Source organism: Xenopus tropicalis, chromosome 1 (assembly GCF_000004195.4).
Source record: "Xenopus tropicalis strain Nigerian chromosome 1, UCB_Xtro_10.0, whole genome shotgun sequence".
Lineage (NCBI taxonomy): Eukaryota > Metazoa > Chordata > Amphibia > Anura > Pipidae > Xenopus > Xenopus tropicalis.
In genome coordinates, this window is record NC_030677.2 from 140,144,675 (window position 1) to 140,215,771 (window position 71,097).

At 39.3% G+C, this 71,097-nt stretch overlaps 4 protein-coding genes and 1 non-coding gene across 9 annotated transcripts; 1 reads left to right on the top strand and 4 right to left on the bottom strand.

The window, feature by feature from the left end:
• Window positions 1-2,198: 2,198 nt before the first annotated feature.
• On the bottom strand, window positions 2,199-15,696 carry rbm23 (RNA binding motif protein 23). Of its 4 annotated transcripts, none has more exons than XM_031891223.1 (14): window positions 15,561-15,694; window positions 13,336-13,435; window positions 11,195-11,283; window positions 9,137-9,178; window positions 8,361-8,510; window positions 8,040-8,099; window positions 7,058-7,175; window positions 6,819-6,971; window positions 6,423-6,560; window positions 5,202-5,267; window positions 4,915-5,119; window positions 4,343-4,432; window positions 4,183-4,264; window positions 2,199-4,100 (listed from the first exon to the last, which is right to left on the bottom strand). In XM_031891223.1, the coding sequence occupies exons 2-14, from the start codon at window positions 13,399-13,401 to the stop codon at window positions 4,097-4,099; spliced, it is 1,263 nt and encodes a 420-aa protein (XP_031747083.1). In that variant the 5' UTR covers window positions 13,402-13,435; window positions 15,561-15,694; the 3' UTR covers window positions 2,199-4,096. The 4 variants fall into 4 exon arrangements, with proteins under 4 accessions (XP_031747083.1, XP_004910812.2, XP_031747088.1 ...); XM_004910755.4 differs by having other exon boundaries at window positions 9,137-9,181; window positions 15,561-15,692; XM_031891228.1 differs by lacking the exon at window positions 2,199-4,100 and having other exon boundaries at window positions 4,179-4,264; window positions 15,561-15,696.
• Window positions 15,697-21,699: 6,003 nt separating this feature from the next.
• Window positions 21,700-31,006, bottom strand: prmt5 (protein arginine methyltransferase 5). The gene is made up of 17 exons (XM_002941511.5): window positions 30,839-31,006; window positions 29,244-29,362; window positions 28,620-28,705; window positions 28,284-28,418; window positions 28,086-28,201; window positions 27,753-27,802; window positions 27,498-27,661; window positions 27,245-27,406; window positions 25,394-25,471; window positions 25,108-25,166; window positions 24,633-24,755; window positions 24,320-24,495; window positions 24,079-24,188; window positions 23,102-23,195; window positions 22,902-23,018; window positions 22,713-22,777; window positions 21,700-22,349 (listed from the first exon to the last, which is right to left on the bottom strand). The coding sequence occupies exons 1-17, from the start codon at window positions 30,931-30,933 to the stop codon at window positions 22,197-22,199; spliced, it is 1,902 nt and encodes a 633-aa protein (XP_002941557.1). The 5' UTR covers window positions 30,934-31,006; the 3' UTR covers window positions 21,700-22,196.
• A 244-nt stretch (window positions 31,007-31,250) lies between these two features.
• On the top strand, window positions 31,251-31,323 carry trnar-acg. The gene has a single exon. It is a non-coding gene; the product is annotated as a tRNA-Arg (tRNA).
• Window positions 31,324-35,552: 4,229 nt separating this feature from the next.
• On the bottom strand, window positions 35,553-46,692 carry haus4 (HAUS augmin like complex subunit 4). Of its 2 annotated transcripts, none has more exons than XM_012971399.3 (9): window positions 46,660-46,692; window positions 45,364-45,503; window positions 43,102-43,233; window positions 41,429-41,569; window positions 39,099-39,195; window positions 38,564-38,709; window positions 37,502-37,632; window positions 37,357-37,425; window positions 35,553-37,276 (listed from the first exon to the last, which is right to left on the bottom strand). In XM_012971399.3, exons 1-9 carry the CDS (start codon window positions 46,682-46,684, stop codon window positions 37,093-37,095), a joined length of 1,065 nt encoding a protein of 354 aa, XP_012826853.1. In that variant the 5' UTR covers window positions 46,685-46,692; the 3' UTR covers window positions 35,553-37,092. The 2 variants fall into 2 exon arrangements, with proteins under 2 accessions (XP_012826853.1, XP_002941558.1); XM_002941512.5 differs by lacking the exon at window positions 46,660-46,692 and adding an exon at window positions 45,694-45,882.
• Window positions 46,693-50,086: 3,394 nt separating this feature from the next.
• On the bottom strand, window positions 50,087-67,733 carry c14orf93 (chromosome 14 open reading frame 93). The gene is made up of 7 exons (XM_002941513.5): window positions 67,285-67,733; window positions 61,676-62,717; window positions 57,675-58,028; window positions 55,875-55,936; window positions 55,673-55,776; window positions 54,627-54,739; window positions 50,087-50,920 (listed from the first exon to the last, which is right to left on the bottom strand). Exons 2-7 carry the CDS (start codon window positions 62,228-62,230, stop codon window positions 50,510-50,512), a joined length of 1,599 nt encoding a protein of 532 aa, XP_002941559.2. The 5' UTR covers window positions 62,231-62,717; window positions 67,285-67,733; the 3' UTR covers window positions 50,087-50,509.
• Between the last annotated feature and the right edge of the window lie 3,364 nt (window positions 67,734-71,097).

Here is a 71,097-nt window from a genome sequence, read left to right on the forward strand (position 1 = left end):
TATTGGCAGGAACATTTGAGACAATAGGCAGATAAGGCACGCAAGCACATTCTTTTCCTTTATTGCAGAATGCATATGAAAAAAATACATTCACAGATGTATCTGGGCTGCAGTACAACACTAAGCATTCTACATTATAGGGAGTATACAGAATAGGTAGTGCCAATTGGGCAGTTTTATTTAGGTCACAAGGTGGAACCACTACCCCATTCCTCCTAACTGGTTATTGTCCCATAATTGACTTAGGTATGTGCTGTTGCCATTATTTATCCTTTAGGGCAGTGACACACGGGGAGATAAGTAACCTGCGACAACGGAGATTTGTTGCGGCGCGACTCATCTCCCCGTGTACCCCTGCCCTTAAAGGAGAATGCAAGTCAAAATGTAAAAAGCATTCTGCCCAATAGTCCTCCTATTGTTTAGTAAAAACGCCACACTTTTGGCTCACCTAATCAAATATTTACTCAGTCACACTTCACATTTTCTAGAACAGGCAGCCATCTCTAAAAAGGTATTCTCCCTTCCTTTCCCTCCTTGCTTCATACTGCACATGTGTTTCATCAATATCTGGATGCAGTGTAGCTATGGCTATCAGAGTATACTGGGAGCTCCGCATTTGCTGAATAAACTCAGATTACAAATCACCTATCTTCTACATTTAGCTTGCAGTATATATCATTAATTATGACTGTACTCAGTATGAATTTCTTGTAGGCCGGTGTGACATTTTAGCTTAGTAACTCTATAAAGAGGCAAGATGGACATACTTGGGGCAGACATCAGCAGGGGAGAGGTAGGACTGTTTGCAATCCAAAGTGATTTGGGGGCAAGTTTTGGTTGAATAAAAACAAGATTTACTACCAAATAAAGCCTCATGTAAGATGATAGTGTGCATAGAGGCTGCCTAATAGCCAATCTTAGCCCTTATTTGGCACCTCCATGAACTTTTATGGTGCTTGTGTTGCTCTCCAAGTCTTTTTTACATTTGACTGTGGCTCATGAGTAAGAAAGGTTGGGGATCCAACAACTGTTTATATTGGGGGTATTTACTGAATGAAATAAGCTATCCCCTACAGAAACACTTCGGGAAGGGAATGACTGGTTATTGGGCTCCACAAAAAGATCTTTGGGCCCCTAAAAACATGCAATTTATGGAAAAATGTTACTTTTGTAGAAGCTTATGTAACTTGTGTATCAAGCAATAGCAGTATGATGGGGTAGGCAGGTAGGATTTAAACTTAGGGAAACTCCATTGCTCACCAGTGAACTGGCTGACTTATTTGCGCATTAATGAACAGAACTATTTATGTCAACTAGTTATTATAGACTAAACATCACCTGTTTTGGGATCTATTTAGTGAATGTGTTTTAGCTCTCTTGAACATGAACTGTTGAATCAGTGGAATGGATGGTTACAGGGTTTCTAAACTTTGGGAACAAGACATTTTCAGTAAAAATGTATCTGCTTATTACTCCCACTGGGCTACAGAACCTGTAACCCCCAGTTGCAGGGTTTGTTTCAAGCCTGCTTATCAGTAAAATAATTGGTGAGTTAGTATCATAGTAACTGTGGTTGAAATAGAATACATCCAGCAAGTTCAACCTTTTGTTCAACAAACCAACTTACCAGCTAGTTGATAGTTTGTGTAGCACACACAAGGAACATAGTCAAACATGTTGGTACTATGCGCTTGTGTTTATGGGGGGGCTAGTCCACTGAGAAGCCCTCCCTCTGTATAATTAACTGCCCCTTGTCTCAAAGTTTGAGAAAGTTCTATACCAGACCACTGAAATATCATTAGCCAATAATTGCCCTATTTATAGTGTGAGAGTATCTTTATACTGGGCTTCATTAAACTTTCACCAGTAAAATTAAGTTTAATTGTAAAAATAATTGTAATTAAAATATAAACAACACTGATACAGGAAAGCAGGCAATTTTAAGGCATGAATTAGTGGTGGTTTGAAAGTGAAACTTGAGCAGGGCCCTTTGTAAACAAAATGGAACAAACCTCTGAAGGCTACTGCTTCTTATAGCCTTAATCTTGTAGCCATGCCACCACCTCCCCATCAACTGGAGATTAGCCAAAACACTGATGTTTAGGCAGAAATAAATATTTACTTTTACGTGAAAAAAAACAAAACAATAATAGGGATGCTAAGCAGCACTGGCTTAAAGAAAAGCTTAAACAAAAATGATCAAAAAGTCAGCAGTTAAACTGTAGTTTATTTTAAACTTTTCTGCTAAATTGAAAAAGAATGTCATTATAAAAGGAAAGAAAAACTGAACAAATGCTCCTTAGAACTGAAACCAACATATTGTACCTAGATTATTAAACTTACTTTACATTATAAGCAGTAGGAATACAATATATTCGAGACAAAGTCAAGATCACATTTTACAATATGTAATAAATGTACCTTAAAAGATAAATATACAGAAGACACTTCACAACATGGGGTAAGCTTCCCCTTTCCCTGTATTATCCTCACTCAGCTCAAAGTACTTTAAATGAAAAGTCATTGGTGCATCACAAGCCCAAGCTCCCATTTCACTTTTTACAGCAGGTACTGAATTTACAAAAAATATCAAAAACAAGAAGTATAAAAAAAAATCTAAAAATAAAATCTAAAATAGCTAAGGACAGCAGTGTGCCCACCCTTACCTGTCCTATCATGGCAAACACCACGTACTCTTTCTTCAACAGCCTGGTATTCCATTAAAAAAAAAAAAAAATAATAATTTTTCCCAGTGGCACAGATTTGGATATTGGAATTTGGAGAGCCATAAGCAACACTACATGTACCATGCATCTCTAATGTCACAGATCACATACCTAATTTTTTAGTAAATGAGTGGCAAAAAGTTTAGTCATTTTTAATTAGGGATGCACTGAATCACTTTTTTTCAGTACTTGGGCAAATTCCCGAATCCTTCTGTATAGATTCAGCCAAATACTGAACCGAATCTGAACCCTCACACCTGGTGGAAATTGGCAAGGAGTGAGCGGAAATTTTCAGGGATTATAGGAGTTTTGATTCAGTTTGGCCAGCCTCTTCGATTTGGGCTCTTGGATTCTAATCCTCTTTAAAATGGCTCGGATTAGGACAAATTCCAAATTTGGTGAATCCTTAAAGGGACAGTAACACCAAAAAAAGTGTATAAAAGTAATTACTATATAATGTAATGCTGCCCTGTACTGGTACAGCTGGTGTGTTTTCCTTAGAAAGACTACTATAGTTTATATAATAACGCTTCTGTGTAGCCATGGGGGCAGCCATTTACGGGAGAAAAGGCACAGGTTACTTAGCAGATAACAGATAAAAAAACCCATTATATTCTGCTATGTGCCTGTGCCTTTTCTCCTTTTTCCCAGCATCAATGGCTGCCCCCGTGTTGACATAGCAGCTCATTTATATAAACTATAGTAGCGTTTCTGTTGCAAACTTACCAGTTTTACCAGCGCAGGGCAACTGTACATTATATTTTAATTACTTTAAAACACTTTCATTTTTTGGTGTTACTGTTCCTTTAAGGCATTAACGCCCATTATCATAAAAGCACATCCAACAACAGTTTTATTGCCTCAGCTACTTTTGCTTTGCCATTCCAAAACAGCATAGTGACTAATAGTGACCATGCAATGCAACAAAATGCACTGAACAAGATGCATACTCACCATCAGCCCTCAACCAATCATTGCGTCAGCCCATAACCAACCATTATTTACAATCTTAACAGTTACTGGTTATGAGGCTGACAAAAGATGCAAAATTTACAGGAAAGACACAGAAAATTCAGGAATAACTGAAGAGTATAATGCAATAAGGCTTTAAATGGGAACATGTCCAGGACAGGCCATTCTGTAGTACCAAAACTTAAGCATTATCATTTACAACAGTAGCAAAGAAGAACCATCAAATCTGAACTACTCATATGGACTTTTAGAAAGAGTGCTCACTTATTTTAAGAAGCACTGCCTACAATACAGAATATACATTATCCCATGTAGAATGTAGTTTTCAAATCTGTGCAACTTGGGAGTATCCTTGGAGCAGAATGTTAAATGGATCTGAAGAAATGAAGGTCAACAAATTACCTGCAACAATAAATATGGGATTAAAAACCAAAACAATGATATGTATTTAGTTATATCCACGCATGGCAAAAGGGTGACTTACATGGCTTGATGATTGAAGAGATTTGAGAGTTGAAAGGACTGCGCAGAGATGGATTGTGCCAGATTGAGGGCTGGGCTAAGTGCTAATATGAAATATAAACTATTAGTATTTCAAGGAAGATCAAATACCATAATCACATTTCATTTCTCTTAAGCCTTACCTGTGAGTGTAGGGTTTAATGCAGTGAGCGGAATAGCTCCACCCAACTGCAGAGCAGCTTGGGCAGCAAGTGGAATTTGTAAGCCTGTCCCTAAAGAAAGAAAACATTGTGAAGGATCTTGAGAAGGATTAGTACTAGAATTTATTACAAAATAGAATTTAATAGTTCCCATGCCAACAGGAATGCCACGCTGGCCAGTACTAAAAACTGTCCTCCTGACAGCATGGCCCAAAGTACATGGCCAGTAGACAATATTCAATCAACTGCTCAGGACATCAAAATCATACTGCATGCAATCAGCATTATTGACTTGATGGGAGAAAGAGGTTCTAACCCCTGTTATATGCCTAAAATTCACAACAATAATACTTCTAGGAAAAAGTGTGAATCTCGATGGGTATTTGTGATTTTATTATTATGACCGTCATAAAGGCAATCTGATGACAGGCCTGCTTGCACTACTGCAAATTTAAACAAATACTCTTGGTGGATAAATACATACCTGTGGTTTAGGCTATATCAAGTTAAGAATTTACATAACAAACTGCAATCTACACTTAGTGAAAAACTACCTTCGGCCAGCTTAGTCATAAGCTGTAGGCGACCAGTTGCTCCCAGGTCAATGCCAGTACGCTCAAGTTCATCGCTATCTAAGAATGAAGCTTCCCCACCACCTTCTAAATGATCTGTCACGTGTCCAACTTTCATGGGTCGCCCTGCTAGTTCAAATCCATTCAACTGTTCTAGAGCACGCCGAGCACACTCCGCATCTGTAAACTGGGTAAAAATAAACACCTGACACTTTGCTCAAAGAGCACCACATAATTCAAACATTTCTGCAACTCAAAACACTTCTTACCGTTATGAACCCAAAGCCCTTGGATCTTCCAGTATCTGGTTCTTTCAAAAGCTGAATATTTTCTATCTGTAAAAAGAGGTGCACATAAACTGCAGTTTACAGAGGGTGGCAAGCAGAGTGCTTGTGTAATGTATACATGTATTTTTATTTATATAGCACTACTTATGTACACACCACTGTACAGCAGAACAGTAAATTCATACAGTATACAGTACAAAATAAATAGTAGATAAATGCAAAGCTGCTCACTAACCCACTTTAGCGTTGCTCCTATTCGCCTTGAAGCAGGTGCTTATTTTTGGCAAGTTTTGATTGCATAAAAACCTAATGTAGCCAAAACAGAGCTTTCTGTAGGCTGCCAGTCCACATTGAGGCTATCAAATAGCCAATCGTAGCTCTTACTTGGCACCCCTGGAAATTTTTCATGCTTGTTTTGCTCCCCTTCAGTTTTAAATTTAAACGTGACTGACAGGTATTTAAGGTTGGGGACCCCCGCACTAGAGTGTACTATGGGAAATGGATTACTTGTTCTATGCTCTGCAGTGTGCTTTGGGACCAGAGGGTCTGTGCAATGCTCTTCTGTTTGATGTAGGGTGCAGTTGCAGAGGCCATTTGCAATGCTCTGCATGTCCTGTGGGGAGACAACTGTGCAATGCTCTGCAGTGTGCTGTATGAACAGACTGCCTTTACAATGCTCTTAACGGACTACTGTGTAACCAGCAGTCAGCACCAGCTAACTATCTGAAACGCACAACGTTAGTTGTGCCAGTGCAGAGGTACTTACGGGCATAATTATTACTGTGTAAGCAAACATCTTCGGTGATATAGCCTACAACAACCACAGAACTTTGCTTTTTTTTTTTTTTTCTTTAACTTGTAGGTGATGTTCAAATCTAATTGCTGGTTGGTTGGTATGGGCAAGATAACTGGCGATGTTCACTTACACACTATAATAAATATTCCTCTTAGTGTTTATGGAAACAATAAGTTGGCGAATACACACAGCAACATGAGGACAACACCAAAAGTGCAAAAAGATACTAAACGGCAACAGTACAATTACCAATAACAACCTATTAGCAATGAATTTTAAACCAATTATTTTAAGCTCATAAAGGCCCAAAAAACACCTTTCTGCTTTACCCTTCATAAGACAGAAAATAAGGCAGGTTTTTAACAGGATACAGAAAAAATTATCAAAAGGTACATATAAATGCTTACTTTTCCAAATGGCTCAAATATGCCTCTCAGCATGTCCTCTGTAATATTGAAGTGTAGAGATCCCACATACAGACGCATGGGTCCAGGGTTCCCCCTCTGTAAATTGTTTGACATGGCTGCCAGGCGGTTCTTTTCTGCCTGCAATAGATATCAAGAGAAGATAATGACCTTTGCAGGTTGTGTCTTGAATTCCTTCACAGACATCTGTTTTAAAAACAGACAGCTACATGTATGATATAAAACAAGTATGAAGAAGGGAACCAGATATGCAGACCTGTGCTGACACTATAAAACTTTCCCTGTTGTAAAGAAAAATGTTATCTTGCACCATTATTAATTAGAATGATAAAATAAATAATAACAGATGTTAGTTAACATGTGGACCACTTTCCTTACCTGTGAAACTTGAACAATTATTGGAACACCCAATAACCTCTGTCCTGTTAATCCAATGGCCAGTGGCACAGACTGAATGTCACAAAACTCTACATATGCAATACCCTTTGACCTACGAGAGTTCCTATCTGAAATAATCCTCACATCTCGCACCTGGAACACAAGTTAAATGAGTGTACACAGGAATATGGTTGCCAGATACTTTAGAGGAGGAGTAGAAGAAAAAGAACTAATCATACTTTGCCAACAGCAGAGAAAAAGTCCTCTAGATCCCGTGATCTAATGCGAGCAGCTAGTTGCATGCAAAACACTGTACGTGCATCTCGTTCCTCTGGGGAAAGAATAGTCTCAGGTTCCCTGGAAATAGCAGAAATATGACATGGTAGTTCTAGATGGACACAGAAAGCTTTCTTGATCATTTTTAAGATTTACCATGCTATGTTACCACTACTAAAGCTAATTTAAAATGTATTCATTGTGCCAAACCAAAATTACAGCAACCAACAAAAAGATCAGTTGTCCTGGAGTTGCATCCCACCCTTTCCTGTATGCTCTGTTCTTGGCTACCCCACCCTTTAGTTCCTGCACAGCCAGTTAACATTCTGTAGAAACCAACGATCTCAACACCATCCATGCAACTGCCTAGGATTCAGCCATCCAATCATAAGTATTACATGGTAACTTGTCCAGGTCACCTCTTTAGGGCAATACCAAAGCAGATCTCTGCCAATTTGATCTCCTAGGTAGTGGATCAAATTAAACTGATAAAAAACAATAAGTTTAAAGAACACAATGCAATCTGCAGGACAGAAATAATTTAAATATAAAACTCTTTTTTTTTTTTTTTTTGCATTGCTCCCATTTGAAAGTATAAATTCATTGGGTTATTCATAACAAACAACATTTAAAATATCAACATTGTGCATCTACATCTCTGCAGTCATTGAGTTGTTTGTGGCAAGAGGAATGGATTTCAAGAAAAGTTGCAAGGTACCGCTTGTTTTAAAAGCTCTTATATACAAAATCCATTTTAATTAGTAATTGAAAGGTTATGATGAAAGTTTAAATAGGAAAGCCATGTGCACCTACTGAGAATAACCCCATCTCAAATTCAAACTTTTACTGTCCTTTAAAGTGTTTTTTACTGTCCTTCAAAATCTTAAATGGATTAGTGTTTAATGTTTTCTGTTAACACTAATTCAACACACAAAGCAAAACTACCTTGGGGGAGTCTTCTGTTTGTGTTGTGGACTGCGGCTCCTACTACGGGTGTAACGCCGTCTTTAAAAAAAAAAAAAAAAAAAAAATGAAAATTACATCAGATATGTGCAGAACTGTTAACAGATTTTAAAAATAATAGCAGCTGTGCCACACACAAAGTTATTACAGCATGAAAGCTATTTTAAAGTTGTGTTCTGCAAGTTAATAGATGAACAATAATATGTTATTACTGCTGCTAAAACTGCATTCATTACAAGTATTTAAATGTCTTCTTGATGTGAGTTATTTTGGGCCCAATTGCTATTCAACAGTGAAAGTTACCCAGAATTGTGGTGCCGTGAGTGCTCATCTCTGCGCCTATCATGGCTCCGTGAACTACGGCGCCTACTCCGACTTCTGCGCCTATGGTCATGGCTGCGATGACGATCTCTACTGCTTCTGCGCTTGTGGCGGTCCCTACTTCGGCTGCGACTTAGGGCAGATTAACAACAACAAAATGATTTTAAATAATTACAGAACAGAGATCACTATTGAACTGTGAATGTAAAAGCATAGAACAAATTTAAAAGTGACTAAACACTTCTAAAAAACTTTAATATTTTTCTCAACTTCAGAGTTTAAATTTTCAAAGATGGCCATTGTGTTGGTTAACAACGGCAGATTTATCAATTAGGGCACAATGCAGAAAGACCTCTCCCACTCCTGACCTAAGACAGAGTATGGCACAAACAGGTAGGCAGAGTATGGCAAAGGCAAAGTAAGGCAGGAGAGAGCAAAACCTATCTGGGTTTAACAGGTGTGAACAATACAGAGGCTTGCATCCTGAATCTGAGGTGTGAACAATGCAGGAGGCCAGTTGATCTCAGTTCTTGTACCATTTAAAGCTTACATAAAGGTAAGCAGTCATAGGCACCAGTTGGACAGCACTGTACTATATCAATGAAAACAGAGACAATTATGAAATATACTAATGCTTATAATTCAACACACCCCTGCTGAAAGCATTTTTAATATCGGTAAACAAAAAGCATTATAAGGCACACATGCAGCATGTTTTTGCTTCAGATGCAGGCTATGCTGTTTGTGTGTTAACATACCTTCTTTTGCGATCACGGCTTTGGCTGCGACACCTTTTCTTACTGCTAGAAGGAAGGAAGATCGAATAATATTTAGACAAATGTGTACAAGTTTGGGAATTTATTTAAAAATCTTGACAACTGCTCGATTACAACCTGCTTCAAAGTAGAAATAAACCTTAAAAACAACATGGCTAGAAATGCCATATTTTATATACTGAGCTTAATGTATCAGGAACTCACCACATGAGGAGGCTCAGGTGCACTGACCTGAAACTCCAGCTAGGGGAGCATGATGTAGTTAGCCATTAGCCCATACATGTCAAACACAAGGCCCGCGGGCCAAATCCGGCCCGCCAGGCCTTGCAATGTGGCACGCACCGCGCTGTCATCACTGCACGCACGCGCAACCTTATAGTAGTGCCTGTTGCCGCGGCATAAGAGAGAAGGAGCCGCCGACATCACTGGTCTGTTGGGGGTACTTTCTGTGGGGGCTGTGTGTGCGGGCTGGCTACTGTCTATGGGGGGTACTGTGTATGATGAGGCAATTGGGGGTACTTATTTTTGGGGGCACTGTTTATGGGGGCAATTGGGGGTACTTTGTGTGGGGGCTACTGTCTATGGGGGGTACTGTGTATGAGGCAATTGGGGGCACTGTGTGTGGGGGCTACTGTCTATGGGGGGTACTGTGTATGAGGCAATTGGGGGCACTGTGTGTGGGGGCTACTGTCTATGGGGGGTACTGCGTATGAGGCAATTGGGGCACTTTGTGTGGGGGCTACTGTCTATGGCGGGTACTGTGTATGAGGCAATTGGGGGCACTTTGTGTGGGGGCTACTGTCTATGGAGGGTACTGTTTATGGGGGCAATTGGGGGCACTGTTTATGGGGGCAATTGGGAGTACTTTGTATGGGGGTTCAGTAAACCATTCGGCCCGCGATTTAGGCTGGATTTTAGATTTTGGCCCCTTCTCTGATTGAGTTCGACACCCCTGCATTAGCCTATGACTAAGTGTTACTACAACACAAAACATGTAAGGCTACCTCCTTCTCAACCTTAATACATTTCTACTTTGATTTTTACAAGCCTGTTGTTTGGAGGACTGCTTGTTGAGTGCCTGCTCTCACACATATGGCTGCATAGCATTTCTTCTCTACTTCCCTGTTAAGCTTTAGCTTTCCTTTAATCATTACAGTATCACTAATGGACTATCTTAATAATATTAAGTGTTACATTTCATTATAATTAAGATCTTTGAAATGTGGTTAACATAATTAAACTCAAAAGAACAAGTTCTTGGGTGGAAGCCACAAGTCCTTGGGTGAAAAATATAAAGAGAAGTAAATAATATTTTATGGTTATTTGTAGATGCTTGGAGATATTATATGCCTTTTTTATCAGGACTTTTTTTGTTAATTGGACCTTTTTTTCAGATTGTGCCAAATAAATCTGTCACACAGTCAGCAGCACCAAAAATGTATATGAGACGTACTTTACATAGTTTAAAGGAACAGTAACACTAAAAAATAAAAATGTTTTAAAATAATTAAAATATAATGTACTGTTGCCCTGCACTGGTAAAAGTTGTGTGTTTGCTTCAGAAAGACTTCTGTAGTTAACAGAAATAGCTGTTGTGTTGCCATGGGGGCAGCCATTTAAATTGAAAAAAGGAGAAAAGGCACAGGTTACATAAGAAGATAACAGATAACTGCGTAGAATACAATGGGAATCTATGCTACTTATCTGTTATCTGCTTAGTAACCTGTGCCTTTTCTCCTTTTTTCAATTTAAATGGCTGCCCCCATGGCTACACAGCAGGGTATTTATATAAACTGTAGTAGTGTTTATGAAGCAAACACACAACTTTTACCAGTGCAGGGCAATAGTACATTATATATTAATTATTTTTATACACTTTCATTTTTTGGTGTTACTGTTCCTTTAATCAACAATCGATGTCTAAATCAACAGGAAAAAATGTGTATTCGTTTTTGACTTGTGCTTTTTAAGGTTTATCCTTAAATCGGGTATCACTTCTAATTGATTAGGTTATTTTTAAATATTCTTCAGTTCATTCACCTGCTGCTATGGTGATGGTGTTCACTGTTGCCAGTTCTATTGCTGCTGCTCTCCTGTTCTTTTTTCGTCTCCTTGGTTGGACTTTCCTCCTGTTCAGCCCGACAAAAAAAATGTCATGCCGACACAAGCAGAGCACCAGGACCACAGGATACAAGAAATGTGGGGAGGTAGAGGAAGTGAAGGAAACAGCAGAAAAAGACAGATAAAAGAACATGCAGTTAGCAGTATATTTTGAAAAACACTTGCTGCTGTTCAGAGATGAGCAGGATTTTCCAGCCAATGATATTTTTTCCCAAAATCAAGGAGTCTGCATACCTTAATGAGCTACCTGGCACACTGGCGACCCTATATGAGAGATAAACACAAGGCAGATCTATAATGCGTACCTCCCATTAAACACCTTACCTGTGTGGTAGAGGCTGATATATTTATTAGTTATATGGGTATGCTATGTCCCCACCATGACGTTTCGCACTCCTGGGCCTGGAGCAAACATACAGAGGGCACATTGCTTTACCACAAAGTAATCAGGCATAAATGTATAGTCAAAAAATAAAGTAGTCATAATCCACAGAGGAGTACATATGCATATGTTTTGGCACCAGGTGCTAAGGCTGTGGAGTATCTGCTGTTTACAATATAGTCCATAAATATAGACCACATATGAACAAGAAAAAAAAACATGAACATTGTAAGATGGACTCTACTGGAATGTACAGTCAAATACTCCTGTAAAGTACATTTACCATCTTTGGACTGTTATCAGCCACAACGCAAGGGCACTACTTTATACCCAAGGCTAAGAGGGTAATCTAGTCAAAGCCACTAAACTGCTGTACAAAGAATTATTATTATTATATATTATATTATTATTATTTCCCTACTTCTATGTAATATGTAAATAATTCAGGCATTATCGCTGCAGATTAATGTCCTCACTTTGTCACATAAATGTCAGATTAAACTGCAATTTGGCCTCATGGCAAGTATGCATTTAGTCTGTCAGGGCTATAAATGTTATTGAATAATGTCTCAAATCAGCATTTATCAATAACATACACCCATGCCAATTAGTACATGAATAAGACTAGTTGCCACAATGGGAGAAAGGACCCATCAGATACTCATTTCCTGTTTGGACCAACCAATCATATACATGCAATTAGGTGGGGTCTTGCCAAACAAAATGTGATCCGATATGGCAGTGATCCCCAATTAGTGTTTTGTGAAACTAAAGCACCCAAACACTGCTGTGCATTGTAATTCCACAACAACTGCTGTGCTGTAGCCTGCCTTTCACTGCATTATAATATATTTTTACAGCCAAAATTTAAAAAAAGCCTACTGGTTTATTTGAAACATGACAACAGGGTTTTTCTGTTTTATGGTTTCAGGATCCATTGTGACGCTATTTACTAGTCCCAAAATAACATGCACCCTTGGGATAGAGAATGTCAAGTAAAAGACATTATGTAGCTAGACCCTCTCTCTTTTATGTGTAAATTTACCATTAAGCCTAGCACATGGTGCACTCAGTAAATGGTACTATCCCACCCCATTACTCCCATACAGATCTTTGCTTTGGTCTTGTAGTCTTGTCTCCAACCAGTTTCAAGGCCCTTCCTTGGAAGAGCAGGGCAAAGAGCACTAGGTTCTATGAAGAGAAAGGGAGCAGTGTGTTATTGTGCGTTACAGGTCTGTTTACAGCAAACAGATGAATGCCGAACATCAGTGCTGATCTCTACAAATCCACTAACCACAAAACATAGATATAAGTCTATGGGAGACATTAAAAAATGTAATACTCCAAGTTGTGTTACAGTTGAATGAATTTTGACTTCAATTATGAAATCATCAATGGTTGGCTTCACACAGCCCAATAGCATCAAGAAGCTTTTACAGCCAGAAAGTTTGGATTCTACTTTCACTAGGAAAAGTGTTATTACCGTCAATGGACTGGAGTAGGGAGTTGACGTTTTTTTGGAGGAGAAAAACATATGTTGCTTAAAAAAAAAATTTTTTTTAAAAAGATTACTGGTCTAAAGATTTTAAAAAAAGGGGAATCCACTTTGAAAGAAAACATTCCAATGTGCAAAAAAATAGACCCATAAACATATATATCCCACTGCGTAGTAACATACCTCTTTGTTTTTGTAAGGAGCTTCCAGCATTGCTTCTATTACAATATCAAAATCATCTGAAGCCATGACTGAGCAATGTTCTTAAAGACAACCAAATGCCCTGCGAAGACAGAAAAAAATACATGCCCTGTGTTTAAGCAAAAAGTTATTCAATTATACTGTAGGGCCTACTGTGCGGTCTATGGTCACTTTTGCTAAATGCCAATATTTGGACATCGTCATCACCATCACCCCACAGGCAACATGAAGGTCACAAATGGGAATGCATGTATGGACAAACCTTGAGGACATCACTTGGGGGGAAAAAAACACAAATGACAAAAAGTAAATACATTAAAATGTACAGACATCAATTTAAAAAATAATGAAACATGCTATCATATATTTTTAATACACTTAAGATATGGAGATCCAAATTACATAAAGACCCCTTATCCTGAAACCCCAGGTCCCAAGCATTCTTAATAACAGTTCCCATATCTGTACAGCACTATCACATACCACAGCTCTTTACAGCTTATATACACTGTTCCCATCAGTCCCTGCTCCAGTGGACATTACAGTCTAAAGGTGGCCATACACGGGCCGACTATAGCTGCTGATATGGGTCCCTTGGACCGATTCGGCAGCTAATCGGCCCGTGTATGGGGAGAGCAGAGCGGCCTGGCCGACCGATATCTGGCCTGAAATTGGCCAGATCTCGATCGGCCAGGTTAGAAAATCTCGTCGGATCGGGGACCGCATCGGCTCGTTGATGCGGTCCCCGATCCGACTGCCCCATTGCCGCCCACATAATCCGATCGTTTGGCCCCAGGGCCAAACGATCGGATTATTATTTTTTTTACCTAAATGGTCCCCGATATCGCCCACCCGTAGGTGGGGATATCGGGGGAAGATCCGCTCGCTTGGCGACATCGCCAAGCGAGCGGATCTGCTCGTGTATGGCCACCTTAAGATCCCTGTCACATACTAAAGGTCAATTGTTGTCACAAATCAATTAATCAGTACCCAGAGGAATCACACAAAACCACAGGAGAACTTGCAGATAATATGCAAAATCAAACTCTCCAAAGCAGCAATTTTAATCTGTTAACATTGATTGAGTCCGAATTGGAAAAATTCATATTTTTTCTAAGTTATAGAACTTTACGTAATTTCCACTATATTTTTGTTAAATTACGCAACTTTTTCATGCTTTGAGAAAAAAAGCCCAACAAAATCGTATTGTCGCGCCGACTACGAAAGTTTCGGAATTCATTCAAGCTTCAGTATTGTGACTATCTTTTGGCCAGGGTGGAGCTGCAGAGTGCCATTGAGTCCTATGCGAGGCTTCCAAAATCATACACTAAAGGTTCAAAGTCAGAAAGGTTTTTGTGCCGTTTACGATTGTTTGGATACAAAAATTTTGTAACTTTCGGATCACAGCAGGACACAAATTTTCGCACAATTAACGCACATCAGAAATTATCACGGTTAGTCCAAATTTTTTTCCAATCATGCTTTTAATTGGCAAAAATTCATACTTTAATAAATGTGCCCCATAGTGTGTTATATATTAAGGAGCCAGGGGAAGTCATGACAAAATCAAAGAGACTTGGTTTAAAACCAAAGTCTAAAAAAAAAAAAAAAAAGTACTACAGGTATGGGATCCCTTATCCGGAAGCCCATTATCCAGAAAGTTCCAAATTACGGAAAGGCCATCTCCCATAGACTCCATTATAAGCAAATAATTCTAATTTATAAAAATGATTTCCTTTTTTTTCTGTAATAATAAAACAGAACCTTGTACTTGATCCCAACTAAGATATAATTAATCCTTATTGGAGGCTAAACAAACCTTATTCAATATTGAAATAATTTTTAGCAGACAAGTTATGGAGATCCAAATTACAGAAAGACCCCTTAATTTAGAAAACCCCAGGTCCTGAGCATTCTGGATTACAGGTCCCATACCTGTATAAGATAATATAATGGCTGCAAGACAGTAAGAGGACAGAAAGTTGATGCATGTTTGGCACTAGGAGATAAAAAGGAGCCCAGAACTGCATTCTCTTTCATCACGCAAACACAATTTTTGGGTGCAGTTCCCCCTAAAGAAGGCCTGCATATATGCAACCTTAGGAGGAACGGCGAGTGCTTGCATTTTCTTTCCCCTACACAGCTTTTATTCTGCCGAACAGTCCCACGTTTCCTAGCACAGCACGCAGTATCTGACCGCTACTTACAACAAAACTGTTAGCTGCAATGCTCCTAGCCTCCTCTCTTCCAGAAAATTCCAATACCGCAATTCTATTCAAGCGAGACGTCCCGACTACACGGAAGCGCACTGACGCATTACGTACGGCCTTTGTGGGAGTGACGAACCGGCGTAACACAGCGTTATACTGTGGGAGTACAGCTGCGAGTCGGTCGCGTTAGCTTTAAATCTTTTTTTCTTGGTTTCTTGCAGTACTTGCTGCCATTAGGGCATTGTTTTACCCAATTTGACCAAAAAGAGAGGTTTTGTGCAAACTAAAGCCTTATGAAATTGTCATCATTCTTTTTTTTTTTGTTTAGTCTACGTGTATTGAATAGTCAGTTGTACTAACATACAGACAGGTATGCGTTATGAAGCCAGCCTTATATTATAGCTCAATCACAGGCAGTGGTCAGTGACTCACAGATCAATACTTCAGATAACCAAAAATAAATGAAAGCAGATACTGAGTCATGTTAAACAAAAGAAATTAATAACATAAATAAGCTGCTCATAACAATATAAAGTTTGCATATACACCTAATCTATGCTCGAATTTTCATTATTTCTGGGCATACCAGCCAAATATGTTGCGTTTCCCACCTAAGCAGATTCTTGGTATTTGTTACTAGTAGAACACTTTGGGGGAGATTTATCAATTTTGAGTTTGACATTTTTTTTTGCACTAAAAAAACATGAATTCCAATTATGTTTCAAAAACGTAAATGTCTGGTATTTATTAAGTGCAAAAAACTTGAAAACTCAAAAGCTAAAAATCTAAAAGCTTGCGAGTTTCTTTAGAAGTCAAAGGGAGTTGTGACAGGCAAAGTGAAGCCATATTTTCACATGAGTGAGTTTTGAGTCTTTTGAATTTGTAAACTAGTAAAATTCGAGGTATTCTAGTTTTTTTTTTATTCTAAAATTTTTCCTTATTAATAAATAGGCCAGCATTCAATATGCAAGTACATTTGATTTAGAAAAAAAACTCAAATTCACAAACTCAAAAATTGATAAATAAGCCTGTTTATGTTTATTTTTACCATTTTACTTTACTCTGAGAGTTTAGTATTTCATTCTGATTCCCGGTTAAACACATAGAAAAGTGTTTTTTAATCTTTACAATCCAAAGTAATCTTGTTTAAATAGATAGGCCATGTGTCATGGGAATTTCTAGGGCACACCCTTGGATGTTGATATGATAAATACCTTCATTTAGCATCTTTATGTTGTCATTCACATAACGTTGTACTTGTAGGTACATCCTTTCATGTTAAGTAGACCACAATTCTTATATCCTTTACTGCTAGGGATTTTGGGTCACTCAGAAATTAGGAAGTGTCTAAAATGCAAGTTCCTGGGTCCAGCTGGCTCGCAGTCAGCATTTAGTATCCTTGGTATGTAGTCTACATTTGTTTCTACTTGGAGTTTAAATTCAGTTCCTGTCTACTGTATGTACAGCCTATGATTTTCCCATTTAAATAATTAATAATTAAAATAAGCCTGTCTGCAATAGGGACCATCAATGATGTTACCAGTTGGGCCCGAACGGCTTCCTTCACAGCCTTATTTGAGTATATTTAAGTGTTCTCATTTGTGCTTAAAGAACTAAAGCTTAACTGAAGACGTAGTACATTATGTTCCTTTAGCAGGGAAGGTCTGTGCCCCCAAAGATGCCCCAGTATCTCCCCATCTTCTTTTCTGCTGATTCCCTGCACATGCTCTGTGCTGCTGTCAGTTACTGAGCTTAGGGACCCGCTCACAATATACGGCTGATTAGTAATTACAACAGATAATTACTACATGGCAGCTCAGAAACCAGAGCAATTAGCATCTGAATGTAATAATCAGCCCTGTATCATCAGATTATATTACAGGTCAACCTCTTTTCCTGCTTGATAATTTGCTACAACCCCTAAGCTTCCCAACAGCTGCTTAGCACACACTGAGAATGTGAGTGTTCCAAGATAGGGAAACCCTGTAACAAGTCCTGGATCATTGCTGCTATTGAGATGCTGAAACTTAATGCTAGTGCAGTTAGTATATCAAATGTGGCATTTTAAGCCATATTCATTTTTAGGGTTTAGTTCTCCTTTAAACATTTAAGGTATTTTATTAAAAATACTTAAAAAAATTCTAATTTGGAGCTTTCTTGATAATGGGTTTCCAGATAACAAGATCCTACACCTGTATAGCTTAGACTTAGAGACTAAGCATGGAACCAAGGGATCCCTTTTATGCTGATTTACAGCTCAGCCCATTTCACTAACATGGAGAGGATTTGGTTTTTAAGGTCACCAAAATGCTGAATATATTATTTATGTAATTATTCATACTGTAACAAGGGGGTCTTGTTAATTTTGTTGTATGGGGCCCAGTCATTTCTTATGGCAGCCCTGCGCCTTTGTAATATACCCAAACCCTGACACCAAAACATAGCACTTAGTCAGGGGAAGTGGAAAGCTATAACTTGCAAATAACCTGTTCATCTCTGTGCTACTTAAGCCACATCTTTTCTCACAAGGTATATAAGCCATGAGTGAGACTTAAAGCTATATTCCCTTGCAAATTCTCCCACTAGGCAGTAACACTGGTCTTGTCCCTTAGGGGCATATTTAATACAATGTGTATAATAATGTCACCAATGATGTTGCCTATAGCAACTAACCAGATCTTTTGATTTGTTTTCTACCTTGTAGGTGACTGTCAAATTCTAAACTCAAGCTAATAGTAGTAGGTGGAGCAGAAACAAAATGAGTCTTGGAAGCCCTGGCCAGCAATAGCTGAGTGCCCTTACTGATATTTGGTAGTAATGTAGCTCCTTGGTGTAATATTGTGGGTTGTGGGCATAGGGATTTTTTTTTTTTTTTTTTTTTTTAAATGCTGTAGTTTCTAATTCTTTGTAAATGGGATCCTAAATTAAATTTCACTTTAATACACAGTGTGGTGCCTAATGTATGGTTGGGTTGGAGACCAGTAACATCAAAAATGAAAAGTTTACTCTGCAATGATGTACTTTCTCCATAAGAAACCTGATTTGGTTAGGCATGTTGGAATGCAAACTTGTTTTTGACACAATTATATAAAATATAGGGAGGATTGTATGCAGAAATAAAACCCAGATGCATATAAATCAGCTCAGAATATTTTGTGAAAAAAGTACAGCCCTCTCATATAGGAAGTCTATTTCTTTTCTACTTTTATGTTTGACTGCCCCTACCTGCAGGTAAAAAAAATAAGTTATTACAGGAAACTGACAATTGCTGTATACTTTCAAGAGAAAATAGACACCATAAGGAATTAAATGCCATCTGTTAGGGTACTATCTCTTAGGCTGATGTCAGATGTGGTGTAGGGCATATTTTTTCGGCAAACGGAAAAACACTTGCCGAAGACGCCTCGCTACTGTAAAAATCACCTACCTTGTGTCTGCACCCTAATAAATGAAATTCACTCGGGTGCAGGCACATGTAGTAGAAATAAGCATAAAAACGCGAGACTTTGCATTCTTTCAAGTTTTTATGCATATTTCGGCTACATGTGCACCCGAGCGTATCTCATTCCAGTGCAGGCATGGGTAGGACACATTTACAGTAGCGGGGCGTATTTTCAGCAAGTGTTTTTCCGCTTGCCGAAAAAATACGCCCTACACGTCTGACATCAGCCTTACCTTTGCTATCCTATATAAATGCAGTTCTATAAAATGCAGTTTGCAACCACTTAACCTACTCTCTCTGTACTAACTCTCTAATCAACCCACGTCAACCTGGTTTCCAGCCGCTGCATTCATCTAACAGCACAAACCAAAGTCTCCAAAGACCTTCTGAAGACAGTTCTCTGTATGAACATTCTCAAACATCTGTGCTGCTTTTGATAGAATGGACATTGTTCTCTCCCTTGGCATACAGGGTTCAGCACTCTCCTGGATCTTGTCATACTTCTCTAACCCCTCCTTCTCTGTTGCTTTCTCAGGTAAAACTTCCTCACCACTTGAAGTATTAGGGTCCCTCAAGGCTCTTTTCTTGGATCACTTCTCACTGTATCTCTGGGTCAGCTAATCAGCACCTCTGGCTTTTAATATCATCTATATGCTGATGATACACAAATCTAACTCTTGTCTTGATCTCTCTAATGAGCTTTCTTCTGAACAATCCTACAGTTTTAAATGTTCCTTTAAAACTCCCCTTTAACATAAACATTACATATGTACCTGCTAACCAAAAAGATATGGGATAGCATATTAACTTCTGCAGATTTATGATCTCCTCACTAATAGTGTCATAACACTCAATATTTTCCCAACATATACTTTAATATCATGTGTATCATGTATTGATTGTAAGTCTGCAGGCAGGCCCTCATTATCTAATGTGTTTCTAAATTATGTACATCGTTGTGAAAAATGTTGGTGCTTTTTAAATAAATGTTGTAATATTAATAGCCTGGTGTAATATTTCCCTTCTCCTTCCAAGTATGCGGATTAATTTGGCTATTGTAGCCAGAACTAAACTGGTAATGGCAGAGAGATCGTAGAAAAGTAGCTTCCATCTGTTTATACATAACCCTCAGTAAGAAGAGGTTTTTTTACACACTCCAGTGTCTTATGGCCACATGCTATGCTCCCTACTTTAAAGTCATCCTACCTTCTCTGACTTTAAACTGAATGTGGTTCGAACCTTTAAAAATGTTCTATATCACAAGATTAAGGGCCATCGTATATATTTATCCAGCTGCATTACCAGTTCTCAGCTATGAATGCAGGCAATAAAAGATTAAATACAACTCATTTTAAATTTTGTAAAGAAGTTGGTTAACTCTTACCATAACCTTTAAGTAAAAAAACAAAAATATGAGAACTGACTATTTTTTTTTTCTTCCCTTTCTGTAATTAATAATCTAATATATAAACATAAATATTGGTGATAGAACAGGCTTTTCTCATTGGAGGCCTGTGGTACTACTGAGCATTTTAATGTCTCAGAGCCTATCTATGGGCTCCATAAACTTCCTCATTCTGTTGATCTGTAAACATTAAATAATCTACCTACTACTGAGAGAAAACTGGAAAATACATTACAAGTAAGATATTGACTGCTGGGTTTGCCTTCTTGTCACAAAAAATTTAACTAAGCAAAGTATATCTTGAGATTAAAATAAGGGTATAGATACAACTATTTGGTGTGAGGTCCAGGCCCCTGGTGAACAATTTTATTAACCCTGGAAGTACCTGGCCCTCCTCAATACACTATTTCAGTATAGTTCTAATTTAATGGGGACCTGTCACCCAAACATAAAATGCAGTATAATAAGTCCTTTTTTAAATTAAACACAAATTACTTTATATTAAAACATCCATAGCTGTCGTAAACCCATTGCCTTCCTCACCTCTATGGCTTTAGCATTTCCTACGTGTCACTGCACTCCACTCATTCCTCCCTCCCTGTCTATAATTGTTTCGCCTGTGCATGGGCATCAGGTCCCCTAATCTGGCACAAAGATTTTGGGATGATGCAAATCTTGGCTTAACAGTTCACACAAAATAGAACCTCCTAGCACGCTATGATTGTGAATTTCAAGACTGAAGGAAATAAGATTTATATTATTTATATAGTGTAAGTATTTTGCCTGACTAGCACAATAGAAAATATGTAATTATTTCTAAGGGTGACAGGTCCACCTGCAAAACACCTATCATATTAGAATAAAACTTTATGGTGTGTTTTTTTCTTTTTAGTTGTCAGAGTAGCTCACCAACCCAGAAAAGCATGTAATAGGGTCAAAGGGAAGAGAAGCTTAAAAAAAGGTGCTTAAACACTAAACTTCCAAAAATAAATATAGATATACAATTTTTACCTACCTTTTTCCATAAACTGAAAGGAAACTAACATTTTATTGCAAAATTCCTTTCTTAGGCTCACAGTAAGATGAAACCCCTCTTCCCACCTTGTTCCATTGTTAAGTCATTTAGTCCCTCTGCTTTCTATAGTGCGTAGTGCACAGATTTTTTTAAAGAAGCAGATCACCAGAATCGCTTTACATGGAATAAGGTAAGGTAGGGGTTGCATGACACTGCGATAAAGGGCGGGAGATGGCAAATGGTCTGCTTAATACAAAAATCTGTGCATTCCATATTTCTCACAAGGAACTAGATTTATTAATAGTTTTGCTCACCAGGCAGAGTCCATGTCTGATGGTACATTTTAATGGTTTGTGATTCTAGAGAAATAGACCGTTACAAAATCTGTATCTTCCCCTAAAAAATGCTTTGAACCATCAACAGCACAATTGAATAAACTTGGTTATATTTCATATTAAATTTACTTCCACCGGTATTCAAAGGTAACGTTAGAACTTTGGCATACTCTTAGATGTAATGTCCGCAGGTGCATAAATTAACTCAGGAACCTTTTAATATTAAACATTGCTATTAACACATAATAAAAAAAGGACTATAAGTGAACAAACATACAGTTCAACTGCAGGAAGCCTCTCATAGAGGCAAAGTCATAAGTGCTGATAGTAACCCATTGTGCGCTACCCTTCTGCAGCACAAACCCCTAGTATTTCTCCATTCGTTGTATGCCCCATGTCACTCTCTTATGAAGGTGATGGTTTTCAAACTTGTCTATCACAGGCCAATTGTGTAGGAACGTCCTGTAGGATTGTGAATTGCAGAGCACACAGGGGATGTTACAGCCCATTCGTACCAAACCTTCTTGCCATTATTACAACGCCAAAATCGGACACAAACAGTGTCGCCCTCCCGCAAAGGAATGGGTTGCTGAAAAAGAAAGGGACTGGTTAATAGAACAAAACAGAAAAAGAATTAAGAGTTTACAACAATAACTTAAAGCACCATAGCAAGCATAAATAGTACAATTCATTGTCATGTTGTGCAGTTGACTTTATTTTACTTCCTGTTCCCTTGGTCAGCTTATTAAACTTCCAAAAAAATCTCTATAGAATATTTATTTTATGCCAGTATATTAAAAGTTATCACCTGCTTCATGAAGGCCCCACATCAGAGGAAGCAACAGGACTATTTGCAAAACTGCATAAATCATACTTTCAATGAGTGGGTAAACAAGACGGGTGATCTATACATAGATATTGTGGATGTTCTCTAAGTGTATGTATTATTTACCTTGATAGGAAAGAGGATGGGAAACCAAGAAAACATGCCTGGGGAGTGACTTTCAGGACAAATGCCTGCAAAAGACAAAAGATTATAATGTACAAAAAGGCCATTCTTTGAAAAAAATTAAATGAAAATTCAATGAGTTAATGCAAAGTCTGTAATAATGTGATGCATCTTATGGAAGGTTATGCTTACTCAGCGTCACATCTTTGTACAACACAGCGTCAAAATATCCAGCAAACCCATGTAGCACTGTGTTTAGATCTACTCTGTACTGCAGGCAAATGTAGCGGTTATTATCGATTACAGCATCTAGGAGAAAAGAACTAATGAAACAAACAAAAAAAACCTATATAGCAGTTCTATGGATTTTCTTTGCACCTTTCCTAACTCACCTTTGTTGGGGTGGAGGAATGTGAAGCATGGCAAGGGATCAGATAACTGATGGAAGTTGTGTAGCCTAACGACATAGGGCATCTCAAACTGAGCCTGGAGATATGGAAACAGCAGACCATGTGTAAAACAACTTCACACAATAAATAACCCTATAATATAGGCCAGTTGCCAAATAAGTTTTTTTTTTTTTTTTAAACTTTTTTGTGTCCAACATGAGGTCCAACATTTGGCCAGGCCCCACCCAGTCATAATTGTACACATTATTAAGATAGCAAATATAACCCTAATTCATTTTCAGGGCTTTCTAGTATTTAGAACAGCAAAATCGGTGTAGGCCAAACTTGGCTTCAGGTTTGGCTTGCCCCAAATTTTGGGAAACACTGGTCTAGATACACTACAATACCTTGGATCATTTTATCTCCATAGACTTCTTAATGTCTAAAGGGTTTAAAATGCATATATTCTTAATACTGAACTCTACTTTTAAGGCTTGAAAAACTGGTGAACACTATTCCAGTACATTCAACTATCAAAGTCAATTTTTATTTTTAGGTTTGAAGAACTCAGCAGGTTAACAGGACAAAAATGTAGAATAACCCCTTACTTGCTTTGCAGAAAGTAGTAATATGAAAGGCAAGACAAAACAATGAAGCAACATTGCAGTATCTTATTTCTTTAAACATCTAGTACTGAATTATATTTATCCATGTAAAAGCAAGTTTTATTTTAGCTAAATAAAAATATAGAGCTGTATTTATCAGAGCTTTACTAGCAAAAGATAGTAGGAAATGTGCTGCCATCAAAGCATTCTATAATGGCAAAAAACCACTGGTCCACAAATAAAAACAAAGGGATTTTTAAAAAAAATAGACAGGAAAAACACTATTATTTGTGAATCTGCAAATATCACTATACTACAGGCAAGTGGACAAAATATGATGTCTACAAGTAACTTAATATATTAAAATGTACTTACCTCAGGGTCTCTGTCTTTTTCCCTGCAAGCTCGTACCTCATTATACAGTTTGGATGAAGAGATCGGCGCCAAGTAAGAAGTGTATTCACTGGGAATACTAACTCCATCCTCTGCCAAAAAAAAGAAAAGGCACATAAGGCATATTCAAAAAGTGATGAGGATAATCTGGAGACATAAAACCAAGGGAATGTTCATAGGATCCACATCAAAAGAATAAATGATAATTGTGCACATTTTGAACCTTTCAGGAAGTGCTGAGCTCCGTCCAGACATTCAGGAGACAGTTCGTTATCACCAAATGATCCCAGAAGCTCACTAACTATAATATCAGCCTTCTCAGGTGCCTTCCATTCTCTCATGTCACCAGACACCACAGTCACTTGACTGCCCCATTCCTCATAACGCCACCCTTCCAACCTGAGAGACAAAAACAACGATCATATAAGGATAAGAGAGTTTAAAAGAGCACTGTACATTGTACAATTGTATGTCAAATATAGCAATATAGCATAGTATTGCAAAAGACTACCAAAAGGTTTTTATTTCCCACTCACGTTATCACAGCATTGGGGTTCTTTTCTACTGCGTACACCTTGATTTTGCGTTCTGCTTGCTTTGCAGCCCTGAGCGAGGCATTCACAAGGGGCCCCCGGCCTGCTCCAAGCACCATAAGAACCCTAACAAATATATATATTAGACTCAGATACAAAGAAATGATTGAGGTTATCCACAGGAAAGGTTACTGAAAAATACAATAAAAAGGAACTCTACCTTAAAAAAAGGTTCTAAATTGCACTAAAGGTAATACCTTTACAGAGAAAAAATAAAACAAGACCCATGTCAATCTGTTTGCGGGTTTTCTATAAATATTTTATCCTGTCTGATGATGACTACAGGATAAATAATTAAAGGAAGGCTCTCTAAGGCAAGTATACAATCACAGTAAGCAGACCCTTTATAGAAGCCTAGATGGTACAAAAAACAAACAAAAAAAAAAAAGTAACATCATGCATTCATTTGTCAACTCACTGAATGTTTGTCTCCTTCTCTTCCTCTGGCACTCTGTCCAGCAAACATTTATATACTGCCTAAAACATATTGAGAATTGTGAGAAAGCATACTAAAAAGTATCAAGAAAAGTATAAAATTGTTATAGAGACACATATTATAATGGCACCAGATATACAAATACTATTTTCATTTATTGTGCATCTGCCCCATAACAATGTCGGACATATCACTGACAAAATCATGCATAGCACTTTCATGTAAATTAGGTCCCAAAATGATCAGAAAGCAGGCACACACACACTACCTGTTGATACTGAGAATATTTCACGGGATCTTTCTCAAATACTTCGTAGGTCTGAGATTCCAAATTGTCCATTAGAGGCTTTGGGAGAAAAGAGAAACTTTGTTATCAATGACAAGGTACACAGGAAAACCATTTTCATCCAAATTTTCTGAAATGAATCAAACTAAGAACATTGTAACTTTCTCGAAGGCTCAGTCTCAAGTCTACATTTCTGGAGATATTTAGGAGGAGTTTCTATTTGCTGTCCTAAACATCACTTCCTACACTTTAAATCCCAGCTTCAAGTTCAGTTAAGGCAAGATTACAGATTTGCTGCTTTATATATTCTTGGGGCCTCTGTGTACTTGAAATGCGTTCCCCTGAGGTGGCTCTTTCATGCATTTCACCAAAGGGGAATGCAGCCTATTCTTTTTGATCGCTCTGTCCTTGCTGAGGTGCTGCACACAGGCTAAATGCATCAAAAGTGGTGGTTTGTACTAAAAAAAAAAAAAATCACCACACTACTTCTAATCTAGAGGTTATAAAATGAATTACATTGAGGATTCCTATACCCCCGGAATCTACTGGTCACTGGCAACAGCAATGTAATACTATAACAAACTAAAGGACTTTAGTATTTGTATTTTTTTTTTTGCATCCTTTAATAAACAAACAGTCAGGTAAGAAAATTTAGTTCAGAATCAATTGATCAGTCCTGCACATCAGCTTGGAGGAATTTCAGCCCACTCCTCCATACAGAACAAATTCAGCTCTTGGATGTTGGCAAGTTTTCTCACATGAACCACTTGCTTTAGGTCATTTCAATTGGATTAAGGTCAGGGCTTTGACTGGGCCATTCCAGAACATTTACTTCATTCTTCTTTAACCATTGTTTGGTAGAACTTCTGTGTGTTTCGGATCGTTGTCTTACGGTCTCTTGAGATTCAATTCACGGACAGAAGTCTTGGCATTTTTCTTTAGAGTTCTCTGGTATAGTTCGGAATTCATTGTTCCATCAATGATGGCAAGCTGTCCAGGTCCACATGCAGCAAAACAGTCTCAAAAAAAGAACACTCCCATTGCCATGTTTGACAAATGGAATAAGGTTCTTATGTTGAAATGCAGTGTTTTTCTTTCTCCAAATGTAAATGCTCCTTATTTGAGATAAAAAGTTCTATTTTGGCTTTATCCATTCACACAACATTCTTCCAGCATTCTTTTGTTTTGTCCACGTGATCTTTAGCAAGCTGTAGACAGTCAGCAATATTTTTGGCTAAGAGCAGGCTTTCTCCTTGCTACCCTGCCATACACATTAACATTACATTAACATTTATTTATAAAGCGCCAACATATTCCGCAGCGCTGTACAATAAGTGGGTTACATACATTGGACATACAGAGTAACATATAAAGCAATCAATAACCGATACAAGAGGTGAAGAGGGCACATCATTGCTATTCAGTGTTCTCCCGAGACAGGCCTTTAGTTGCTTAGAAGATACCCTGGGTTCCTTTGTAACCCTCTTAAACTATTAGATGCAGTTATCTTTGATAGTCAACCACATACACATGCACAAAAGTGTTGTATTTGTTATCAGGCTTGGCTGGATCTCCGTTCTTTAAATAAAACAGGGTCTCTCACTCAAAACTGATGGTCACCCACTGACTGAAAACACCAGACACTGTCACATGCAGATGTTATTTGATTTTTTTTTTTTTTAATAACTACATATAATAATTTTGTTCTATTTGTTTAACTAGATTTTCTTCATCTACTTTTAGGACTTTAGGTCACATGCATATAAAAATATGAAACATTTTAAAGGGTACATTAACCACTGTATGATAAGCTAAAACACATGCACACATTACCTGGAGGGGTGACTGCAGGTAATCCTCATAACCCTTAGCAAACATTTCATATGCATTTGGAGGAGGGCGGTTTTGGCTTAAGTACTCTAGGTACTGGAGGTAAGAGCAGAAATCCTTCTCGGAATGATGATGAGCACCAGAAATGACAAACTGCACCTCCAGCTGATAGAGGGAAGCAAAAGCAAAAAGGTTTACTCTACTGCTGAAAATGTTCAATCCTAACTGCTGTAGTGAAAATAACAATGGCATTTACCTTAAATAGCCTAAAGATAAGACGTTGGTGCACTTTGGACAGTACTGGAAAACCTTTTTTGTTGGTGAGGAAGATACTGGTTGGCAGAAAGGCTGCCTTGATAGGTTCACCCAACCACCTGTCAATAATATGCCCATTTGGTAGATCAGCCCCAACCTCAATTGCTGAGAGAACACAAGGCAATAAAACAAAATTACAATGTGAGGCTGAACATCGGCAAGTGTTAAAATCAAGTCCAATTAAAAACTTGCATACCCAATGCAACTCTCTTGTTGTAATCACAAAGGCTCCGGAAGTTGTGCCACCTAAGAATTAAAGAAAAACAGCCATAAGTACCTTAAATGTGAAATTAATTTTTACACTACCCTTAAATATGTTAAGGAAAACCTAATCTAATTATTGTTTGTAGTTTATCAATCTTATTTTTTATTGCTTATCATAGTTCAAAACTGCATCTTGGTTGCTAATGTAATTAATGCCCAGCAACCACATAGAGCTGAAAAGGCCAACTGCACATGATACTATCCTAAAAGTTAATGTGAATAAACCCTTTAAATGGCATAAAAACTTTTTATTCGACACACTCACCATATCCAAGTCCTTTCCTCATCGATATTATCCTCCTCACTTTGACTGAGAGGTTCATTTTCAATGATATCATCACGTAGATCATTAGGGGCCATTAAAGGAACTCGCATCCAAAACTAAAATAAATCAACACAAAAAGTTAAATTAAGCAGCAGAAATATAATACAAAGACACGTGCAAATGCAAATGGTATCCTACCATTGTAGAGTGGTGTCCTGTGTGAATGTGGTTGATAAGGAGACGGGATAAGTTACTGTTGTCTTCTTGTTTAAGAGGAATTAAGAATGCTGGGAGCCCCAAATATGCAGAAAAATTTAACTCCTGCTGCAAAGCCTGTAAAAGTAAAAAGAGGGGGTTGGACAGTAGTCAATAAGAGAAAAAGGAAACATGGAAGCTGCATTCAATGCAAATATTACTTGAACACAATGTTCATAACAAGTATGATATGTAATTATCCTATAACATAACTATATTGCAGGAAACTGTGCTTTTTCCAGTTTTTAGTGTGTGTAATAGCTTTCTGCTTTCCCTTACCGCTTCCGAGGTTTTGCGGATTCCAGACACTTTAGAATCTGTCTTTATCCAGTCGGACAATTTCCCAACAATCAATGTATTCCAGTCTAAGGAGGAAGAGCAATTAATTATATATATGTTTATAAATAGTTTGTTCTCCAAGAAATGACTGCACAAATATAAAGGTATAGTGTTAGCTAACAACATGCAGCTATAGACTGCTAGCAGGAATATTGTCAGTGTGTGTTTACATTTATACATTAATCTGATGTTTGGCAAGAGGTCCAGCAGAACTGCAATAATAAAGACTGTGTCCCCAAGCTGCAGAAACATACCTGTAGTCACAAGTGGACTGAGATAGAAAATAGGCCCAAGCATTTCAAGTACACAAAGTCACAAATAGCCCCTCACAGGCCCAATTAAATCTGGGTATACCTCTAGCACTACCAGACTTAGGTGGATTAAGATTAGACTGAATGAAGCAAGCCCAAAACACACAAACGGGTAAGTGGCACAAGAGCAATGACATAAGAGACAGGCATGGGGGATTTGGTGGAGCATATATCTCAGTTCAAGTAGATCTCCCATGAGTATTATATGCTCATTGCCTTTTATTTAAATCTAATACAAAAGAAAGCAGATCACCTCGGCCAGAAAGCAGCAAGTCTGAGCGGGTCTGTGGTCCTGGGCGCGATTTTGCAGGTTCCTTGAAAAATTCCCTTTTAAAGCGAGGATGAAAGATCGGCATACACAGAAAGTCAAACCTAAAATATTTAAAAAGACATTGTACATGACATTTATATATACCAATTAAAGATAGCATGCACCCTCTGTGCTTTACTGTCAAGTAATTATATTCTATGGGTTTGTTCAAACTATCTGCTGGCAAAACAAAACTGCAACAATGTTCCTTCCAAAAACTGCATCAAAAGCACCAAAATCATAGCTTAAAGGGCCAGCAACACTAGGAAATTAAAATGATCTAAATTTAATTTGTCTGTGAATTTGAAAATTTGCCACCACTTTAAAAAATGTATTTATTTATTTTAAATACCCACAGTTGGCCTTTTGGAGACAATTAAGGAATATATTTTATATAAGGCTTTACTGAACAACATAGACAGATGTAAACAATACAAATAAAATGGTAATTATGACTTTACAAAGCAGTAGTGACATAACTGTGTACTGCAACTACTTGTAAAGTGGCCTTATACTGACCAATAAAAATTGAGAAAGTTGATGATTAGGCTAGCTGCACATTTACTGAAGCATATGAAGTCTCAAATTTTTGGCAGATAATCTAACCAATATTTTTGTGCTCTGGACACTAGATGAACCCTTGATCAGGTATGAAATTATCAACAGGCCTTACACCCAGTCGACCAGCACAAGGCAGAAAATGATGAAGACCTGTAATATCGGAGAATTAAGGCCAACAAAAAACTACTGAAAGATGACTGTACTGTGTGGCCACTTATACTGTCTGCCCACAGAGCTCACAGTCTGATCATTTGATACCAATTGGCAGTGGGGTAACTTGACTTTCCTGCACAGAGTGGACAGCACAGATGCAGGGAGGAGAGAGGGTGCTGAGGGGAATACCAGGGTAACTACCAATCCAGGCCCTCCAGTGGTAGTAGTTATGGCACTGCTGATGGGTATTCCCTGCTGTACAGCTCTGGACCACAGTTATTAAGCACAAGGCTTGTAAAAGGGCTGCATGAAGCCTCATCTAGGAAGTGTGACATTACGGCCTCTCTGTACACATACAATGCACCTTATATAAGACGAGATGCAAAATTGAAAAGGAAAGGTGGGCAAAGCCGAGCAGGAGCCCTGCACTTACTTTGCACAGGGTACAGGGCCCGCTTTGTAATGGTGGCACTTCTCTGCTAACCCGCAATGTATGAATATTTCAGGGCAGATATACACAAAGCTTATTATCCTGGATGCGAAGTACAGTGTGCAGGGTCAGTTTAGTAGGTTTAACGAGGGGACCTAATCGTTTGAATGAAAGCCCAAGCCTGGGTACCCTATATGGGGCTCAATACCCCTGCGTACATAGTAGCATCCCACCCCAATGAGCCTGGTTTGTGGGTAGGGGAACTCCTGGCTTTGTGAATGAAAGGCACATGTAGGGCACATGTTCGGATGCACAGGCTTCACAGATCCGTGCACATGTCACTGCGCTAACACAACCTATAGACATCTCCGGGGCGCTATGGCAGAGAGCTCACCCTTGCTTAGCCACCGCCCCCAGTGTGTCCGCAACCTCTGTCACGCAGCCGAGATCTCTGCCGCTGGACACACGGCCTCCGCCGCCTGCCGCCATCTTGCCAACTTCCACTCCACGCGCGGTACCCCGTTCTTGTGACAACAGTTCGGATCAGCCAATGAGGATCTGCCCCCGGCTGCTGGGGGCGGAACCCTGAGCTCTAGAAGAACAGAAACGACTCAATGAAAGGAACAGCTACGTTTTACAAGCAGAAGTGAAAACCAATCAAGAGCGAGTAAACGAAAGTGGGCGGGGCCAAATGCATTCGCCGGCTTGCTGAGTGCATGACTGGAGCAAATACGTCTGCGTACACAGTGGGAGGGACAAGAATGTAGTTTTCAAAAGAAAAAGTCTAAACTATTTTACATGTCAGCGGGCCAGTGGCGCAATGGATAACGCGTCTGACTACGGATCAGAAGATTCTAGGTTCGACTCCTGGCTGGCTCGAAGTGACTCTTTTTGCCTAATAATTATGAACCTATGATACTTTTTATAAATATTTTTTTACATTTGGATTATTTTCATTCATTTAAATGTACATTCATATTTTATATTTTTTATGAACCTGCAATATATATATTTTTATATATATATTTTTTAAGAACTTATTGTACAGCACTTCGGAATATGTTGGCGCTTTATAAATAAATGTTAATAATAATAATAATGAACCTGCACACTCCAGTCCAACCCTTTCAATTCTGACATCCAACAACATATATTTATTTTGAATAATAATTTTGACTTTCAGATGAACAAGTCAAGCTGTAGCAGGCCACAACAAGGCCCTGTACTTTGCCTTTGCCCTATGGCACTGTTACAGAGCTAGCCTGAGCCTGCCAACATTGTAAAATGCCCAGGCTTTTTCTCTTCTATGTGAGGGGGATCTAAAAATCCTTGCTCGTTGGCATAACAAAAAATGGCTGGGCCCCCCTGCAGATCTTCATGGGGACTGGCTTTCACCATCACCATGCGCACTTGGAAACCCTTCCCCTGCACCCCACACCATCTTTATGTTCTGCACTCATCCATTCACCCATCACAACCCTCAGAAGAAACTGGTAAAATTGCTGAGCAGGCACAGTAATACAGTACAAAGGGAAAAGGCTTTGACTGACAGTAGGACCTGTCAATCTTAAATTTGACTATTCTTCCATTTCCCCCCTTTTTTCTTATGGCCATTGTTTTTAACTTTTCTGCTAATGCCATTGCCATGATCTTTCCATATCTTAGCTTATTTTTCTAGCAGCTGCTGTCCTGTCCACTTTTGGGTTACAAACCAATGTTTTTGTATTATTTGAGGAAAGAGGCAGGAGAATGAGGTTTAACTTGCATATTCCGTGAACTATTTACTCAGTAACTGCATGTACTGTACATTCCCTATAGGGCACAGAAATCTGTTGCTCTGCACCCCTAGGAATAAAAGCATCTGCTAAGCAAGTGAAGTGACAGGAGAACAAGCAAGTAAGAATAAAAGGGAATAGCTATCCAAGCAATAAAATATATATATTTTTTGCCTGTAGATAAAAAATATAATTAGAAATAAATGGAAAAATGGGCGCACCACCCACACCAACATTTTTTTTTAATTGTGTAATGTGCAGGAGGAGTAATATGGAAATAAATTTCAATTGAGATCACAGATAATGTGACTACAAAAAGGCTCCCATGAAGTTCTGCACCATTAACATGAAAATCAAACAGGCTAAAAGATCACAGAATAACACTAAAACTTAACTTTTATGAACTGATACAGTGCTGAGGAAATACATAGGGACTCCCCACAGACGTTGCCAAAGATCTCCCAATCTTTAAGATAAATTTGTCTCTAGTCATTTTCAAAACACTATCCAGAGAAAAACAGTAAAAGGTACCTCTATGTCTGGGAACTGTAAGGCCTGCAAGTACATTTATAACATGACATACATAAGGGATAGATTCAATAAGAAACGCCTTATTAATGATTATTTCAATTGCCAAACAGAGGGTGTGGTATATTTAAGGACATTCCCCTGTGGCAAAGCTTATGTTGACAGGACAGTCTGTATGTTAAAAAATAGGCTCTTAGAAAATATCAGGGATGTGGATCAATCCAAGCAGGACACCTATTCTAATAAAAGGTTAACCTCTGCTGCCAGACATTTTTTGGAATCCTATAATGATAGCAGTAAGGGTTCTAGAATCTCTGGACTACCTTTGGTCAAACTCAGATTATGAGGCGGCAGTTTGGATAAGGCCCTTGTACAAAAAAAGAGCGTAAATGGATTTTTTTGCTTAATTTGCTTTTTCCTAGGGGCTTGAATGATAGCATTGCCTTAAAGGAACAGTAACACCAAAAACTGAAAGTGTATAAAAATAATTAATATATTATATACTATTGCTCTGCACTGGTAAAAGTTGTGTGTTTTCTTCATAAACACTACTACAGTTAATACCCTGCTGTGTAGCCACGGGGGCAGCCATTTAATTTGAAAAAAGGAGAAAAGGCACAGGTTACTAAGCAGATAACAGATAAGTAGCAGATTCCCATTGTATTCTACACAGTTTATCTGGTATCTTCTTATTTAACCTGTGCCTTTTTTCCTTCTTTCAATTTAAATGGCTGCCCCCGTGGCTACACAGCAGCTATTTCTATTAACTATAGTAGTCTTTCTGAAGCAAACACGCAACTTTTACCAGTGCAGGGTAACCGTACATTATATTTTAATTATTTTAAAACATTTTTATCTTTTAGTGTTACTGTTCCTTTAAACATTTATCTGCATTAAGTGTATCACAAGGGTGACATTCCTTGTGACATATTGAATTTTGGTCATATAAAACTAGCGCTAAGATGATTGGAAAGGTTTTTGTTCTCCTATATTATTGGGATTTTTTTTATATATAATGAATTAGTTTGGTTGAATTGGGTTTATCTATTATTTTATATGTAATGACTTGGGTTGTCCTTTTTTCTACATTTTTGCTAATTGTATAAGGGAAAGTGAAATGCTGAGTAACACGCCTGCTAATAATTAGGCAGGGACAGAATGTGACAATTACTTTCTTTTTCTGTCCATCTTTTGAAGGGAGAGCAACACACTGAGAGCCTAATAGGCAAGGACAGAATTATTTCCTCACCTTACATTCTATTCGAGGTTTCTTGAGGGGGTTAAAATTTTTACCCAACTCTGTTGCAAGCAATTTCTCCTTTTCTATTACCTTCTTAATTTGCTAGACATCATTACGCAAAAAAAGAAAAATGTTTATTTGGGAAACATCCCCCCTTTAATCCTTCCATCACTGCAGTCCTGGTCCAGACTCTGCGGTGTGCTTTAGCAAGCACCTCTCTTGCTGAGTGGAAGGGCCAGGGGTTGAACTGTAGTGTACATTTTTTGATGAAGAGCAAATAAAGGCACTGGCACAGCAGCCAATAGAAATGCAGAATGCACCGACTGGCAGAAAAGAATTACTGATGGCAACTTTCTTTCTTTGAAGAATGCAAGATTTCATAGTCTTGGGGGCAGAAAACTGACATGAATAAGCAATCCTTTTGGGAGACAGATATACTTAGTCACTTATAGGTCTGCAGCTAATTTCCAGTATAGGCGGGGAGCACATAAAAAGAAAGCACAAAATAGGATATTAAGGATATTGGTTATGGCTGCCTGTCTTAGTATAAACATATTGTGCTTTATATTTTGCTTCAAGTGTCCATATAATGGTTGTTTTTCTAATTTCTGAATCCATTAAGGATGTCTCCAGAGAGCATAACAAAGTTCTTGTTGACCAATGAAGAAATACCCAAGTATTCTAGGCTTATATACTTTGACAATACATATGACACCATAGTCAAGGGACCAGGAATGCCCACCTGGATGCTAGCATGGCCCTTGAAAAGAATTTTATGGCCCCCAAGCTGCTCTTAGCATATACAGTCTTCTTTCTGTGCCATCATCGTGCACCTCCTTTCATAAAGACAGCTGGACAGCAATGGTCTAGACCAGTGATCCCCAAGCAGTGGATCGTAACTAACATGCAGCTCCCAGTGTCCTCATATTTCTGGCTTGGAGGCAAGTTTTGGAAGAACAGAGACACCAACCTTTTACTCCAAGCAGAGCCTCTTGCAGGCTAGCAGTCAACATGGGGCTACCAAATAGTCAATCACAGCCCTTATTTGCCATCCCCATAGAACTTTCTTCATGTTTGTGTGGCTTCCCAACACTTTTTACATCTGAGTGTAGCTTACAAGTAAATAAGGTAGGGCATCCCTGGTCTAGATAGTAGCTAAAGTGGATTCCAACTCTAAAACACTGTACAGGAACAGGAGACTTTCTAGCCAAAGAGCAGACAGAACCCAGCACAATAACTACAAGGAGTTAAGGTATACCCCACAAGATAAGGACATTTCTTGAGAAGAAACATTATAATGATTAACACGTATTTTATAAAGTGCATATTCTGCAGATACAATAGATTGAAACATGCCAACATGTTTCATAACAGTCAGTAATATGAACACTAATAACTCCAACGTAAAGACGCGCAGGGGAAATGTCAGATCGGAAAGTCCAAGATGCACTAGAGTCTTTCTATGGTATTCCAGAGCTTTTTCTTTTTTCCTTTCCAATTTTTTTTTATTACTACATTTGTTCTCGCAATGAATAATGCAATACAAATAAAAGGCCAGACTTCAATGCAGTAGCAGTACCCAAGTGGTAATACTGCATTTAATAATAGCCTGTACCTGCAGCATCATTACTCTGGTCAGGAAACATCTTCCCAAGAAAATCCAACCAAGCAGTTCCACATAATGAATATAACCATATCTATAGTTAGGGCCAATAGATCAAAACAATAAATAATGATATTGGCTTTGTTTTTGGCATGTATAACTTATACAGCTCCAATCACTTAACATTTGCATGCAGTTTACGGAATTTAAAAAGTTGTCTCAATTCCCATGAGTGCGCTGGATTTTTTTATAATTAAAGTTAATTACAATCTAAATAGAATTAGTTGATGCATATAGAAATATATACAAATTGATTCTATTTATTTATGATGTCTTACAATATCCAGTATATTTTATACTTGCGAACCTGCAACTAACCACTACCTTTAATTACATCTTCAAAATTAAAGGGTTTATTTACAATAATTACATCATTAGCGATCACTAGTTTGCAAAAACATTTTTTACAGGCTAAGACCCCTTTAACACTAGGGGGCCCATTCATTAAACCACAAATTTTGGGTGATTAAATGCACGATTGGAAAAAATTCGGAGTAACCACAATAATTTCTAATGTGTGAAAATGTTGCCAAAATTCTTTTCTTGGTCATACGGAAATATTGTGGTTGCGATGCAAAAGTCCAGAAATTTTCGGATCCGCACAATCCATAAACGGCGCAAAAACCTTTTTGGCTTTGAAACCTTCAATCCATGATTTTGGAAGCCTTCCATAGCACTCAATGGCACTCTACAGATCCAACCAGGCAAAAAGATAGTCACGATACCAAAGCTTGAATGAATTCCGAAATGTTCGTAGTCGTTGTGAAAAATACGACTTTTTCATGGAAATAAACGCAAACCACGAAAAAGTTGTGGAATTTTAAAGAAAATATTGTGGACATAACAAAAAGTTCTATAAATTAGAAAAAATACAATTTTTTTTCCTCAAAAAAAAATAAAATAAAAAATTGTGGTTTCATGAATGTGCCCCCAAGTGTTATTAACAGAATTGATATCAATGGCATACTGGCCAAAAACTGCAAGGTGGCCATAGAAAGCCCTTATTAGGCAGGAAGTTGGGCAATATGTTCAAAATCAACCTTACTGGGCATGTATGACACCTCAAGGTATTGTTTCAAAAGTCTGTCCTGCGATATGACCAGATCACATTTGGTCAATCCAAAATGAAGATTTTATTGTGAGTGCCACTTGAATGGATAAGATACTGGCATATGAAGCGAGCTATCCTCTCATTTTAGCCATCAGCCAAAACAAACAGAACAATGCTATTTGCCCATGTCAGTAGACACTATGTAGCTGGACATAGGGAAAATGCCCTGTGTGTCGCCAGCTTTAAACAGAAAAATATGGTGGAAGCCAATATTTTATAACAAAACAAAAGCTCTAGTTAGTCTCTGGTGCATATCTACTAGTCTGTTTTTAATAAGTCTGGTCTGGTCATTAGAGGATGAATGAAATCCATTTTTCAAAAGCTGATGTCTTCACGGCAGTGACTTGCTGAGTTCCTGAAGCATCCAGCGGTTGTCTTTAATCTTATCCTTTAAACGAGTGTATTCTTGAACTAGCCCTTCAAACTCTGGACCAAGGAATTCATAGGAAGCAAGAATCTGCTGGGACATTGACAGCTCCTGCTTCTCCTTCCTCACTTCAGCCTCCAAGCTATCCCTACAATCAGAAAGAGTAAAGGAAAATTACACACAAAGCCTTGCTACAAAATTCACAAAAAAATTAAAAAAAAGTCTCACCTTATTTGCCGATGGACTGCAACCTTCTCTGGGGAATAACAGTCAGTAAGGACCTGCAACTCTTCCATCCTAAAAGCATAAAAACATTGTTGCACTCTGATGGAAGTCTACATTCCAAATATGATAACCAACAAGAGGCTCTCACCTAAGTTTTAGAAACAGTGCATTACTTTTAGCCTCCAAATATTCTGCATTTATGCGATCAATGTCTGACTGAGCTTTAAGACGGAGTTCAGAGGCAGCTTGTCTTAGAAGGGACAGACAGCGAAGCAGCACCTATGACAAGAACAGTAAAATGTAAATAAAAACATTTGCTAACATCATGCTAAAGACAAAAGGAAGGCAAGAATTATTTAACGTGTTATGACTGTGTGCATTAGAAAATATTTTGCCATTAACTTCAATTTTGCTTTCAGCCACAGTCAATATGCGTAATTTTTGATTACTGCATTTCAGAATCTGTAAAGGACATATTTCAGTACATGATATACATATAGTTTATATTCTTATGAAAAAAATGTCAATTATCTCCAGTAAGGTATGTCTGGAAACCAAACAGAGCCCTCAAACTCTATTTGTAAATGTGATGTATACACCCTTCATTTGTACAGCCCTACTTAATATGTGTGTTATAAAATGAAAAAAGCAAATATATCCTGAAAATACAAACAGTGAAAGGGAATTCTGCCCTAGATTGTTGTAGTTTACTAGCCTGGGCACTGAGGAAGTAAAATATGCACCAAGCAACAGAACATGCCCAAACCTATATTAAAAGGATGCACCAAATCCACTTTTTTGGTATTCAGTGGAACCCTGAATCCTTCGTAAAAGATTTGGCTGAATACCAAACTGAAACTTAATTTGCCTATGCATATAAAGAAAAAACAAAGGGTAAAGAGAACCACGTACGCAGCGCGAGGCAAAAAGTTTTCAACATCAAAGTTGAAAATATGGACTCAGTTCGGCCAGAGGCATGGATTTGGCCGAATCCTGGCCGAATGCCGAACTGAATCCTGGATTTGGTCCAGCCCTACTATATTAACATTAAATTGTTCCATTTCAGCAAGTGCATTGCTGTACAGTTATGGAAACCATGGAGGATGAAAGTTCTGGAAAGTACATGACTGTATTCGGATTCCTCTCAGCGTACAATACATGTTTCATGCTGTCAAAAATACGTTTATATTTATAGCATGTATTTGCTCACATGAGGATAAATTTCCTGCTGCTTTTCTAGAAGTGCCCGCATTTCCTGATGCTTCTCTTGATCATTCTGTAAGCGTCTCTTCTCATCTTCCAGAGTGCTGGCTAAACGTAGAACTTTTGCTGCACGAAGGACATCGCCTTCCTCATCTAAGCAAAAAAAAAAAAAAAAAAAAAAAAAAAAAAAAATATTTTCTCTTTTCTGCACAAACAAAAATGTACTGGTAAGGAATCCCATTAAAATACTTTCTAAAAACTGATTATAGTGACCATATAGGTTTACTAGAAAGAAAGGATGAGAGACTCTGCTGGGTCAACTAGTTATATCAACTGTTCATCAGCAAAAGGGATATCTTTTCATTTGCAGTGCCAAAGGTGCAACCCCTGATCTTTTCGAATTCTCTTATCTATATGTCAAGGGCTTACTTACCAAAGAAGCTTCAATGATCAGTGTTTTTGGATGATTTTACACACACTTAAGTCTACTGTAGTTAATCTGTATATGTAAAATGTAAAAGTAAAAAGCAATAAATATGTACCTGTCTCAGGCTGGTGGAAAGACAGAAATGTGAAACACTTCTTTTTCAAAGCCTCTTCCAACTGTTTGTGTAGACGATCTCTAACCCAGAGAACAAGCTGAGAATGAAATAAACACAGCAACAGGCAACATCTAGTTATATTATGTAGTGTCAAAGTGGCAGTTTTTGGCTCTCTAAGTATAGCACATACTATAAGTAAACATACTAAAGGGAAGAACATCTATAAACATGCATTTATTTTGTAGTATACATTTCATGCAATTCGGTTTAAAAACCCATTATGTTGGTAGCTCTAAACTCAAAATTCATGATGCATGCTGAAATCAGATTATAGGTATGTATGTATTTATTTAGCTAGCACGACAATGTACGCAGTGCAAAAGCATAATATATTATTATTATTATTTTATTATTAATAATAAAATAAATTATTATTGTTATTATTAGTGAAATAAATTATATCAATGCTTAAGTGTTTAGGTGATTTCAACAACAGAGAACAACTGTTTGCAGGAGCAAACAAAATAAAAAAAAAATATGATAACTACCATAAATGAGATTAAAACACAATGTGATGTAGTAGGCAAAGATACATTTAAAAAACTACAAATTTAAACATGGGATTAAATTAAAATGTTGGACTTTTTGCTTTTTTTTTTCGTTTACTAAGATTGCTGGATTGACAGGCCTTTGAAAACAGGAAATGTATAACTGTTTAAATAGCTGCTTCAGTATACAATAAGGTGGAAGACACATGGGGCGATTAGTTGCCGTGGCTTTTTGAAAAGTCACGGCAACTAATCCGCGCAACTAAATTGCGCGATTTGTTACGGTGGCATAATTGTACTCTATGGGGCACATTTACTAACCCACGATCGGGCCGAATGCGTCCGATTGCGGTTTTTTCGTAAAGATCGGTCATTTGCGATTTTTTCGGAAAATTGACGCGACTTTTTCGTTACCAATACGATTGTGCGAAAAACCGCGAGTTTTTCGCTGCCATTCCGAAAGTTGAGCAAAATCTGGCGATTTTTTCGTAGCGTTAAAACTTGCGCGAATTTTTCCAATTCGGTTGGAATTCGTGTCTTAGTAAATCTGCCCCTATGTGTGGAACGTTGCAGCGACTAATCACCTGTGTGTCTTCGCCCTAAATCACATACCTTTTTTTCTGTTGTGCAGCAACTGCCTCATGTTCAGAGCATTCTCATGGTAACCTAGTGCTGGGCGGTATACCGATAAAAACCGAACACCGTTTTTTTAAAAAAAAACTATATAAATTTTTTACATACCCCCATACCGGTGTGCGCGCTTCCTGGCAATTTTTCCAAATACTTCCGGGGTGCGCACGCGACGTCAGCACGCACGCGACGTCAGCACGCACGCGACGTCAGCACGCACGCGACGTCAGCACGCACGCGACGTCAGCGCCATCGCTAGGACGCATCATTCAGAGTCGGATACCAATGTGAGCTGTCGGGGGTGCCTGCGGCTGCCTGGCCAGTAATTATATTTTATGTGAAGGGGATGGGGGGTTATATTTATGTGAAGGGGATGGGGGGGTGTTTGGGGTGGGGGGTTATATTTATGTGAAGGGGATGGGGGGGTGCCTGCGGATGGGGGGGTGGCGGGGGGGGTGTTTGGGGTGGTCACCTAATCATGCATGGGGAAAAAAAAATACCGTCAAATACCGTGATACCGATATAATTTTGAAAAATACCGTGATATAAATTTTTGGTCATACCGCCCAGCTCTATGGGAACCTGAGCTCCCTTAAAGTGGGAGTGATTTTGCTCATTTGCAAATTATAGCTTGGATTCAGTTCTGGATTCTGTCTTAATCTTTTGTGGTGGATTCACTAGCCAAATCTAAATTAGTAATTACATTGGTTATTAAAAAAAAAATTACTCTGGTTATTCAGCTACTTTCTGCAAAGTTCTAGTACTGAGTAAAACTTTGTAGCCTGTCTTATTAGGAACCATGAGAGCTGGGTGCTTTAGAACCAACTGGGGTGTTTTCAGGTAGGAAAGGTGACCTTTTATAAGACATGTACAGTATTCCCAGAGATTTAGGGCAGTGTAATACATAGAAGAATACTTGTCTGAAGACACAGCTGGTCTGAATAAGTATTCTGGGTTTTGTCCAGCAAGCAGCAGATTACATATGACAATATCCTATATTTTTAAATGTTTGCTCTAGTGGAATCCTTACATTAGCACATGTGCTAAAATTTGCCAATAGAAAAACATTACTATAAAAGAATGCATTGAACTGCTGAAAAACTACATAAAATATCATATTGGTTGCTAATACAGCTGCAATATTGCTATTACCATATTTGGTGGAAGCAGGTTAAGAAGATCTTGCTTGTCAAGCCCAAGTATAGATGCAGAGTCTGATGGTGGCACCGAATCAGCTGCAAGCAGCCGAGAGCACTCAGAAACTAGCATGCATTGTTGCAAACCATCCTGAAACTAAAGAGATTATGACAATGGCTATAAAGAAAGTCTAGAATTGTTTATATTAGTTTTAAGTTTTTTTTATATTAGTCAGTGCTTTCAAGCATAAAGCTGAGAACAGGTCCAGACTGGGATTCAAAATAGGCCCTGGCATTTCATACAATATACAATTCCCCCCCCCCCCCAGCCCACTAATAGTGAATAGCATATTACAGCAGCCCCTTTGGCATTTGCCAGAATCCACAGATTGCCAGTCCAGACCTGGTTGAGAAGCCTTATCATTTAAAAAGCAATGATTATAAGTTGATTGAAACATACAAATTACATTATGCAAATTCTGTATCATAATAAATATACACTCGAGTATAAGCCTAGTTTTTCAGCACCCAAAATGCGCTGGAAAAAGTCACCCTCGGCTTATACTCGAGTTGGGTGCCATGGGTCCCTCCAGACTAGCACCCTCTGTCCTTTGTGTGCAAATTAGGCCACCCGTAACCAGACTCTCCAGTGCCTATTGTTTTTGTTGACCCTCTTCTCCACTTACAGAGCTAGTTTACTGTTTTTCTTTGAAATATATATTTAAAAACATATACCCCACTGATGCCCCTAATTGTATTGGTATTTATTTTGATTATTGGAACTTAGCAGTAGCTGCTGCATTTCCCACCCTAGGCTTATACTCGAGTCAATATGGTTTTTCCAGTTTTCTTAGGTAAAATTAGGTACGTCGGCTTATATTCGGATCGGCTTATACTCGAGTATATATGGTATTCAAAATGTATTTGCACATTTATAAAGAAAGCATCAAGGCTCAGGCTTTACAGAAGATGCATCAAATATGTTACTGTCTTATTAGGCTATGTTACTGTCTCACCCGTGCTGTCTGCCATTGACTAAAATGGCAACTGCCTTTCACCTGCAGAGACAAGCAGATTTGAGCTTGAAAATATTTTGGTCAAAATTCTGATAATGATGCCTGTCACTGATTTGACTGACATCTGCATGCCACCACTAGTAAGAGGTGTTCAAGTCAATGGCAGGCAGCATGGTTAGTGAAAGGCATTTTTCCACTGGCAAAGAAAATAATCTCTTCAGCCTAATATAGTAATGTCAAAAAGGTATCTCTATTACCAGGCTTTTTCTTTGAAAATTATAACTTTTCAAATAATGCATATTAATGTTAACCATGTAATCTTATGCATCCTTCCCTGATAATACTTTAGTATGAAACACTATGTTGAATAAACTGTTTCAATTGCTATGGGAAGCATAATACAAAAAAACACACTGAGGGAATGAACCCCAGGGTCAATGTGTTGGCCCACTTTCTAATGTAAATACTTAGAATAAGTATAGACTTGTGCAAGTTGAACAACTGAAGAGCTACAATATACATATGCATTTTATTTCTTCTATTTTTTCCTGTTGTGATCTATTCTGGACATTTCAACATCAAAAAAAGGATCACACCTTTTATGTTTTAGGGTATGAATATTTAGAGCATTTAACAAAAATGTATTGTATGTTTGTAGCAGGTTACTACTTACCTTTCTCTCTTCTTCAGTTAAAGAGCCCTCCTGCTTTCTGACCTGAAACTCTAGGAGCATCTCCTGCACCAGTTGATAGATCACTTCTGACCGCATCCACAATTTCCTCTGCAGCAACAACTCACGGCGTGTCTGTTAGAGCAAGAATGAGTTGTATGAATGTGCAGTTAAGGTATTAAGATTTCTTTTCTGCAGGAAAAAAGTACCCAGAAAAATAAATGATAAGCTTAAAAAAAGTAAGGCATCATAATGATTAAAAGATTCTAACATAAATAAAGCAGGAAATCAGGCAAGATTTAAAGCATATTTTTTAGAAGGCCATTAGTCTCACAAGCAAACACAGTGCAAAATTCAGTAACAAGCGTGGTTAGGTACGGTTAGTAAATAGTCTTTACATGACCCACAGAGGCCCCCAAAGGGCACTGTGTAGCTCTGATGGTAGAGCTTTTGACTTCCCAAAAACACTGCATAGCCCACAATTGCCACAAAACATCACACTACCATCAGAGGTCCTCAGAAAACATGGTATAACCTACATGGTCAGGTCAAAGCAGCTCCTCAACAGCAATAACAGTGTCCCCAAAAGGAAATTCCCATACACAGACACCCCCTCCAAAAAAAAAAAAAAATGTATGGCCCACAGCACCCCATTCATCACCACAGCAGCCCCCTTCAAGGACATAGCATAGAACACAGTGGCTGCCTCAAGGACTGCACTGTCTGAAGTCTGGCTGAATTTTGTTGAAATCACCACACCTGAAGACCCTCATAATGCTCGATCAGAGAAGCAAATTCCGAATGCAGCAAGCTCCGAATACCAGCAGGGCATTCAGCAGCTTTAGACAAATTGTCTGCTGCTTACAAGCTTAAGATTTTATACCCTGACACAAACATCATCAACATATTTTTTTACATACATTATCTAACCAGCTCATTGGATCTTGATTAAGATATGCAAGTACCATTTTTTAAGATTAATACACATGTGCAATCAACAGTTAGGCTAACCCAGGAGCTAGTAATTAACACTTCCCTTTTTAGCCTTGCTTATTAGGCAAGGCTATTTTAATTCAGCATGCTGGCCATTAGTGGTAATGTCACACTGATCTTTTGTTTATTTACAACCACTGGGACTTTGCAGGTGCCTGATGTTCTATAGTCAGCATAACTTCTTACTTACTGTAGGGGATCAGAGAACTCTGTCCCCTGTTTCTCAGTCTGTGACATCATCCAGCCTAGCTACAGACTGGGGAGGAATGCGATGCGAGGCTGGATGCCCCAGTGCACGTCTGGGAAGAGGTGTGCTTAAGTTTGGAGCCAAAAATCTAGGGGCAGGCCCAGAGTTGATAAAGGGAGCCTCTGTTGTTTTTGCCAGTTGTTGGAAGAGAGACACAGAGTGAGCAGCCAGTACCACTTGTTGTGCGTTGAGACTGAAAAGAGAAGAGTCTGCAGGGCTGCAAGGATTACAAAGTCCTCTGTGGAATCTCCTGTGTGTGTCCCCTGGTGAGAACAGGTATTGCTCATTTGCCCGCTACGTGGGGGCAGCCACCTTTCCATAGGGGAAGGTACTCTGGGGCAGGTAGCGCTACCTGGGGGGACTTAAGAGCTCTTGGGGAAGGGACTGAACTGATTTAAGGGTTGGGGTCATCAACTAGACACCTACTGAGACTGTGCCAGGAGTGGATAGACTGCACAAGTTCATCAGGACAGGAAATTCAGTTATCCCTAAGCTGTTTTAAATTCTATTTCAACAGTTATATAAAGTTTGATATTGCTGCAAAACTGTGTGTGATTATTTCCTAGTGGAAATCCCCTTGAGGTGTGTTCCTTAGTGTCCACTAGGTGGAGGCACTGCGCTATAATCCTAGTTCCCAGAATCTTATAACTCAAAGAGAACGAAAATCTCCTGTAATAAAGCCTATATACAGCCCAAATTAAGTGAGTTTGCCAAGAAAGGGTTACATTACTATGTGTAATTAATTAAACTTAGCTAAAGCCTTAAGACTTTATATATACTGCTGCTGCTTGACCTGTTTCTGAGTAAATCCCTGCCCTAACACCTAAAGAGTCCCCTGACCAAAAGAATGACTGAAGGTATAGAAGCAATAGTGTTTATCTCCACTCCCTTCCTGTTCAAGCAAAGGCATAGGTTCTAGCAAGAGACTTTTGAGACTGATGGTATTTAACATGTCAAATAAGCAATGCAGTTACAATGTGGTACCATTTTTATAATGTTGAAAGTTACAATCTACACAAAATTACCTCCTCCAGCTCTCGGTTTAGGCTGGCACTGCCACCATTGGGCCCCAGTATCTGACAGAGTTCAATGAGAAGTTTGCCAAACTGTGGATTTCTACTAAGGTCCTCTTCATCTAACTGCAACATAGACAGTCGGCTGCTTACTGCAAAGATAGGACAGAGAGAGAACCCATTAAATAGGCCCAAATATAGATTCATGAGTTTTTCTTAAGAGCAACATCTGCTCAAATTTGGCATGTCAAATACATATAGTTCTGCATAAGGCTATCATGATACTTAAGAAAAATGTGTATTTATCAGTCTGTCAAGAATAATAAGGGTTCAACAGCTCACCGTACTGCAGCGTCTGAGCCATTTTGCTCAGGCTTTATTTCACTCTCGTATAGCAAAACAGAACAGTGAAAAGCACAGGGACAACAGGGAGAAGAATTACTCAAAGCGCTTTAGTCAAAGTACGCGCCAAGGCGCTGCGCAGTAAACTAGTTCGTCACTTCCGGTGCGCGGTGTCACGTCTCTCTAGCGTTCAAGGAAGTCATTAAACTCGAAACCATTTTATAAAATTTGTCTACCAATCCTGCGCCTCAGCTTGGTAGTTGCTTTCACCAAAAATACATTAGAAAAAGTGTGCCTATTATCGTAGTTTAGAAGAAAATGTATAGGGGTTTTAGGCCGCTACCCTCGGTCCGATTCAAAGCTGAGTTGTGCATATTTTTGTTACTGTGGTCGAGAGTAATACATACAGTTATAGTGCAGTGATAGACAACGGATACCAAATGCTGGCTTGGATGTGAGATTGCTATGTACGTATTATATAAAAGTGTACTTTTTCATATTGTGCCCCATAAAAGAAGGATTGACTTCAGCTTTGAACTGAAAGTTAATGCAGTGGCACCTTTTGGCCTGATGCCTCCACCCCTGCCTATACCGGGGAGACCAGGCAGGAACAGGATCACTTAGAGCTGTAAAGTCCATAGTCGGCAAAATGTACCCACTCCTAATAAATGTAAATTGTAATAAAAAAATACAGTATGCTACAATGTCCTATTTCGCACGTAGTAGTCATAATAAAATACTTCTCTGCTGTAAGTATAAATACTAGTGTGTGGCTGTTTCACTAATGTGAAGTCCTGCTGAGCTACTAACCTTATTGTTATCATTTTTTGTCATTTGTTTAAACTTTGGGTTTAAGGAAAGTTTGTAGTTTCTTTAAATAGTACTACTATTGCTGAGTAAAAACACTATATTTCTGGCTTGCCTAATGAAAGATTTACAGAGATACACATGCTAGAAACTACATACTTGTTGCAGTGAACGGCGCCGCCATCTTGTCCAGCGTGTCTGGGCTATTGCTGATCTTCTGAACAGGTGAAATATGGGGAGACTTAAGGGCACTATTGAGCTACTGCAGCTTGACATTAACTCTTTATTAGCCTTTCCTTCTCCTTTAATAAATAAAATAAAAAGCTACAATGACATAGGCTTGTTTATAGATTTAGACCCAAACTTGAACTGTATGCTCGTTCATGTTGGCAGTGCCAGGCTTGGATGGCCAATAGTGTAGCACAGTGCTGTCCAACTGGTGGCCCGTGGGCCACATTGTTCCCCCCTGCACTAGTCACACCTCAGGCTGTAGGAGCAGTAGAAACCCACAAATAAATCCTGCACACTATAAAAAGAACATATACTGAGGTGGTACTGCAATTAAAACGTTTTTTAATATATACTTATTGTGCAGACTGTAGCAGTGCCAGCATTGTGTCACTGTATGCTGCCTGTGTGTGACATACTGTATAGGGCAGGCAGAAATTGCACACACAGGCAGCATAGGGCAGACAGAGAATGGCACACCATCCTGAACCAGTAACCTACAGGTTCTACGCAGTCTGGTCAAGCTTGCTTGTTCCTAGGTGCTCTGAATCCTGTTGTTGCTTCCTGCTTTCCTGGTCCTGTACACATGTTGTTTTCTGGTATTGACCCCAGGTAGTTCCTGACTTTGAGTTACTTGACAATTCTACAGTTATCTGGTTCTGACCTGGCCTGTCTTACTATGTCCATCTTTTTCGTTCCTGGCTCCCTCCCTAGAGTATATGTTTGGCTTCCTTGCCTGCCCCTGTGGGAGTTAGTGGATTCATGTGCAGTAAGTCCTGGCTGCACCCGAGTAGCTGACAGCCAGGCTCAAAAGGTGGCTGTTATAGGCAGAAGTGCATGCTTAGGAATCCATATACGCCCCTGTGGTTTGGGTTTGCCATACATGACCTTCCTTTGCTTTAATCTTGAGGCCTTGTGTCTTCTGGATATATCTACTGGTAAATAATGCATTAGAAGTTTATTTTATTATAATATATTTTGATGCAATAACTATACCCACCCAAAGCACCTCATTTTTCAGTGTCATTAATCTGAACTTCATAATTAACTCTTCCCACTGTGAACTTTCCCACTGGAGCCCAAAACTGCACTGCATATTCAGTCTACCAGTAAACTGTAAAGGGAAAAAACTAAACTTACTGGCACATGCTGCCACAGATGGCATTGCTGGCTACAGATACGTTTATTATCCACCAATACTTCTAAAGGTGGCCATACACGCACCGATATCGTACGAAACCTTGTTTCGTACGATAATCGGTGCGTGTATGGTATGTCAGCGAGCTGACCGATGTCGCAGGAAGCTGCTGAAATCGGTCGGCTCGTCGATCGGCCAGGTTAGAAAATTTTGATCGGGCGCCATAGAAGGCGCCTGACCAAAATTCTCCCTTCAGAGCTGAATCGGCAGAAGGAGGTAGAAATCCTATTGTTTCTACCTCCTTACCTGCCGATTCAGCCCTGAATGGTGTGTGGCGGATCTGACGATGTTTCGTGCGACCGATGGTCGTACGAAACATCGTCGGATCGCCACGTGTATGGCCAGCTTTAGTCCTTCATCAAAGCTTTTACTATGTAAAGCTGGCCACACACTATAAAATGCGATAGTTTTGGCACGGTTATCAAATGGGAGGATCTTCCACCCGATATGCCCATCTAAGGAGGGCGATATCAGACTAATCCAATCATTTGGACCCAATTCATAATTGTGAACCAGTTTAAATGTTCAGAGTTTTAGTTCACAAAATTTTGAATCATGGAAGCATTTGAAGGTTAATGAATCAGCCCCTTATTGACATTGAATATCATTTGCCACTTAGATGTCTAGAAAGCCAGTCTGTCAATGGCCTCCTTCAAGTAATTACTGAACAGATTAAATAAAGTTATATTTCATACAAAACTCATGCAGTGCTGATGCTTATCCAGAGGGTAGTGAATGCTGAGAGGGCCTGTTTGATCACTAAAACTTTAGTAGAATTTTTCTCAAACTTTCTAATCTAATAGCAAATATTAATTTGTATAAGTTATGGGTTGGGTTAGAAAATATATCATAAAATAAAAGTAATTCATAGTTTACCCTTTAGATGGCTGTATACTGCACAGGCACATAAAGAGTCAAACTGACCTTTTTTGCAACTGCAAAATATACAGAGTGCCTACAGTCCTGTTAGTGTGCTGGATGTGTGCGTGCTTGCACTCATTGCACAAGAAAAAAGATATTTTTCATACCAATTCATAACTCAGTAACAGCAGTTAGCTGTTTTATGTCTGGCTTATATTTGGCCACCAGATGGCATTCATGAGGACACAACAATTGCCCTATATTATCAAATTTTACTGCAATTTTTGTGAACTACTTTTAACAGAAAACACATTTACAAATAATTTTAAATAATTAATGCTTCATATTGCTTAGAATTTCATTGTTTTATACAAAAAGAAACCACCCCACAAACAAAAGCCCCTATTCACTGCCCTCTATTGCCCCCCCCAATCCCAAGATCCCAACGAGCAGAGTTTAATCTATATTACTCTACAGTGGAGTTTACAGGTGCCATCATCAGTATCATTCAATCGGTTTGCTGACAAGGAGCTTTCCAGCACATGTGCAGTTGAAGCTAGTCTGGGATTAGGTCAAATTGCCTATGCGCCAGAAAGTGTTTCCCATTAGCAAAGTGATAGACAAAGGATTTAGATACAGAAGTTAGCACCTGTAGACACTGCAGTGCTACTCTGCCTTTATATGTCAGGTTTACAAGCAGGGACACTTTTCCATGTAAGACTTTGACAGGAGGGAGCAGGGAGGGAGGGCAGTAAATGAGGGCTTTGTAGAGGGGTTTAGTACTGCTTTAAAAGAGGTGTCCACCAAAAGAATACTTTTTTTTTTATAAATATATTATTTGTTTTATAAATATATGTCTCTATCTCTTTTTATATGTCTGTCTCTCTCTTAGTATTCCCTCCACTGCTTGCCATGACTACCTGCACCACTGAAACATTGTACTGATTGTCAGCTCTCCTCCAACTATGCTTTGCATGTCCTGAGATGGAAGGAAACTCGCACAAACATGCAAGGCATCTTGCCTGAAGGAAGCTGATTTATGCTCCACTGTTTCTGTACTCAGGAAAGCAGTGAAAATAAAGGGCAAAAACATATTTCTTTTATCATCAGCACATGAATTCTAAGCCTAAATTCTGGGTTTTATTCACAGACAAGCTGGTGAATCTGCGAAACTGTTAATTATAGGGTCGGCAGTGGAGACTGTTAATTAAATGGCTGGCTGGGAAAGAATTTGCGCAGTGTATGGGAGAGCAACAGCTACTGTATTAGGTAGGACTTGGAGACAACAACCCAAAATACTCACTATGGTGCATATTTATCAAATAGTCAACCTTCACAGCTCTACATTCATTTATACATTAAATTGTTCAAATGTGGAAGGCTATCTCATATAGAGTACATTTTAGGCAAATATTTCTTATTTTTTATATTATGGTGATTCAAAATACAAAAAAAAAGAACACTATAGGATAATGGCACTATAAAGGTCACAATTTCCAGTGTTAAAATAAAATAAAAATGTTCTAAGCAACATTTTATTTTTTACAAAACAAATGAAGTGGTTACATGAACAGCTCTTCTAGGTATCTCTGGACTGGTACCTTTATCTTGTTCATATCAGTAGACACTGTTTTGAGCATTTGTCTTTTTTCCAGAATTTGTCAGTGTTGCTTTTTTACATTTATTTCAACCCCCATCCCCTATGTGTTTATTTCCTACAGTTCATTCATCTTTCTCAACTTTTATCTGTATAAAAGAGTTTAAATCCGGGCAAAATGATTTTCTTCCTCTTCCACCCCCATCTACCCCTCCAGCATCACTATCTATTTGATCCCCCTCCCAGTCTGGGTTGTAGAGGTGTGGTGGTAAAAGTTGTGCCTCTGCAGATGGTAGTCGATCAGATAGGGCTCCATATACACGATTTGTTTTATTGCCATGCTTTGAGTGTGAATCAATACGATAACAAAGCCGCGTGAGTTCTGGTGCTCGGAAACGTGGTGGTCGTGCTACCCAGACACCTGGCTCTGAGATACTGTCCTCTTCATCTGACATCAGCTCCTCTGTAACACCTTCCCACAAAGCTTGGTCCTCTACAGGGAATTGCTGCACTCCCCATGAACGATTGGCAAAGAGCTGTGGGAAAGCAATGGGACACAGTATAAATACTTAGAAAATATGCAACACGGAGATGCAGAAGAGATTCTCAGTGCCTAAGAGCATAAGAAAAAATGTATATGGCAAAAAAAACTACAGATTTACAACAAGCAGGAAGAACTAGATATGTACTGATACTGTTAGGGGTAGGCAGAGTAGTTCATGTACAAAACTGTCAGAAAAAGTGATGTATTTGTATTACAGAAGAATACAGAACCAGGCAAGTACACAGCAAGAAGAAGATCTATAGTTTACAAGAAAAAATACAGGTACAGAATGCTTGATATCTGGAGTTTTCTGGGAAAAGGGAACTTTCCGTAATTTGGATCTCCATACCTTAAGTCTGCTAAAGATCATTTAAATATTGAATAAACCCAATAGGATCATTTTGCCTTAACTGTATGCCTTAATCTGTTTAATTATATCTTAGTTAGGATCAAGTACAAGGTACTGTTTTATTATTACAGAGATGGAAAATGGCCTTCCTAAAATAACAGGTTAGGATAATGGGTCCTATACATGTACAAATCCACAGGTGAAAGCTATCCTAAGGGGCAGATTAATCAAAACACGAGTTCGAATCCCAAATGGGAAAAATTCGGATTGGAAACGAAAATTTCTGAAGATCGCAAATATCACGAAAATGCTTACGAAAAATCGTATTAGTCTCGATAATATTGTATTGTCGATCCGAAAGTCACGGAATTTTCGTACCGAACCATTGCAAACAGCGGCAGAGCCTTTCCGAATTTTTCGTGCGGGTGCTCGAAAAAATTGCGCAAGAATACACTCGGAGCGTTCGGGTCTTTGTAAATCTCCCCCTAAGAGTAGAATCACTAAGATTTGAACATACTTTATTACTATATTGTTACTACAGATCTCAGAAACCATTTATTTGTATGATTGGCTTCTATTGTGTACTTCTTAGGTTTCTAAGGTTCAGACTCTGCTGGCCAATATAATTCACCAACAAGTAACACTGAGTTAATACAGTGTGACATGCCTATTCTAACTGAAGATTAGGCTAGTCAAAGCTGCAGGATAAAAAAAATAGTCCAGTAACCCATGACAAGGAATGATCTACTGCCTAAATATAATTTTATTATTGATGAATTACTTGATGAAGACACATTCCCATGTAAAGTATTCTTTATACATCACATAGGGAAATTGTGGTGCAGACAACTGATTCTCCCAGAAGCAAAGGGTCTGAGGCACTGCACCTAGACCAAGGAGTATATTTAATTTGCAATCCAATATATGCACACAGACCAGTGTTTAACTCGGGTAAGTACCTTATCATCTTTATTTCTATTCGAATATTTTACTGTTATGTAGCTAAACCAGTGAGCACAGGCTCTGTAGTTTGTTTACACCTGGGCTGTGATCTCTATATGGTTAGTGATGTGACATACAGTGGTGTGAAAAACTATTTGCCCCCTTCCTGATTTTTTATTCTTTTGCATGTTTGTCACACTTAAATGTTTCTGCTCATCAAAAACCATTAACTATTAGTCAAAGATAACATAATTGAACACAAAATGCAGTTTTTAATGAAGGTTTACGTTATTAAGGGAGAAAAAAAACTCCAAATCTACATGGCCCTGTGTGAAAAAGTGATTGCCCCCCTTGTTAAAAAATAACTTAACTGTGGTTTATCAATTTCAATTTTCAATTTCAATATCAATTTCTGTAGTCACCCCCAGGCCTGATTACTGCCACATCTGTTTCAATCAAGAAATCACTTAAATAGGAGCTACCTGACACAGAGAAGTAGACCAAAAGCACCTCAAAAGCTAGACATCATGCCAAGATCCAAAGAAATTCAGGAACAAATGAGAACAAAAGTAACTGAGATCTATCAGTCTGGTAAAGGTTATAAAGCCATTACTAAAGCTTTGGGACTCCAGCGAAATACAGTGAGAGCCATTATCCACAAATGGCAAAAACATGGAACAGTGGTGAACCTTCCCAGGAGTGGCCGGCCGACCAAAATTACCCCAAGAGCGCAGAGACAACTCATCCGAGAGGCCACAAAAGACCCCAGGACAACATCTAAAGAACTGCAGGCCTCACTTGCCTCAATTAAGGTCAGTGTTCACGACTCCACCATAAGAAAGAGACTGGGCAAAAACGGCCTGCATGGCAGATTTCCAAGGCGCAAACCACTTTTAAGCAAAAAGAACATTATGGCTCGTCTCAATTTTGCTAAAAAACATCTCAATGATTGCCAAGACTTTTGGGAAAATATCTTGTGGACCGACGAGACAAAAGTTGAACTTTTTGGAAGGTGCGTGTCCCGTTACATCTGGCGTAAAAGTAACACAGCATTTCAGAAAAAGAACATCATACCAACAGTAAAATATGGTGGCAGTAGTGTGATGGTCTGGGGTTGTTTTGCTGCTTCAGGACCTGGAAGGCTTGCTGTGATAGATGGAACCATGAATTCTACTGTCTACCAAAAAATCCTGAAGGAGAATGTCCGGCCATCTGTTCGTCAACTCAAGCTGAAGCGATCTTGGGTGCTGCAGCAGGACAATGACCCAAAACACACCAGCAAATCCACCTCTGAATGGCTGAAGAAAAACAAAATGAAGACTTTGGAGTGGCCTAGTCAAAGTCCTGACCTGAATCCTATTGAGATGTTGTGGCATGACCTTAAAAAGGCGGTTCATGCTAGAAAACCCTCAAATAAAGCTGAATTACAACAATTCTGCAAAGATGAGTGGGCCAAAATTCCTCCAGAGCGCTGTAAAAGACTCGTTGCAAGTTATCGCAAACGCTTGATTGCAGTTATTGCTGCTAAGGGTGGCCCAACCAGTTATTAGGTTCAGGGGCCAATTACTTTTTCACACAGGGCCATGTAGGTTTGGATTTTTTTTCTCCCTAAATAATAAAAACCCTCATTTAAAAACTGCATTTTGTGTTTACTTGTGTTATCTTTGACTAATAGTTAAATGTGTTTGATGATCAGAAATATTTTGTGTGACAAACATGCAAAAGAATAAGAAATCAGGAAGGGGGCAAATAGTTTTTCACACCACTGTATTTCTAAGCCTTATAGTGGTTGTATGGCCCTTAATTGAATGATATTCATTGGCTGTAGGTACTTGAAACACATAAGTAGTTTATTTTATATACAACTTAAAAGCTACAGATTTTACACCTTTGCTTCTCCTGCACTGCCTTTAGTTAAGTAGCTCAGACATTTTTCCTCTGGTTTATCCTCTTTTTTTGGTATTGATTATTACTAGACATGAACTACTATATTTCAGAGTGAAATTTGTATAAAAAAGACAAGCTAAGTAGTGAGATGCCAAGTTAACAGGAAATCACAAATTCTGCCCCAAAGAAATTGTGTAAGGCCAAGGGCCTGCAGATAAATACCGGCCAAGAATCAACCCTACACTCAAATCAGTGCCTTTGGTGCTAAAGTGAGTACGTATTTTGGTGCCAAAATCCACTCTGTGTGCCTGCACCTGGTCCCACACAGTGGTTCAGAGTGCAGGCACAGAAGAGCGCTGATTTGAGCTGATTCTTGGCCTGTGTTTATCCGCAGGCTGAGAATGCCCTTGGCATAAGTGTATGATAAGATACCTTTATCAAACTGTCATGAAAAAGTCACTGTACTGACTGATCCAAAAACACCTGATTGCAATGATGATCACGCTGTGTATATGCTTACTCTGTATCTCCTGCTTCTGAGCTTTTTTTCCTCTTTCTCTCTAAGACTTTTGAAAGGATTCATAGAGTTGCGATATTCTCTCCTTTTAGTCAGGAAGTAAGCAACACAGGCACCTTGGTTAGACAGAGAAAAGGGGAAAAAGTAAAAAAATAACGTCCACTGTTCAAAGTCTGAACAGATTTAAGCACTCCATAGGGTACAAGCAAAACATCAAAACATGCACCTAGGGGTTTTCAAAGATGCTGAGTTTCAATCTGGTATCTAATTACCACACAATTACATGCCTCCAATCTGACTTATGCGATTACACAATTCTGTAGTATCAGAAAGCTTCTCTGCAGTACATGGTTGCAAAGGATAAATGATAAACGTAGAGTTTCTCAAGGGTAATGAGCTTGGTTATACTGTTTGTTTGCCTGAAAACTGATTGGTTTACCAGTCAGTGCTAGGTCCTGGAACACCTATCTAATTGTGGAATTTGACAGCACTTGAAATTTCTCAGCAGTGCAAATGTTATGAAAGGCTTTTAATGTTTATTTTAGTATTTTAAAGATGTAACATCAAGTTTTCCATGCAACACCATGTACCAAATAAATACCTTACTCTGAAAAGAGACTTTTATTCCTTTAATTTCTTCAGCAGTGTTTTGCCATTGCTGAGTATGTTAGGGTTGACAATTAATTTTCTTTTATATTTAGCTGTATGGAATAACACTAGCAGTATGTGCCATCTTAGTCTAAATTTAGAATTTTGCTGAGCACCATTGATAAGCCCCTTTGGAGGAGAAACTGTATATGGTTCCAAAAATATAAAGCTAGTTCAAGAAGTTTGCCTTCTGGAAAATCTCACAATATTGCCACAGTCAAAATCTACACTGGACATGTTTGCCTAAATCACAGAGGTTTATTTGTTTTATATGCACATGTTTGTAGGTTTTCTTACATTTACCTTAAAGCATGGTTTGCTTTTTTTTTTACTTGTATACTGCATTTTGGCATATAGGGTAACAGGAAAGCATGGTGTAATACAGACAAAAAGATGTGCACCTTTTAGTTCTTTGTCTGTGTAATGATTGATGCTGGACACCAACTCTTGCTTTAGCTTCTCCACCAGGAACTTTAGAACTGAAATATTCCAGGATGATTTGATGCTGTAATGAGCAAACAAAGCCAAGAACTGAGATGAGAACTGGATACATGTGAAAGATAAAATTAAACAGTACATAGTGTCCCTGACCTTTCAGCTTACCTTTCTGAACCATTGAATCGTCTGTTATTAGAAATATGATTGTGAATATTATGAACCAGTTTCTGAAATCAAACAACAAAAATGTATTAAAATACAATACAGCTTTCATGTAAGTGTATAAGTACAGGCAGCCTTGATTTTACAGTATATCTTTCATGTAGTTTTGTAAGGGAACTACAAATTAGTGAGCATTAGGCACAAAACACAAGCATGTCTTATTTTTACCCACACTGCAGCATTTCTCCCAGGACACCAGCATTACAGCATCTTGGATGAAATTTACATATTCAGGGACAAATTATAGACCATTTTGGAAAATTGAAGCAACATTTTTTGTGGTCATTCTATGTATGCATAGCATAGTGATACACCTGACTACAAAACCCTGTGTTTAGTGTGCAATTCCCTACATGTAATTCAGATACATGTGTAGGTACAATTCACACAAAACACTAGAAGTAACAGTGTCAATTCCATGACTCCCTTGTGTCTGAGCTCCCTGTACTAAAGTAAACTGAACTAGCACACTGGAGCTAGGCTCCTAGTACCTTTGTGAACAAACTTGAGTCAGAAAGGTCCCCTGAATGACCCATAGCCAACATTTTTTTTGATTGTCATTTTTCTCAAAGAAAATTGCAGTCCAGCAGTCAAATGTTCTATGAAAATGGTTTTCTCTAAAAACATTTTAGCGTTCCTTACCTCCTTTTCTCTATTGTTCCATTAGTAGGCTATGGTGACAGCCAAAGATCACAACTAGAGACACCAGCTGTTTATTTCTGATGTTCACAACTGATGAAATAATATAATATAAATATTTGCACTTTGTTTGTATTTCGAATCTATACATTATGTACAGGGATAACATATTTACACACTATCCAGACTCTATTTACTCTATCAACCCTTAAAATGTTTTTTTGCATAATGGAAGAATGTAATTGTAAGTAATTCTATCACTACGATATAAGTTACCAGCACTCATTAGAGTCTATTATCTTCTTATCTGCCAAAGTCTGGCAAAGGTTAAGCTCTGTTTTCAAGGCCCTGGGCCATATAAACCACACTTGCAATTGGAAATGTAACTCCATCAAGTACATTCTATGAGTAGGCAATTCCATGATGCATTTTCTACTTTTATATATTCAATTATAAGTCATTTTGGCATTTTACTGCTAATAGATTCACCACATTAGTGCGACCTAGAACGCTATAAATATTCTGCATTACCATACCTGAGTAAAGAGCCCTAGAAGTGTTCTCTGTTTGTTTAAGATTTTAGCTTGGTGTTCATAGCTTCCTGCTTGCAGCTCTAGCCATTATAGCTCAGATCACACATTCCTAAGGGTGGGGGGAGTGGGTTTTATGAATTCTTATGGGAGGGGGGAGCAACAGGGAGGAGAGAGGAGAGAACTGAGCAGACACTGCTCCAGGGAATGAAGAATTTTTCTTAGAGAGGAAGTCAGATACCCTAAGAACATGTTAACAAAAAAGTACTTATAGCTGTATTTACATAGACCTTTCTGATAAAGCTTACTTAGTTTTTACCTTTCCTTCTCCTTTAATACTTACTTGCATTGGGTGCATAAATAAGCAAGACTGAATCTGACTACTTCACTGCAGCTTATCAATGTATAATTTCATATTAATTCAACCATTAATATCACATGAGTAAGAAGGTGATCATCTGAAACATGGGGCATGGCTTCCTCAAAAATAAAAAAAAGAGGAAAATCCATTTTTAAAATTGTCACCAGTTCATTAAGGCTTTTTAGGTTTAAAACATAAGCAAAACACACTCACTGACAGCACTAGATCCCGTTTCCGGCGGGAGCACTTTTGTCCATTGCCACGCTGCCGACTGCTTGTGCATGCATAAAATGATGCCAATGGTGGTGGTGGTGAAATGGAAGGCCTCATCTCTGCAGAAGCTGAAGAAGTTTCAGCCATCACTATACCACCAGGACTAAGAGAGCCATCCCTCTGTATTAGCAGATGAGAATGTGTTGATAGTGTTGGCTTCATAATTGGGGGAGCTGACTCGCTTAGAACTTCAACTGTATCTCCATGAGGGCGAGATGTAGTGAGATGCTTTACAAAACTTGGGGCTAGAATTCTTGCAGCAGGGGCTTCAGTGTTCAAAAAATCATCAATAACCTGTAGAAGATACATCCAAGAGAAATCAAAATTTGCATCACTTTTTTTTACATATATTGCTACTACTAAATGCTAACCCATTTCAGTACACTACATTTTTCTACAGTGTATAATTAAAACTCATCTACAATAGGTATAATAGGTATGTAGCATTACAGGAGCGACAGCGTTAAGATGGCTATTGGAGGCTAAACCAAAACACACAGACTTTCAGCTCACATATGACAGATGGTATGTATATCCGACTCCTGCCAAAACTGCAGCAAACAGAAGCTGTCCCTATTAAAAGTGACAGACTTGGTCTCCCAGTGGAACAAAGAAAAGCAAAAATAAACACACAAAGTCTGTAAAGAGATTTTGTTCAAATACCCAAAACAAGATATGGAAAAAGGGGAAAAAAATACAATTAAAAACAAAGTAGCTATGTTAGTACATACAGTATCAGATTTTCATAGAACATAGATAATCATGTAACGGGAAAACATACTTCAAGCCTTATATGCATACCTTTCAAACTGAATTTAGATTTTAATAACCTATTTACATTGTCTGTTGCCTAACCTTCTAAGGATCAAATTAAGTATACTTTCATCAGCAACTGTATGCAGTGCAACATTGACCTTGCAGTTTTCTTTATGTTTCCATTCACATTGAGGGGCAATACTTCAGAATTATACAAGTGGTAAGAAATACTTGGCCTATTCTATAGATTTAGCATTAGAATGTTAAAGGGACTTAATGTGCTTCCAATCAACATAATAAATATTCACAGATATTAGACTATCCCATAGACTGTTAGAGCATGAATGCACCACCAACTGTAATACAAACAAAACTTAATGCACTACACCCTTCGGTTTAAAACAATGGTCATATATTCAACCACAAAGAAATAAACCGTGAGCAGCATTGTTTAAATATCAGCATGTATACACTCTTTCTAGGGATAGCTTGGCTTCAAAAATTACATCAGCGTTCATGATAGACAAACCTCATTTTCTGCTTTATAATTTGCGACGACCCCTAAGCTCAGCTTCTCAACAGCTGCCCAGAGCTCACTGAGCATGTGAGTGTCACTGACACTCCTAACAAAGCTCCTGTGACAAATGTAAAGACCTGGATGCTAAACATTTAAGCTGGTGCAGTAAGTTCAGAAGTATGGCATTTCTAGCCATATTCATTTTTTTAGGTTTAGTTCTCCTTTAAAGGGATACTGTTAGAATACAAATTGTTTCGATTTATGGAAGAACAATAAGTAACATTGTGGATATGTTACTGCTGGAAAACTTTTCTTGCTTGACTTGGGAACACTTTTTTTTTCCTGGGACTATTAATACTTTCTTTGTGGCAAACAATTTACACTCTTGTTTCTTGTTTTTAGGAAGCCTACATAAACACTCACAATCAGAAGATCAGAAGCTGTGTCCCACATGACATATCGGGACTAAAAAAGAGTAAGAGGAGAGAAAAGAGGAAAAAGACAGTGTAGACAAAAGCTGATGTTGTGAGAGCTTAAACTTAAATAATAGTAGTGTATTCAGACAGGGGCGGGCCAAGCTGCCCGGGCGCCCTAGGCAACCCGGTCGGCCAACTCCGCCCACCTCCCCCCCCACACAACGGCGCATGCGCACCAAAGCACAGGAGGAGGGGCGGGGGGGGCGGCGCGATTCGGTCGGTCATTGCCTCCACCGCTAATGTTAAGCGGCAGAGGCAATGACAAAGTAGCACTAGGGGTAGGCAGGAGAGGTACCTGCCTGGCGCCCCTCAATCGTTGCGCCCTAGGCAGCTGCCTCTTCTGCCTACCACAACAGAGGGAAATTACACAAGAAAGGAGGTCAGAAGAAAGAATGGGGAAATAAGAGATGGGTGGAAGGTAAGTAAAGGAGAAATGAAAGAGGAATAAAAAGTGTAAACCAAAATAGGAAAGAGTGAGAGAACAGAGTGGGGTGAAAAGCGCACAGAGAGATAGAAAAGTCTGTCTATCTATTCCATCTTTTATATATTTAGCTGGATTTAAGAAAGACCTAAGTAACTGGCTTTGTGGGCTAGGCCATTTGCATCATGTTGTCTGGTAGGTCTAAAGTATGCCAGTCCAAAGCTGGCTTTAGATTAGGGGTTGTTAATTTGAAGCTCCTTATCTTCCACTGAACAAATTACACCATTTATAGGGGGATTGGGGGTATAAGTTAATTTAAAAAAAAATCCATTTATAATAGCAGACTATATTTTAACCTTGACCACACTAAACCACTGATGCCACCTCCTATTAAATTCAATGTAAATGCTTCTAACTACTAATACAATTTTCATCACAGAATGCACTAGAGCAGTGCTGTCCAACTGGCGGCCCGCAACCCCCCTCTGTGTGGCCCCCCACCTGTCTGGCTGCTTTGATGGCTTACCTTTGTGTAAGCTTTAAATGGTATCAGTACTGGCCCCCTGCATGGTTAACACCTCAGATTTAGGCTGTAAACCCCCTGTATTGTTTAAAAATGTAATCCACTGTGTTGTTCACACTTTTTAATCCCTGCATTATTCACCCCCTGCAGTGTTCACACCTCAGGCTCAGGTTGTAATCACCCACATTGTTCCCCTGTTCACACCTCAGACTGTAGGAGCAGTAGAGACCCACAAATAAACCCTGCACACTATAAAAAGAACATATACTGTGGTGGTACTGCAATTAAAAAGTTTTTTAATATATAGTTATTGTGCAGACTGTAGGAGTAGTGCCAGCATTGCGTCACTGTAGGCTGCCTGTGTGTGCCATACTCTGCCTGCCCTATGCTGCCTGTGTGTGCCATACTCTGCCTGCCCTATGCTGCCTGTATGTGCCATACACACAGGCAGCATAGAACAGGCAGAGTATGGCACACACAGGCAGGGTAGGGAAGGCAGAGTATGGCACACACAGGCAGTGTATGGCAGACACAGGCAGGGCAGGACAGGCAGAGTATGGCACACACAGGCAGGGTAGGGAAGGCAGACACAGGCAGGGTAGGACAGACAGAGTATGGCACACACAGGCAGGGTAGGGAAGGCAGAGTATGGCACACACAGGCAGGGTAGGGCAGGCAGAGTATGGCACACACAGGCAAGGTAGGGCAGGCAGAGTATGGCACACACAGGCAGGGTAGGGCAGGCAGAGTATGGAACACACAGGCAGGGAAGGGCAGGCAGAGTATGGCACACACAGGCAGGGTAGGGAAGGCAGAGTATGGCACACACAGGCAAGGTAGGGAAGGCAGAGTATGGCAGGTTTTTGCTGTACTACCACCATTAATATGGCTATGGTCATGCGATAACATGGGTGTGGTTTCAAGTGGGTGTGGTTTTAAAAAGGGGAGTGGTAAAAACTAGCTTCCGTTATCGGCCCTCCACCACGGAGGCCGGAAAAACTCCTGCCCTCAGTACCACAGAAGTTGGACAGCACTGCACTAGAGGGATTGTGGACCTTATACTACCTGCACCAGGGTTGACAGGTTGTTTCCCAATTAAAGGGGACTATCAGGAACAATTAATATAAGCATCATGTCATGCAAATAAGAAATTTTATTCATGGTTTATCATTTGAGTACTTATTAGTTCTGTCAGGCTGAACTATTCCTAAATGACCACGTTACCTAAATGTTATTATTGTCACTTACTGGCACATGCATAGGGCTAAGCAATGGGTTAGCCTCACCGGGAGAGGGGCCTGCACTCAGGCATCCATCCTTTGGAGTCCTGTCCATAGATGGTGTATGAAAACCAGGTACCAAAGATGCAGATGCTGCACCCAGCTGTCTCAGTTCTTCAATAACCACTTGAACACCACGAATTTCCTCCACCTCTTCATCTTCTGATATTTTGCATTTTGTATTAGCAGCTGGCATTTGTACTGGAAATTTGTCTTTCTCTGTATTTTCAGTAAGTTTTCTGAGACCACTCATCTCTTCTTGGAGTTGGCTTAAAAGGTTACTGTTGGCCTTGGCCACATCTAGTGCAGCTTCGGCTATACCTACAGCTTTTTCAACACGCTGATAAATAAGGTGTAGAAGTTGTTCACATCCCTGAACTGCTACCCCATCTCCAGTCACATTGATGGGAGTAACACCATCAACAGGAACAGAGCGTGCTTGAATGCCTTCACTTTTGCATCCACACTTTTCCTCACTGTGCCCCGGTGGAGGGGTGAATAGAATAGTGGCACTAAATGACATTTCCCTGGAACACTATGCAATCCCCTTGCTTTATATAATGTGTTAAGCCTCAGCCTAAATGTTAAATAAGATACACTTTGTGTTAGCTATAGCATAATACATGTAGGGCTGTTATCTAATGTTCCTTTTATTTTACTTGTGTAAATTTTAATTCCAAGAAATTATGCATATGCATAAAAATGCATATCTGCCACTATATCCTGCATTTAATGATTTATGTGTTCTCTGCTATCTCATCTAAAATGTGTAGTATTTACAGCAGTTTTTACTGTTATTACATTTAGTTATGTCACTAGGGATGCAAGTAGTTCTTCTTGAAGCAAGGCACAAACATCCAAGAAATTCCTTTTAAACACTGCTTCTCTTGTATTTTTCTCCTCCGCTGGATTCACTTTGCAATGTACTTGCCCCCCTCCCCTTTTTGGAAAAGGCTTGTTCTGGTTAAATCAGAGTATTACAACTGAATTAAGTTATATCAGCATGAAATCTGTGAGTGTAGGTTAAAGAAAATAGCATTTTAATAGTCTTTATCCACAGTACATCCTGTCATCATTAACCTTCAAGCATGCTTTACACATTTGTCATTTTTTTCTAGAACAGTACTACTGAATTTCTTTCATGTATGGGCCCATAACCCAACTGAAGACCAATTATATTATATTTAAATGGCGATGTCATAAAATAATATTTCCATATGGAGGGGCAGATTTATCAAAATGTGGGTTTAGAGCTTAATACATAAAAACCTACCCACAGTCTATTCATTCCTATGAGATTTTTAGAAGCATATTTATCAATGGGTGAGTTATAACTTTAACCCATTGATAAATACCCATATAAAAATACCATTGGAACGAATAGAACATGGGTTAGTTTTTTATGCATTAAGCTCTAAACTCCCATTTTGATAAATCTGCCCCTTAAAATCATAAAAATGCCTTGGACGGATGAGCTGGCTAAGTAGAACATAACTCAAATGCTCAAATGACAAAGAAACCGGAATTCACTGTGTTAGGCACACCCCCCGCTAAGCTTTCTCCCCCAAAATTTTACTCTTATTGTACAGCGCTGAGGAATATGTTGGCGCTTTATGTAAAAATGTTAATAACAATAACATGGTGGGGTTTTTTTCCCCCTAGGGTGGTGCATTTTTTTCCTAAAAGCATTGGCCTGGGAAAAAAACGTAACTATTGCATTGACTGGTGGTGCCTAACATATTGCACCCCTCAGTGAATCTGCATTCTTTGTGCTTTAACTGAAAAATAATAATTAGCATATTTCATGTAAAAATAATCAGTGGTAATTCCTAAAGCGTCTGTAAAGATAGTTACATTTACCCTTCAGATTTGGGTCCTTTAGATCAATTTGACAGCTTATCTACCTATGTATGGGTACCCCTGATTGATATGTGGCCTAAAATCAGGCAGATTTAATTTTTGCACTGGATAGGGGACTGTGTTGGCTAATTGATGTGGTCCTCGGTCTGATGGAGATATCAGCGGAAATGTCTGCTTGTTTGGCAACAGCGGACCTTACAGTGTATGGTGTCGGTATATATATATATATATATATATATATATATATATATATATATATATATATATATATATATATATATATATATATATAGTCTTGTAAAGAATTGGCACTCACCAATATCGGGGCAAAGGCTGGGTGCTGACAAAAATAATGCATCAAACTCAACAGTAGAAAGCACTCATAGCTAGCTTTCTACTGTTGAGTTTGTTATATATATATATATATTTTTTTTATATAAGACTGTACTGAAACATCTTTTTAGGCATACCTCCCAACTGTCCTGATTATCGCGGGACAGTTCCTGTTTTGATAGCTCAACCCGCAGTCCCGGATTCTTACTGAAAAGTCCCACATTTCCCTTTGATCTCCTGCACTGAAGCTAAAAAAGATACAAATTTAATTAAAAGTAGCTTTCACGCGCACCATTTATTTTTGTCCCTCTTTTTGTTTTCAAAATGTTGGGAGGTATGGTTTAGGTATGCGCATAAATATACTGTGTGTCGTTTGTAGGGCCATGGATATTTGGATATATCTCAACCAATGCTGCCATACATAGTTACATAGGGTTGAAAAAAGACCATTGTCCATCAAGTTCAACCCATCCGAGTAAACCCAGCACACAACCTATACACTCACATACATAAACTATATATATACAACCAGTAATACTAACTGTAGATATTAGTATCACAATAGCCTTGGATATTCTGCTTGTCCAAAAACTCATCCAGGCCCCTCTTAAAGGCATTAACAGAATCTGCCATTACCACATCTCTAGGAAGGGCATTCCACAGCCTCACTGCCCTCACCGTGAAAAACCACCTACGCTGCTTCAAATGGAAGCTCTGTTCCTCTAATCTATAGGGGTGACCTCTGGTGCGCTGATTGTTTTTATTGGAAAAAAGAACATAGTTTTATAGGTTATGAGCAAACTTTGGGGGCTGTTCCTGCTGAATTGTGCTTAATACAGGTATACCTCCCAACATTTGAAAAATGTAAAGAGGGTTAAAAAGCTAATTTCATTGCCACGCCCACTTTTGTGACCACCCCCCCCCCCAAATACCACACCTGTATACTAAAAATACTAATGTTTGTAACAAGTTAGGAGGGCAGTAACTGCTGGCTGCTGCTTGGGAGAAGAGCTGGAAAGAATGCAATTTGCCCTGCTGTGTACTGCCATTCCCAGATTCACCCAACACTAGCAGAACAGAGCAGCACTAAGCAGCGTTCATGGATCTGTCATATGGAGCAAACTTAGGGGGCTGTTCCTGCTGAATTGTGCTTAGTACAGGGGAATAACTGTACTGCCATAGTTTTATGCTATCTCTCTGTATAGGCTATGAGCAAACTTAGGGGGCTGTTCCTGCTGAATTGTGCTTAGTACAGGGGAATCCCTATGCTGCCATAGTTTTATGCTATCTCTCTGTACAGGCTATGAGCAAACTTAGAGGGCTGTTCCTGCTGAATTGTGCTTTGTACAGGGGAATCCCTATGCTGCCATAGTTTTATGGTATCTCTCTGTACAGGCTATGAGCAAGCTTAGAGGGCTGTTCCTGCTGAATTGTGCTACTTTCTAACTGGCAAGAGGAAGTACTGCACAAGATGAGACATTTAAACTTTTGTCACTGCTCCCCTTTCCCTCCTGCTGGATAGTCAGCAGAGCTTTGTGTGATTATACCAGTGATCACCAGTTAGTGGCTCAGGGGCAACATGTTGCTCCCAGTGGCCTCAAAGTAGGTGCAGTTTTTACATTTCTGGCTTGGAGGCAGGTTTGGAAGAACAGAGACAGTTTTACACAAATAAGAGCCTCCTGCAGGCCAGCAGTCCAAATGGGACTACCCAATAGCCAACCACAGTCCATATTTGGCATCCCCCAAAAACTTTTTCATACTTGTGTAGCTCCCCAACATTTTTTATTAAATTTGGCTTACAAAGTTTGGCTTACCAGTAAAAAAGGTTGGGGATCCTTACTGATAAAATGGCTGCAGCTTACTTATCTTTTCTTTTGTAGTTTCATGCTCATTTTTCTTTCACTATTCCACAGGGGTCCCTAATTAATGAGGTGCTAAATTGCAATTGGTCCGTTTTGCTTTTCTGTCCTTTTCTATATATTACATCTATTTTTCTTCTGTTTATCGATACTCTTCCATTCTCCTTTGCACTGTTCTGTTTATTCTGCTGTAGTTTCTAAGTCACATTATATGTATCCTCCCCATTTTGATTTCTTCTTGACTAGTATTCTGTTTTTAATCTCTCTTTTTTCTGCATTCTGTGCTTTTCTTTTCTTCCTTACCTCTCAGAAGTTTTTTTCCTGCTCTCTTTCCCTCTCTACATTTCTCTTTCTCCCCTTGAAGTATTCTTCTTGACAATCAAGTTAAAAAAAAAAGCTGTGCACACAATTATATTTACATTTAAACTGTGTACCTTAACTTATCTACTAGAAGGGGAGAGCTCCTCTCACACAGGGCTGTGCCTGCATGCTGTGCATTAGGACGGTGAGTGAAGAGGTTCATACTTTAATGCTTTGCAAACTGTCCAATCACACGTCACACGCACAGCCTGTGTGAAAGGAGCTTTCCCGTTGTGGTAGAGAAGACGGTATACTTAACTTGGTCTAAATGTAAGCAGCATTCAAAACACAGCTTTTTATGATGTAGTTTGGCCGGGAGGAAGAGTGTGCAATAAGAATTAGTTAGCTGCTGTGCCGGCAACAGCCCCTGCCCCCTCCCCACTCTGTTCCGATGTCTGTGGGTGAAGGGGAGGGGGAGTATATGCTCCTGATTTCTTCAATGGTGCGGGGCCCCCATTGGCCGGGGCCCATTTGGGTGCAATTTGCTTAATCGGCCTAGGACCAGCTCTGCTGAGGAGTGCTGTCAATCAAGTGTTGTCAAGCGGTTATGAGTGAGGGGGACTGCAACCCCCACAGAAGTAGCCAATGCCACTGACCCCCAAAATCCAAAGCGCAGAACTAACGCTCTGACCAATTCTAGTCTGTGAGCAATGCAACTAGAGCTGGAGCCGTACCACACCGCTAAACTAACTTGGTTGGCGCAACAAAAACAACAAGACAACCTGACAGAACAAAAGCCGCAAAACTACAAGTTTAAACATAACAGAGGATGCTGGGAGTTGTTTTGCACTGAAACCGCAACGGTGACATTATTTTTGACAACTCACAATCTCATGTAGCATAAATGTAGGCTGAAGAAGTGAAGCCCACTTAACCTGTCTATGCCATAGTATCACACAAGGCTACATTTTGGGACGTCTCCCAGCAGTGCCTTCCGCCCCACACTGAGTTGAAATAAAAGCTTAAACTAAAGCGACAGGACAGAATATACCAGTAGGGGGAGGGTAGGAAGGGCTGGGATGGAATATACCATCAAACAGGCAGGATGGAAAAGGATAGTCCAAAAAAGATGAGAAAAAGAAGTAAAGGGATAAAGCATTGTCTTTTCCTTATAGATTTATGTCCTGAAAATAAATTAGATGCCTCTTTTATATTAAAAGGATACGTGAAGGTCAGCGTGTCCCCTTTGTATTCTTGGAGCTCTGTGTGCACAGACGGGTGCACAACTGGTACACGCCTCTTCTAGATCCCGATTGGTGGACAGGGGTCGGGGAGGAGGCATTAGGCTGTGTACACAGGGGCCCTTTAGGGGAGTTTTGCACATTATAAACTCGTATAATAAAGAGTCATACTAAATTAGCTGTATATTTTATGTCAAAGGTCAGTAAATATTGTAAATAGTGGTGTCACTGGTTCACACAAAACGGTGCTAAAAAACAATATATACATTTATTAACATGAATGAATGTATATGGATAAAATCACACGACCGTGCTTAACTTCCACCTTCCCACTTTTGCTTGCACCTGAGAAAACTAGTAAAGGAGGCACATACAGTCTAGTAGCGTGGTACACAGGGCCGGTCCTGGGCCGATTGCACCCAGTTTGGCCCCGCAACACTGAAGAAATCAGGAGCATTTACTCCCCCTCCCCTTCACCCACAGACATCGGAACAGAGTGGGGAGGGGGTGGGGGCTGTTGCCGGCACAGCAGCTAACTAATTCTTACTGCACACTCTTCCTCCCGGCCAAACTACATCATAAAAAAGCTGTGTTTTGAATGCTGCTTACATTTAGACCAAGTTAAGTATACCGTCTTCTCTACCACAACGGGAAAGCTCCTTTCAAACAGGCTGTGCGTGTGACGTGTGATTGGACAGTTTGCAAAGCATTAAAGTATGAACCTCTTCACTCACCGTCCTAATGCACAGCATGCAGGCACAGCCCTGTGTGAGAGGAGCTCTCCCCTTCTAGTAGATAAGTTAAGGCACACAGTTTAAATGTAAATATCATTCTGTGCACAGCTTTTTTTTTTAACTTGATTGTCAAGAAGAATACTGGGAGGGGGAAAGAGAGCAGGAAAAAAACTGAGAAAAAAAGAGGGATTAGAAACAGAATCAGAAATCAAAATGGGGAGGAAACAAGTAATGTGAGTTAGAAACTACAGCAGAATAAACAGAACAGTGCAAATGGAAGAGTATCGATAAACAGAAGAAAAATAGATGTAATATATAGAAAGGGACAGAAAAGCAAAACAGACCAATTGCAATTTAGCACCTGATTAATTAGGGACCCCCATGGAATAGTGAAAGAAAAACATGAGCATGAAACTACTGTACAAAAAAAAAAGATAAGTAAGCTGCAGCCATTTTATCAACTTCCAAACTTGCCTCCAAGCCAGAAATGTAAAAACTGCATCTACTTTGAGGCCACCAGGAGCAACATGTTGCCCCTAAACCACTTATTGGGGATCACTGGTATAATCACACAAAGCTCTGCTGACTATCCAGCAGGAGGGAAAGGGGAGCAGTGACAAAAGTTTAAATGTCTCATCTTGTGCAGTACTTCTTCTTGCCAGTTAGAAAGCAGCACAATTCAGCAGGAACAGCCCCCAAAGTTTGCTCATAGCCTGTACAGAGAGATACCATAAAACTATGGAAGCACAGGTATTCCCCTGTGCTATGCACAATTCAGCAGGAACAGCCCCCTAAGTTTGCTCATAGCCTGTACAGATACCAACTGTGGCAGCATAGGGATTCCCCTGTACTAAGCACAAATCAGCAGGAACAGCCCCCTAAGTTTGCTAATAGCCTGTACAGAGAGATACCATAAAACTATGGCAGCATAGGGATTCCCCTGTACTAAGCAAAATTCAGCAGGAACAGCCCCCCAAGTTTGTTCATAGCCTGTACAGAGAGATACCATAAAACTATGGCGGCACAGGTATTCCCCTGTTCTAAGCACAATTCAGCAGGAACAGCCCCCTTAGTTTGCTCATAGCCTGTACAGATACCATAAAACTCTGGCAGCATAGGGATTCCCCTGTACTAAGCACAATTCAGCGGGAACAGCAGCCTAAGTTTGCTCATAGCCTGTACAGAGAGATACCATAAAACTATGGCAGCACAGGTATTCCCTTGTACTAAGCACAATTCAGCAGGAACAGCCCCCTAAGTTTGCTCATAGCCTGTACAGAGAGATAGCATAAAACTATGGCAGCATAGGGATTCCCCATAATAAGCACAATTCAGCAGGAACAGCAGCCTACGTTTCCTCATAACCCGTACAGATAAATACGATAAAACTATGGCAGCACAGGTATTCCCCTGTACTAAGCACAATTCAGCAGGAACAGCCCCCTAAGTTTGCTCATAGCCTGTACAGAGAGATAGCATAAAACTATGGCAGCATAGGGATTCCCCGTACTAAGCACAATTCAGCAGAAACAGCCCCCTAAGTTTGCTCCATATGACGGATCCATGAACGCTGCTCAGTGCTGCTCTGTTCTGCTAGTGTTGGGTGAATCTGGGAATGGGAGTACACAGCAGGGCAAAATACATTCTTTCCAGCTCTTCTGCCAAGAAGCTTGTAAGGAGGTCACCCCATATGTCACTCTTCGTACCCAGGAAAGGCAAGCACTTGCAGTAATGCAAAATAACTTTAATCACACATCACAAGGGAGTCACAGCATACAGGTAACGATTCACAATGTTTCAAACAGGGCTTTCTCCACAAAACATGTACAATTCCCCAGTGTCCAGAGGATGTCAGTCTTACCAGGGGTAGCTACTTTTGGGCTATCACATTTGTCTCAAGTCTCCATGGGATCTCCTGTCCCCACCTGGCTCAGCAATCTGGCACTCCCTGTGGTGCCCCTTTGCTATTCCACCAGGCCTTTCTACTGGCCGACACTAGCCCGAAGCTCATCAAGCCCTCCTTCTAGCCTACCCCTATCTGCTCGGGTCCCTATTCTGTTGATGGTCCACTGGGAAAACTATTTCCCTCTACCCTCCTTGGTGGGGCAATAGGCGGCCCTTACTACCTAACCCTGACTGTCACCTAGTGCCTGCTCAACTTTCAGCTGCCCTGTTCTGACCTCTTCTAACCCTGTATGCTGTTCTTGCTTGCTTCCAGCTGGTCTCTTCCAGTGTTCTCCCATAAAGACCACTGATTCTGGGTGTGGTCCCCTTTTATACATTCTGCCCCAAACTGCTCTCTAGTGGTTGGGGGTGTGAACTATAGTCCTACATTTTTTAATTGGTTTTAACAAAATTCTACTGCCACCTATTGGCCATTTAAAGAAAACACATGTAATTATAACACATTATATACAATTAACCTTTTCCACCCCCTTAGAAGCTCTAATTAGCAGCAGCAGCCAGCAGTTACTGCCCTCCTAGCTTGTTACAAACATTAGTATTTTTCGTATACGGAGTGGTATTTGGGGTGTGTGGTCACAAAAGTGGGCGTGGCAATGAATTCGCTTTTTGACCCTCTTTACATTTTTCAAATGTTGGGAGGTATGCCTGTATTAAGCACAATTCAGCAGGAATAACCCACTAAGTTTGCTCATAGCCTATAAAACTATGGCAGCATAGGGATGCCCCTGTACTAAGCACAATTCACAATGTACTAAGGGCGCCCTGCCAAAACGGTTCCAATTGGGCCCTGCAGTTGGTAAGACCGGCCCTGGTGGTACACCTAAGCATTCTGCAGTTTCTTTTCTGTGTGCATAGAATACTAAAGCAAAGCCATTGGTAGCAGGTGCAGATAAGCTGAGGGCTGACCTACTTCACTCTATAAAATGTTCACATTATTTCCACTTTTTCCTGTTAGGAATTACAGTAATCATCCAACTATGCTTGCCTGGAGCCTAATATCAAGTGCAATATTTTGGACCAGTCTTTGATGCAGAAACACACACTGTTTGGCTGCCAACATCTGAACATTTCCACAGACCCAGTGCCCCTAGGCAGGTA

Excerpts from the sequence above, each read along its gene's own strand:
- rbm23 (XM_004910755.4), bottom strand. The coding sequence starts at position 13,401 with ATGGCTTCAGATGATTTTGATATTGTAATAGAAGCAATGCTGGAAGCT. Across the intron at positions 6,561-6,818 it reads TAATTGTTCAAGTTTCACAG|GCAGAAAAGAACCGCCTGGC; the intron begins GTAAGGAAAGTG and ends TATCTATTGCAG. Across the intron at positions 5,120-5,201 it reads AGGGCTTTGGGTTCATAACG|TTTACAGATGCGGAGTGTGC; the intron begins GTAAGAAGTGTT and ends ATTTTTACCCAG.
- prmt5 (XM_002941511.5), bottom strand. The coding sequence starts at position 30,933 with ATGGCGGCAGGCGGCGGAGGCCGTGTGTCCAGCGGCAGAGATCTCGGC. Across the intron at positions 25,472-27,244 it reads ACCTGCAGTCACCCCTCCAG|CCTCTAATGGACAATTTGGA; the intron begins GTAATGTGTGCA and ends TTTCTCCCAAAG. Across the intron at positions 23,019-23,101 it reads ATTCCTCCACCCCAACAAAG|ATGCTGTAATCGATAATAAC; the intron begins GTGAGTTAGGAA and ends CTTTTCTCCTAG.
- c14orf93 (XM_002941513.5), bottom strand. The coding sequence starts at position 62,230 with ATGTCATTTAGTGCCACTATTCTATTCACCCCTCCACCGGGGCACAGT. Across the intron at positions 55,937-57,674 it reads AACGGGATCTAGTGCTGTCA|AAACTGGTTCATAATATTCA; the intron begins GTGAGTGTGTTT and ends GTTTGATTTCAG. Across the intron at positions 54,740-55,672 it reads CACAGACAAAGAACTAAAAG|GTGCCTGTGTTGCTTACTTC; the intron begins GTGCACATCTTT and ends TGTCTAACCAAG.
- haus4 (XM_012971399.3), bottom strand. The coding sequence starts at position 46,684 with ATGGCGGCGCCGTTCACTGCAACAA. Across the intron at positions 45,504-46,659 it reads GGCGCCGTTCACTGCAACAA|TAAGCAGCCGACTGTCTATG; the intron begins GTATGTAGTTTC and ends CTATCTTTGCAG. Across the intron at positions 39,196-41,428 it reads ACCTGCTTCCACCAAATATG|CTTGTTCTCTGGGTTAGAGA; the intron begins GTAATAGCAATA and ends TTTCATTCTCAG.